Genomic DNA, 72,089 nt, shown 5'->3' on the forward strand with positions numbered 1-72,089 from the left:
TATGCTTGTAACAAAATTGGACATTTATGCAAAATTTTGTAGAAGTAAGGCACCACCAACAAATAATAATGTTGCTAGTTTGAAAGGTAAAGAAAAGGTTGAAGAGGTAAAAAAATAATTATAAAAACAATAGATCAAAAATTCAGATCAAAATATTGATGGGAATACTCCTCCACTGGCATAACATAGTAACACTCCACCGGCAAGAGACTCCTCATCTAACTGAAGGAAAATCCTTTGAGGGTTTAGCAACAAATGAAATACATGTTATTATTCCCTCAATTGATGGTGAAAAGTTGAAATCACTTCTACACCGGTAGATGAGTTAAGTTGTAACTTAAACCAGCAAGCATTAAATGTGGTGGTTGGAAAAAATAACATTATAAAGCAAGTGTTTTGGCTCCATTTTTCATTCACCGAGCATTCAAATCTTCAAGAGAGCGAAAATCCCAAGCGAAGGCATTCCAAGCAAAGAAGAAAAGAAATCTATCAAATCATTCATCCTTAAGGAAGATCAAGGTATTTATAGATATGGCATCTTCATCCACTCCTGAATTTATTGCCAACCCTACTATTGTTGAAGTTGTTAAGTGACCTAGACCCTTTTTTCAGCTAGTTCCCAAAATTGCTAAGAAACATGATAGCATAGGGGCATTCTCTCAAATCCCTAAAGGAGTAGTATATGATGAAGACCCTAGAATGTATATACACTTTCATATTGATGAGCTAGGTGATGATGAAATTAAAAATATGTATAAGACTGTAATCTATGATGAATCCGATAATGTCAAACCTGAACACAAGATAATAGAAACCCTAGGTTTCACAAAAATTCTTAGTATCCCAGATTTCCCCAAGGATGTCATAAGAATTGTGTTAAGAAAGGTACATGGTGAATTTTTCTGGTTAGACTCTATTCACAAGATCACAAAAGAAGCAGTAAGGGCAGTAACAGTGTTACCCTCCACCGGCAACAGACCTGACAAAACTAAGAAGGTCTCAAATGACCTAGTGATAAGCCTAACCGGTGCAACATTTGACAAGAGATCACTAAGGGTAAACAATGTAAAGGATACAAATATCAAGTTCATCAGTATGATCTTAGGTTACAAGGCTACACATGCAAATAGGTTAAACTCAATTTCTAGCCTATGTATTAAGAGTGCCTATGACATGGTAAATGATAATGCAAGGATAGACATATGTGAATGGCTTAAAGATGAGCTAATAGACATCTAGGAAAGATCAAAAGGGAAAAAAAAGGATCATTCATATTTGGAAACCTACTTGTTTGTCTGATGCTATACATAACCAAACAAGTACCCAATATTGGTGCTAAAGATTTTGGATTTGATATACCAGTAGGAAAACAACTATCAGAATTGCTGAACAATATGGGAGAAAACAGGGAGAAAAACATAAATGAGCACTTTCAAGCACTAAAAGTTCGAATGAAAACAAGAGTAAGGTTATCACAAGCTATTATGGATAAGTACCAAAAGGAAATCTATTTTGTAATAAAGAAAGATGAAATTTGGATGGAGGTAGTTATTCCTAGAACCATCTGGGTAACTAAAATGGGGTATGAGACTGATAACAACATAATAGAAACTTATGCAAAATCCCTCCTAGAAGCTCCTAATGAATTGGAAGAAAAAGTATTTGGTAGTGTTGAAACTATAGAAAGCCAAATTCAATCAAGGAAAAGAGTTAAGAAGGTTGAGTCAACTGTTAGAAAAGGAACCCGACAGGCAAAAGCTATTAAAGAAGATGTGCTAAAACAAACTGGTATAACTGAAAGTGAGTTGGAAGCACTTCAACTGGAAACTCACCTTTCATCGGTTGGAACTTCTTCAGAAAGTGACATACCTATTATATTCAAGAGAGTTGAAAGGAAAAGAAAACATTCACCAACGCCTTCTCCTACACCAAAAAGAACAAGACAGAAGCAACAAGTAGTGACGCCCCCAACAAAGAAAATAACTCCAAAGGCAAAGAAGTTGACTCTTAAGAAGAAGTCAAAATAGACTATAGCTCCCATTGATAAACTACTTAATGAAATTACTGAGGATGGCAAGTTGAAGAATATCAGCAAACTGTATAACACACTATCCGTTGATGACAAAGAGAAAGTAGAGAACACTGTAATATTACACTTAGATATTTTCAAGAAATTTTTGATGCAAATTGTTGATGAAATACCGGCAGATCTATATAACAGACTAGAAGCTAGGAGAGTAGCTATTATTGACCTAGATAAGAAAATAAAAATTGACAAACTACTTGCAGTGCACCCTGTTAACTCACTTGATGAGATAGATCAATTAATCTCTGAGGCTAACCGGTCAGTATTCTCAACTACTCACTGGCATGTAGCACTAATGGCAAGAAGAGTAAATCAGGTAACAGAGGAAACAACAGATGCATGGGATATATTCCTAGTAGAAAAAGAGAAACAAGAATAGTATCAAAAACCTAAAACCTTCAAGGTATATCAGAAGGATAGGGACAAAGGCAAAGGAAAGGTTGGTGGACCTCCCATTATAAAGATAACAGACAACTTACCCCCACCACCTTTAGATACTCCACCGGTAGACACTACTGACAATCAACTAACAACTGTGAGTATGGATACACCATGTGAGGATACAAATCCTAATTCTGAGGTATTAAATACAATGAACATTGACACTTAGGAAGTCAATGTTGTGGTGGATAAGGAATCAACTGAGAAATCAGATGTGGCAACAGAGCCACCGACAGGAAATATTGTAGTTGAAAACATTGGAATTGGGGAAATAAAACAAACTGAAGGATCAAGTGAACCACCAAACACTGGAATGGCAAAGACCACAGATGTGCAGACTGATGCATCCACTAAGCCACCATCATCAACTGAAACTGAAAAACCAACTAAGTCACCAACAACAGGCAGCACAGAGGAAAAACCGATAGTAGACAACACTGAGAAATAGGAAGAGCAACATGCTCCTTCACAGGTATAGGTTGAAGCACAGGTACAGATAGAGACAGTGCCACCGACCCAAAATGAAAAACCTAAAATTTTGCTTGTAGAAATGGAAACTCAAATAGATCCTCCTGAGAAAGAGGAAAGCAAAGCTATAACTACAACCAGCAGATTATAGATTGTAAAAACTATTGGACAAACATCCAGTACAACCATGACTGAATTCAGACCTACTAATGTAACTGAGGTCTTATTGGATTCTATAAAGAAAATAACAGAGTGCAATGCACAAGCCTATAAGGCTATAGATGACACTTTACCAATTTTGAAGATGATAGCTCCAAAGTCTAACATAGACAATAAAGATTCTTTGAGCCAATTAGACACATTGTCTAAGTATATAACCGGCAACCTAAGAACATTGGATCAAATAAATGAGGATACATTTAAGGAAAGAATGATAAAAGAGAAAGATAAATTCTTTATGGAAATAGTAAATAAGAACAAAGAGGAAATGAATACTCTTTTATTGGAACTCAGTGAAATCATTTTTGACTTCAAGAAACTGTACAGGGACACATGCAAAACGGATGTATTAACAGAAGATCTTGTAAAAGAAATCAGAAAAGCACAAGATAAGATTAATAATATTTCTAATAATCTAATTGGATCATCAAACTCATTTTTGGAATTAGAGAAGAAAATTGGAGAGCAGGAAGAGAAAATCAAGAAACTCGAAAAAGAAAAACAAGAAATAAAGAATAAAGAAAAGGACTTAAAATGCAGACTTGGTCCAAGACTACAGTATGTTATTTCTTTGAGAAAAGAAATATCTAAGGCTCTGGTTCTCGGACTAAAGAAAATAGAAGAGAAAATGCACATACTCATCGGTACTGTGCAGAGAACCTAAGAGGCTATAAAAGATAGTAAGACATTCAAAAATGGAATAAATTTAATTTTGACAGATATTTTTTAGATTGTAACCCACCAGTTACAAGAATCCAGGCAAGACTCCACTGACAATGAATGATAACCTTTTTCATTGATGTCAAAGGGGGAGTAGAGGCAATGAGAAAAATGATCAGCAGATGACACCATAAGCTCAAGGGGAGCACATTGTTTTTTGGTAACACATTTTTGGTAAAACAATTCTTGCAGTCTATTTTTTGGGGGATATCAGTTTTGGACACTTTTTGATTTTTCTCATGAGTGTTGCCATCAATGCCAAAGGGGGAGATTGTTGGAAAATACACACTCCAATGAGAAATTGTAGGTGATTGAAGGTTTTGTCATTGATGGCAACCTTGCAATCATATGATACCGGCAAGACAAATATACCGGCATCGGCAATAACAAACTCTACACCGACACATAGAACACCAATAGTGAAAGGAAGGATACCAGCACCCTGGCCGACAGGAATTTTGTTGATAATATATTTTGTAATTAATTGTAAAATTATTGTAAGCCGACATGGTGAATTGTAATATGACTCATATATGTATGAGATCATTATAGAACATATTGTAATAAGGAGATAGGTGAAATTATGCAAACCTAATATGAAAATTATAGGTTAAGGGTTTATGTGTGAAGCAGAGCTAAAACTGGTACTAGATCTAACATAACAGATGCTAATTTGAAGTAGTACAAGACATTGGATTTGTATAATCCATTTTTGTAAGTCAGTGTGACTTCTTTTGTAATTGAGCAGTGAGCTCTAGGCACTTGGCCTTCTTGCATGTGTAGGCCCCTCTTGTAAAACAGTAATATTCCCTTATTGGTGAGTAAGTGAATATTGTGGGTCACAAATCCCACCAGGTTTTTTCCCACATCGGATTTCCTCATTAAACTATTGTGTTATGGTGTTCTTTTCATTTGATTGTTGTTATTCTTGTTTACTGCAATATTTTTGGTTTACCGGTACACAGTATTGATATGCATTACATTTTTTAAATCAACTAAATCTACAAACTGGTTAGATACTGAGTCACCCCCCCCCCCGCTCTCAGTATCTTTGGGAATCCTAACAGTTTACTCCACCTACCTCAAGGACATCTCATGTGAGAAAGCCATCCTCTAGCACTTTGAGGCAGAAAAAGATATCCTCTCGGACACCCAAATGACAGGAAGGTAATTCAGTAGAATTTAAATTCATTTGTTGAAATGTATTATGATTAAACATGTATATGTAGATATTGATAAATGCACTTAATTTATTTGTTCTATATACAAAAACATATGGTGTTTACGGAATTAATGAATGGACCTGGTGTCGATGAGGTTCAGCAGAGGGAAGAGGTGATATCTTCATATTCATTTTGGATTGCATTCTTTCTTGTTTGAAATGACTAAATCATTTTATGTCTATCTCATATGTTATCATTTTTCATACAAGAAATGGTAATAGCTACATCAGATTCGACTAGGCCTCCTGAAGTTACAGGAGAACTCTATGAGGCTTTGGTGTGCATTTTTTCTATGTATGCTAAAAATATTTGTTTTATCTAGTTTTTCAACAACTTTGGGTTATTAACTTGTATGAGTGTCTTTAAACTATTACAGGCCCCTTCCAAACTTCCTACTATTATTCTACCATTCCATTTTAGTAGAAGTCCTACACGAATATTATGGGATCCAACACAATGAAGGGAAAAGATATGTTTGTCTTAGATCAACTCCTTTTCACTAACTGCACAAGAAAGTTGAAACTGTCTAGTTAACTCCTTTTGGATCACTTACCATGGATATAGGAAATGGTCATAACTGATTTATCTATGACTTTGCCTCCTACGACCACAACACATCCATCTAAGGCTCTAGTATGCTTTAGTTTTTTAGTCTATTCATTTTTAGTTATTATGTTTTATTTGACATATGTGTTATTAACATGTATTAATGTTGTTTTACCAGTTACAGCCTCCTCTAGGGCATCCCACAGATCCTCAGCCTCACCCAATTGCAGAAGACAGAGATGAGGTAATCAACATTTCAATTTCAAACAATTTAGAGTTCAGTATTTAGTTATTTTGATGTTATATTGAGAAAATATATCTGATTCGACATTTGAATTGTCCTTGTGTAGCCACCTGCAGAGCCACGTACTACTTCGAAGAGGCTCAATTTTGATGATCCGCCATGATCATAGATACTGATAGAGACATATAGTTATAGTTGTGGTCATTGAAGGACCAACTTTTTTATATATTCGACATTTGTATATGTATATATTGACTTTGACAGACATGGCACATGCCACATTTTTGTAACTATTATTGATTTGGCATCTATGCCATTTTTTGATATGTGCACGATTATTGTTCATTTTGATATATATGAAACTTGATATTCGATCCAATTTGTTCATTGATATATACGAAACATGATATTCTTGAAACTTAGTTATTTGCTATTGAAATGTGATCAATTTTTTTCATTGTGTATATGTCTTGAAATGTGATCCAATTTGTTCATTACTTGTAACTCATATGGCATATACTTTTAAACTATCTATTGCTCATATTGTGTAAACCCAAGTACTGATACCGGTAATGCTGATATTGTGTATTTTGATTAGTGAATTTTCTTTGAGTCCTTCATGCATGAAGATATTGGAGTGAATTTATCTAAGGATGATTCAGCTTAGGTAAGGTTTTCATTTAAATTTTATTCCATAACAAGTCAGCCTTAGGGTAAGAGACACACCTATTCATCCAAATCACCTATAAAAGAAGAGTTGAAGAACTTATGGATGATCCATCTAAACCAATGGGGTCATTTTGTCTCTGCCTAAAAAAGTCTCTTGATTTCAAGCAACTCGATTTCATTTTATTGTGGTGATATTTTTTCTGTCGCATCAAAAACCATAAAAAACCGTCAGTGAGAGGTAGAAAAATAGTGTATCTTTCCTTCTGCTTGTCGTGGGAATGAACTATCAGTGTGAGCGCATCTAGGTAGCTGGGTTTACACTAGGTGTGCCCTTGTCTCACTCCCCAAGACGTCTGATCGTTATGAGCCACCTTGTAGCGACACTTTCCCTTGAGTGCTCAAAGTGGAAAAAATGGTCAAACTTTGACGTTGCATAAGTTGGAGACTATGGCATTTATGGATGATCTTTTAGAACCTATGGGGTCATGTTTTTACTGCCTAAAACATCCTCTCTCAGTTTCAGGCAACTCAATTCTATTTTCTTGTGGTAAGATTTTTCTGTCGCATCAAAAACCATCAGCGAGAGGTGGCAAAATAGTGCATCTTTCATTCTGCTTGTTGTGGGAATGAACCGTCAATGCGAGAAAATCTAGGTGGTTGGGTTTACACTAGGTGTGCCCTTGTCTTTCTCCCCAAGATGTCCAATCATTACGAGCCACCTCATAGCAACATTTTCCCTTTAGCGCTCAAAGTAGAAAAAATGGTCAAACTTTGGCATCGCGTAACTCGGAGACTGTGGCACTTATGGATGATCCATTTGAACCTATGGGGTTGTGTTTTCACTTCCTAAAACAACCTCTCTCAGTTTTGGGAAACTCGATTCTATTTTCTTGTGGTGAGATTTTTTCTGTCGCATCAAAAACCGTTAGTGAGAGGTGGCAAAATAGTCCATCTTTCGTTATGCTTGTCATGGGAATGAACCATCAACTTGAGTGCATCTGGGTGGCTAGTTTTATGCTAGGTGTGCCCTTGTCTTACTCCCCAAGATGTCTGATCATTATGAGCCACCTCATAGCGACATTTTCCCTTGAGCACTCAAAGTGGAAAAAATGGTCAAACTTTGACGTCGCATAACTTAGAGACCGTGGAACTTATGGATTATCCATTTGAACCTATGGAGTCATGTTTTTTTTACCTAAAACATCCTCTCTTGGTTTTGGCCAACTCAATTTCATTTTCTTGTGGTGAGATTTTTTCTATCGCATCAAAAACCGTCAGTGAGAGGTGGCCAAATAGTGCATCTTTCATTCTACTTATCGAGGGATTGAACCATCAGCACGAGCACATCCTGGTGGCTATTTTTACATTAGGTGTGCCCTTATCTTTCTCTCCAAGATGTCTGATAGTTATGAGCCACCTCGTATTGACGTTTTCCCTTGAGCGCTCAAAGTGGAAAAATGGTCAAACTTTGACGTAGCGTAACTCAGAGACCGTGGCACTTATGGATGATCCATTTGAACCTATGGGGTCATGTTGTTGCTGCCTAAAAAATCCTCTCTCAGTTTTGGCCAACTCGATTCTATTTTCTTGTGGTGAGATTTATTATGTTTCATCAAAAACCATAAAAAATCGTCAGTGAGAGGTGGCAAAATGGTGCATCTTTCATTCTAATTGTCGTGGGAATGAACCATCAGTGCGAGCACATCCGAGTGGCCAGTTTTACACTAGGTGTGCCCTTGTCTCCCTCCCCAAGATGTCCAATCGTTATGAGCCACCTCGTAGTGACGTTTTCGCTTTAGCGCTCAAAGTGGAAAACAGTCAAACTTTGATGCAGCGTAACTTAGAGACCGTGGCACTTATGAACAATCCATTTGAACCAATGGGTTCATGTTGTCACTGCCTAAAAAGGCCTCTCTCCATTTCAAACTATTCCTACTAGCTCTTCAAATTGGGTAATTCAACAATAACTCAAAATTGCATATTCAGATACCCGTTTGCAAGTTATTTAACATATGTCAGAATCAAAATCAATTATTTATAATCAAATAGTACAAATTTATAATCAAATGGTACAAGTTTATTACAATTGTATTATAATCAAATGGTACAAGTTTATTACAATTGTATTATAATCAAATGGTACAAATTTGGGCTCTCAAAATTTGCAAATCAGCCCCATGGACACTTTCGTATATAAAATTTGGCATCTTATATAAACGATCAAGCTCATTACTATTTATATCTACAAAATTTTGCATCTAAACATGCAAATTACAACTCGTTGTTGTTTTTTTATACAAAAATTAGCATCTAGATATGCACATTACAACTCATTGTTGTTTTTTTATACAAAATTTAGCATCTAGATATGCACGTTACAAATCATTGATGTTTTTATATACAAAATTTGGCATCTACATATGCACATTACAGCTCATATGCATATTACAACTCATATGCATGTAGAGAACATCCAAAAAAGTGAAGTTACAATGTTTCGCAAAAGATATATACAAAATTGTCAAAATTATTCTACCATATTGTAGAATTATTCTTCTAGATGGCCCAAAATCAATCAAGTGAACCTTCTGGATCAGCTCTAACCCTTAGTGTCTCAAGTATTGCCTTGTGGTTTGATTCATGAACTTTCCACAAATCCTTGTTAAGAGGTCTACCACAATATTAATCAAATGAATATTTGTTGCAACATGAAGGTTTGAGTAATGAAGAATATGTCTATGTGTCTCAAAGTCCTCAAACAACTAGGCATTAGAATTTTTGATAGGGTACTTGCATTTTATAGAGGGATAAGTTAATGCCAAAATCAATACAATGACTGCTAAATAAATGAGTTTAAGAGGTCTCAATACAACTCGACACAAAAATGGTACCTTCTAAGCCATGTCCTTGTCACAACAATGGATCCTATTGGGTACTCAATACCCTCTACATCAATCACTGTAGAAGTCAATTTCTTTTTGGCCTTAATACAACGACACAAAAAGTAATTTGTTCCTTCTTCATTCTTATCATCCGTAATAACTGCATATACATGACCTACATTTAATAGAAGGATATAAGTTAATACCAAAATCAACATAAGTTAATACTAATAAATTAAGCTTAAAATTGTAGCAAATTGCAACCCTTTACCTAGTTCAACTATGTCTGATACATGGTCAAAATCCATTGATGCTTCAATCTAGTTCATTTGCAGTTCTCTAGGAAGTTGATATGTATCTAGGGTTTGCAAAGGTCTACAAGACCATTGGTCAACCCACTCTTTTGATTCACATTCATCCCACAAAAAAAGCATACACAAAGAGAAAAAGCATGCAATTTGTCTAGTATAAATAACTAGTGATGTTGCATTTGAACTTTTAAATTAATGCATGTCACTTGATCCAATAAGTGTACAATAATCTAGATAGTTTTCAATGTTAGATTCACTTATTAACCAAAAATATCTACAAACCATAGACTTACCTGCATTACCTAGTCCCATCTTAGAGTTACACCATTGCACAATTGTTTTTGCATCTATTAACATTGCACCACCTTCGTACTTCAATTCCTCTCTGGTAAGAGCTCTTTTCACACATGCTCCCACATCAACATGCTCTTCCTTTCCATGCCTTGCCTCAATGAAATTCCAAAAAAGTTGTACACCACTTGTCACATGCATCCTAGTCAACTAGTAGAACATCCTTGCAATCTTGAATTGTGCGGTGCAATTGTCCAACCATATTAAGTGTTAGTTGTACATTATATCTCTTTCCCTTAAACTATCATAGAAGACTATAATGCATCCTTGCACAAACTCTGAGGACTGAGTACGATCATTGCTGATATAGAAGTGATATTCTCTTATAACATTTATGTCCTCCTCGGTGCTATCATGTGCATGCATGAATGCTATGTGTACAAAAATTGTAACTTGTGTAGAGTGGTAATACATAGATTGTACTTCATTTTGCAGCTTTAGTGTATTATTCTCATCAAAATCAATGAGAGAGACAATAGTGTCGAGGGGGAAAGTGTCCTTACATAACTTGAATTTCTCATCTAACCACCTAGCTCTATGTGTGTGACCTATGTACTCATACACTAATTTCTCTTGAAACATCTTCATAAAATCAACTACGCATATATCCCTTTTCACTAACTCACACCTCTTTAATTATTTTCCATCTTTAACACCATATGTGACTAACTTATATTTTCCAATAGAAACTAGTTCCTTACCAATTTCATGTGTGCTATCTAGATGTAGGCATCTATGCAATTGTTGCAAACCGCCACATGTAGGACAAAAACCTCTCAAACACATCATCTTATAGTAAATGCACTCGTCATCTCGTATATTTAGTACACTTCAAATAAATTCTCTTGATGACTTAGGAGGTGCTTGTAGACCACTTTCCTACAAAACATCATTACTGTGCAAAGTACAACATATATAGCGATAAATATCATAATGCATGGAAAATCCAACATGGACCCTACAACATGTAGTACGTGCATGATTAATCTTAACATAAAATGGTTTTGTCATCTCAAAAAATCTTTGACTAATTTTAATCTGAGGAAAGATTTTAAGAAACCTTTCATAAAATTGTGTTTGAGTGGTATCTAAATAGTGTTTTGGATGTGGCCCACGATTACTAATTCCAATCCACCTTCTAACAACATCTCTTTGGTTGGGTGAAACCCTTGTGTTGTCATGCCAATATTTCTCAATTAACGTTCTTAGTCAATTGACAACAACCTTGTCCTTGCATGGGAGTCTACTTGAGAATGCCCAAAGAGAATTATTGTTAGGATCCTTGATTTTCTCTCGCCTCTCTAAGGCATAGTGTAATGTGGTTCTACTTATCCTTAATGACTTGCTTGTTTTGCTTATTAAACGATATTTTTTCATTTCCTTTCCCATTATGGTTGATGTGAGGACATGACGAGTAACGTTAGCACCTTTAGTGAGTCATTTCAAACCAATGGCTTGGTATGCATCAAAAAGATTTCTCACAATGGTTCTTTCACTATTATTTTCGGATGTTCCTAACCCCAAAATTTTCATTGTCTCTCTAAATTTCAGATTTTTAATCATTTCAACAACTGATTGGCATCTTCCACTTTGATTTAAGTTTTCAAAATGGTCATTCCAAATTCTTCTAACCTTTCTTCTACAAGTTCTTTTAGATATTTTATCATGCATTGGATTCACAATATTTTCATCAATATCTATTAGGAAATTTGGTTTTCTATGAATTATTCTAAGAGGTGTTAAGATTGGCACATTCTCTTCATTTTCATTAGGTGCATTATGTGCATTGATCACATCAAATTCAAATGGTATATCTTCTTCAATTTCATTAACATGTGCATTCACCAAATCATTTTCAAATGGTGTATGTTCATTGCATTCATTAGGTGCATTCATCATATGTATTTGAATTGGTGTATGTTGATCATTTTGATTGGGTGCATTCATCATATTAATTTTCAATTGTTGAATGTTCATCACTTTCATTAGGTGCATTAGATGACATACCTTCACGTAATCTCTTCATATGCTCCCTTTGTCTTTCCTTTGCTGCCTCTCTTTGTTCATTTGTTCCTCTCTGGTTCTTTCCCATTGTCCTATACATAACATCATGATGACAATCCACAATCAAATAGCAAAAAAACAACAAATTATCATCACTTTGTTATAATCTAAAGTAACAATAATAAAATAACTTTTAAAAAAAACCTAAATACAAGACAAATCAATCATGATCAAAGCAAAAAAATAACAAATGATCATGATTTTGTTATAATCTAAAGTAACAATGATAAACTAACTTGAAAAACAATCCAATTTACGAGACAAATCAATCATTCCAAAGCAAATGTGACAAAAGAATATGAAAACCTAATTGTTACTGTCCCAGAAAATCATGTGCAGAAGCAGTGGGGCCTTCAAAAAACTTGCAATGCTCATTTTTAGGCACTGTTGGGACTAAAATATATTCAGATTTTCCCATAACTTGTACGGGTTATGGAAACCTTTTATGTCAACATTCACAATTTCTTATAACCTGTACGGGTTATGTAGAACTAAAAGTTTTGGCCTTAGTTCTAAATAACCCATACGAGTTATGTAGAACTAGGAAAAGGAGAGGGAGAGAGGGAGGTAGATTGGGAAAAGGATGGATAGGGAGAGAGAGGGAGATTAGGAAAAGGAGATGGGGAGAGGGAGAAGGAGAGAGGGAGGGAGATTGGGAAAAGGAGAGGGGGAGAGGGAGGGAGAGGGAGATTGGGAAAAGGAGAGGGAGAGAGGGAGGGAGAGGGAGAGAGAGAGAGAGAGAGAGAGAGAGAGAGAGAGAGAGAGAGAGAGAGAGAGAGAGAGAGAGAGAGAGAGAGAGAGAAAGAGAGAGAGAGAGAGATAGAGTAGGATGAGGACAGGGGGATGGATGGACAGGGAGAGAGGGAGATTAGGAAAAGGAGAGGGGAAGAGGGAGAAGGAGAGAGGGGGGATGGAGAGAGAGAGAGAGAGAGAGAGAGAATAGGATAAGGAGAGGGGGAGAGAGATGGGGGGAGAGATAGAGGAGAAACTGGGAGAGAGGGAGAGGGAGAGAGAGGGAGAGAAAGAGAGATAAGATAACGAGATGGGGAGGGAGAGGGGGGAGAGGGAGAGGGAGAGGGAGGGGGAGAGAAAGAGAGAGAAGGGGGAGAGGGTGAGAATAGGATAGGATAATGAGAGAGAGAGAGAGAGAGAGAGAGAATATGATAGGAAGAGAGAGTAGGAGGAGGAGAGGGTGAGAGACATGAGGTAGAGAGAGAACAAGAAGGAGAAAAGGGTGAGAATCGAAAAAGAGAGAAGTGTGAGTAGGAGAGAAATGAGATAGAACTCAAGGAAGATAATTAGGGATTAGAATAGACAAAGACAATGATGGGGGAAGGAAGATGAGGGAGAGAGGAAAAGAAGAGATATATGCATGTATACAAATATATATCTATATAAATATATATTTATATAGCTATAGATATGCATATATACATACATAAACACATATTATCTAGGCATGTCTAAAACATGTGTAGTAAATGCTAAGTTTACAAGCATACATTATTATGTCTTCATAACCTGTAAGGGTTTTGTGAAACAAAAAAAAATGTTTTTGGTTCTTCATAACCCGTACGGGTTTTGTGAAACAAAAAAATGGTTTTAGTTTTACATAACCCGTATGGGTTATTTAAAACTAATAATAATACTTTTTGTTTTTCAAAACCCATGCAGGTTTTGGCTTGTAAGAGGGTTGGAAAATGACCCTAAGGCTTGCAAGCCCTCCCCCCCCCCCCTTTTTTGTCCCTTTACATGTTTTTTCATCCTCCAACATGATTTCTTAAGTTCATCGTAATCGGGTTTACAAATGATCAAGTGGGTATCTCTAAAACTACCACCATAATCTCACACATCTTTTTAGTTTTCTAACCATATAAATTTTTCTATTTTTGGACAACATTAGCATAGTAAACTTTAATTTTCTTTATCAGTGCCTTGGCAGTCCTCACAAACATATGTCTACCATTTTTTAAATAAATTTTGATATACTTGACCAAATTCAAAATAAACTACATATTATTGTTCTACACTAGATTCTATACACTTTAAAAAAAAAATTGCATTTTTGATTATTTTGATGCAAGTTATGCCCAACACACAAGCAAGTACCAAATTTTCAGGATGTGGTCACTTCCAAAAATCATAAAAAAAATGTTCAACGAAAAATTACAAACAAATACACAACTTCTAGATCTCACTCTTACCTATCATCCTACCAAAGGGTTTTTCAAAATACTAAATCTAACTATATATTTTGTGTAGTGCACGAAAACAGTTATGTTATATTTTTCTGAAAAAGTCAGGAATAGTTTTTCGTGCATGAAAGGTTTGACCCTCTTAATCTTATCCAATTTTAAACAAATTTAGTAGTTTAGAAACTAGATTTAGAGTTCTACAATTCTTATTCTTTTCTCAACTCCTACTTTTGAGTGCATGACCTTCAAATAGCTCTTTGAAGTTTAGGTTTACATGTTTTTAGAAGAAAAAAAAAAAAAAAAGTGGCCACTTATACCCCCCTTTCTGTTCATCATCTTGGTGCACTTACCCAGCACTGTGTCAGCCATTTTTTAAAATTTATGATCCCCTCTCCAACAGGCTTTTTGATTTTGCAGGCCAACTTTGAAGGCTCATAACTTGGTCATTTTGAGTGTAATTTTTATTTATTTGGACTAATTGTTCATTCTCTCCATAGTGATGGTGGTGTTTTCTAATTTTGGTGGACATATTTTTCAGAATTTCTAGTTTTTCACAATTGTACCTGTCCAATCCTCGATTTTGCAACTTCAAAGGCTTCCTTCGGCCTCATACGACCTCATTTTCAGGAGTCATTTTCTTTTAAATTGCATTATTTTTTGTCTACTTTCACACGGTGCTCTCACATTTTCACCATTTTGAGTAAAAATTATACTTATAGTATCTGGTCATTTTACCTATTTGGTACTTGTAATTTTCTTGGATCTTGGTTTAGATCTCTTGTGGTATTTATTTGAGTCTTGTATAGCCTAATTGAGGTATTTGTAAAGTCAAAATCAGAAGTCCACTTTGCCAATTTTTGCAAGTGGCCCATTGTACACACACTAAGTATAAAGTACCAAATCATCATTTATTTTTTATTTTATTTTTTTTTTTGGGGGGGGGGGTTGGGGGGCCAGGGGAAGGAGGAAGGGGGAGGGGAGGGAGGGGCGGGGTGTCTTGTGTGATTGTGCCTCTCTTTTCATTGTGCTCTTTCATTTTGTTGCTACAGGTTCTCCTAAATTTCCACGTTTAACTCCACATAACTATCTTTAATTAATATTTGATGTATGGAGTAAGCTAATGGAAAAGGGATTAACTCACTATATTGATGGAACTATCATAGCACCATCTGATCCTAAAGATGATCTTAATTCTTACATGAAATGGCTCACTAAAAATATTATATCTATTGGAACATTGACGAAGTATATATTAAAGGATCTCATCTTCACATTGACAAGTGTAAAACAATTAACGATGCATGGGATGTCTTGGGAAAATTATATGGATAAATTGATGAGATTAGGGTCTATCAACTTGGTAATGATCTCACAATGTTAGATCAGAAGAACTTTCATGCAATCCAATATTATGTCACCAAGGCAAATGAGTTAAGAGTGTAGCTTAAGGATTGTGACATTGATAAGAAGGATGCATAGTTGGTCTACAACCTATTGGGAAAGCTTTCATCAAAATATGTAGCATTTACTTCTAGCTTCCAAACCCATCGCTTGACAGTGGGTAGTTCCTTCGCTATACCCATATTTGATGCATTCATAAAAATGTTGATGTTAGAGCAATCTAAGCTGATGAGCATGGTGATTCTCAAGTCTTTAAAGTTCATGGCTTTGGTGGCTAATCAAGAGAATCAAGGAAAGGAATCCAACAAGAAGAGGAAGCAAGTCAAGCCTAACGCACAACAAGATAGAGCACAACCCTACTCTCCACAACAAAAGGATTCTACTTCCTCACCTAAGGGAAAATCATATAAGGAAAGGCTTTCTTACTCAAATTGCAAGAAAAGTGGTCATGATGAGGATCATTGCTACACTAAGCAAATTGATGGGTTGACCAACATCCTCAAGAAGAACAGCATTGATTTTCCATCAGCTTACAAGAAGAAGGATTCATCTCCTTCCCCTTCCTCACGGTCAAAAGGAAAGGGACAAGCTCTTTGTGCTACTACAAGTCATGATTTAGGGAGATGGCTTCTAGATTTAGGAGCTTCTCATCATATGGCATCTTTGTAGTCTAGATGTTCTCTTCATTTGAGCCTCGCAGCATGCCACCAATTTTGATGGGCAATCATACATATATGAATGTGACTAGGAAAGTATCTATTGTCATTGGAGATAACTTCTTCAATGATGTGTTGTGTGTACTGCATTTGACAAACAATCTTCTTTCCATCTATCAGATTACTCATGGGGAAACAAGGAAAGATGTGGAGTTCACACCTGATTCAGTTATCATCAGAGAATTGGAGACTAGAGCTATTATTGCTATAGGGATGGTGGATTATGCATCTTGGTTGTACTCCTTTGAAGATTTTGTTCCTCTTGATGAGATTGATTCTTCATATGTTGGTCACACTTCTTATGTTGATTCAAATATCAAGGAGAACTTTGGTTACTTGAATTTGGGTGTTCTCACATGCGACCCCATTCTTAAGCCTTGCATTTCATCTCCTCCTATGGATATCACATCATTTCGAGCTTCTACCATTTTTGAAGATTCTACATTGAGGGGGGTTACTTGATCTCTCTTCTTCTCTCTTATGGGGGGGACTTTTTCCTCACATGGGATTTTGTCCTTCTCATACTTCTTTGAGAGTTCTTTTGTATAGCTTTCTTCTATCTTTTGGAGGATAGTTTTTTCCCACATAATTTTTTCCCTTTCTTAATTTGTGAGATTGCATTAAATTGGTTTGATTGCATTTGCATTTGTACATGGGTACCTAACATGGCCTAGTAGTCAGAACCCATCTTGCATTGTTAACATGAGTCTACATTCCCCTAAGTTGCACTTAAGGGGGAGTGTTGGTGTAAATCATGTCTAATAATTACACTTTACTTAAGTTGACTTAGGATAATACATCTCACAGTAGTTTGGATATGAGACACTTAGGGAAGTGTGCACATAGGGATGATGCATGTAGGATAAATTCCACCTTTTGTGGTCTTATCTTGTTGTTACATTCCACCTTCAATGGGTGATCCACATCTTGTGGAATATTTTATTATTTCTCCTACCTACCCTCACCTAGCCTTGTTTGTCATTGAGCCACATGTCATGATTGTGTGGTCACATATCCATGTGGCCTTGTCTTTATAAGCATGCTCATCTTACATTATATGTAATGATCCAATTGATCTTATTTGGCATCTTGATTAGAATACAACTTATTCTTATCAATATATTGTATGTCTTTTGTGCTATTCATTGTGTTCTAGATCTTAGCTATATTTGATAAATTCTTACACTTTGTAATTGGTTTTTCTTAATGTGAGTGTGATTTTCACCGTGGTTTTTATTTGTTTAGGTTTTTCCATGTAAATCCAGTGTTCATGTCTATGATGTGCTTTGTGCTTTCATGCTTCATAGCTATAGTAACTAGTTAAGTGTGGTTTGAAGTTTAATTGATCAAAAGTAAAGCGTTTTAAGGTCTAGATTCATTCACCCGCCTCCTTTCATTCATGTGTTGTGTTCAACATATTCATCAATCATGGAAGCTTGAAGAGATATTGGAGGATAATAGGAAATTATCGAGTGATGATTGGCGTGTACATCTTCCTAAGGATTAGGTATAATTTATTGTTTTTCTCATATTTTTGCAATTAAGATTCTGATTTGATATTTTAGCACTTAAGTCATTTATACATTAGTTCATTTTCATCAATATCATTTTAGTGTTTTTATCTAACACACTTGACTAGACTCTAGTTTGCATTCATATACTTTATCTCATATCCGTCTTATACACACTTACGATTTGAGAGAACACACACTATTCTAATTTCAATACCAACTATTTGTGGAGGTGGAAATCACAAAAATGGGGGATTGACTAAGGAAAACCCCTATATGACCACCACCATACCCTCTTTTTCTCTTGCAAGTGTAGCTACAAGTTTTTGATGGAGACATAAAGAGAGAAGAGTAATCAATAGACAACCACAAATCAACACCAAAAAGCGGAACCAAAAAATCCTAGACCAAGGCATGTTGGGTGACCTAGTCCAAGACCAAGGTGTTGTGGCTGCCTTGCTCCTTAGAGATCAGTGCCAGATTTGAAGGGTACGAAGAGAGAAAGGTCTTAGGATGGCTCGATTAACTTTATGTGTAGAAGTGGGAGGACCAAAACACTTTGGGCACACCAGTCCGGTGAATTCAACCCCAAATTGTAGTCATAGGTGGACATTTATCTTCTATTCCCTTTTGTACCTATTATTGAACTTTTGTCTACATATTAATCTGTTACAACATTCTTAGTTTACATTTACATTGTACCTAGATCTTAGTTTGGAAGCATCATAAATCGATACATTTTCCATAGCAACAAAAGAATAGAAGCCCTAAGCCACATTTGAATCTCTCTGAAAAGAGAAATCTTAATCATGTCCTTGGTGGCTTCATATTCCAATGTTTATGTGAAATTTTATCTTGGCCCTAATTATACCTTGTTCCATTTTCATCTTAAACAAATACACACACTTGAATAATCTAGGTTGTCATTGTCCTTGGCATGTCTTCATTGTGTAAACATATGTAACCCCTTAAATCTAAATCCTTAAAATTTAAAATCACTAGCATAATTCCTTGAGTGTTTGTTGCTTGTTTATTTTCAAAGATGGCCAAAGGTAAAGCTTTTCCATCGAATCCAAATTCCACCATATCTAACATCCTAATTGTCCAACTTCAAATCAATGTATGAAAATTCAATTTAACATATTTGAACCATAGCTCACTATATTAAAATGTGCATTTATTTTATTCGTTAGGTAGCCTCTATATGGGTTGAGTAGATGAAGAAGGGGGTGGGTAATCAAATTAGCTCATCCAATATGCTTTGAAACATAAGATCTAGAGTTTCACTAAATTTTATAAATTTCTTAATTTTTTAATGTTTACAAGAAAAAAAAACATTAGTAGTACATGTGTATGATTACCATTAGGTCTATATTATTTCTTATGTTTACCCTTTTGAAATTATTCATCTTGTATTAAACTTGGAAGTGTAAGAAGGTATTCAAGATGTATAAGATGGTCCATATTTCAAACTATTAGAAACAAGTAATCTGAGTTCAACATCTTTCACATGAGAACAAAAATCCATGAAAAATATATCTTTTCCAACTTATCATTAGAAAGTTGATATTTCATTTTAGCACAAAGTAATTGGAATAAACTGACATAATAATTCATTAGAGCCTTGGGAACACTCACACTAATTTTGAAACCACCAGTTTGAAGTCCATGTTTCTCTGAAAATGTGCAAAGCAATCTTTTAGCTAATCGATCAAAATAATGAATGAGGCCAAAAGACAATAAATTGAACCATTAAATAACATAGGTAAATGAAGTCTGGCCTATAAACTGCAAAACCAAAAACTAATATAGGAGGTAAACTTAATTTTTTTTAACAAATTATCCTGCAACATGAGAAATCCGTGGGAGATGTGGACCCAGGAAAGCATGTGGTAGAAACGCAGAGTGGGCTCCACCTCTTTATTTGTACAGTGACATGTTGAATAGGGTTATCCGTTTGTGGATAAGAGTGGATGAGTTGGCGAAGATTGAATATTTTTATTATTGATGGGCACACATCACTGGACACAGCTGCCTGCAGCCACTTATATCGTTAGGGAATTGATGATAAGAAGTGACATATTGGATAAGGCTATTAATTTGTATAAAAGAATACGAAGAATTAGTGAAGATAATAAGTGACATGTTTGAAGATAATAAATGACATGTTGTTTTTTTTTTAAAAAAACAGTGGTTTTCATGGTGGGAATCCCCTGGTTTTGGAAGGCTGGAGCTAATCTGGTTCTAAAAACATCACGATTTATGTATAACATGAAGGTAAGTCGAAAATTAAGATGTTGGTCATGATTGGCAAAACTAATTCCATCTTTCATTTATCGGTTGTATGTATAACACGAACGTTAGTCAATTATTTTGAAGTCAGATTAGCCACGTCTCTTTTGTAAGCCCTACTGCATGCATGGATGTCTTTGTCACGATGGAGAGGTCAGATCTCTGCATGTTGCAATCAAGGGCCCACTTGGCATTGGACAAAAACAGTGTCTCTAGTTTTGTTCCCAAACTCAATCCCTCTTATGATACCATGGGAAATATCTTTGCCTAACAATATTCCTCTTGGAGAGTCCCCTTCAATCAAATCATGGACATAATCGCATTCCAAACCCTAATCACAAAGGTTCTAGTAGATGCCAGAAGCGACTGAGGAATAGAAGATAATGGAACCAAAGCAAACAAAGGTGGTGCTCAAAAAATGGGTGAGAAAAGAAATACCTAGACTATTATTTTTTTGGTTTTTTAATAATAATGGATGTAAAATTCAAAAAATTTTAATAATACATATTTCAATTTATAATGTCATCATATTATCTACATCATCTATGTAAGTTATTTATCAATAATGTTAAATTTAAATCAAGTACAAAGCTTTCAATCTACGTAAAAAGAATTATGGCCTTGAAATGAAGAGGGAGGCCCACTAATACAAAGGTTCAATAAATAAATAAAATTAAAAAATTATTGTTCCTTGGGTCTCTAGTGATCTTTGCCACACATTTTCAAGTGCCCAATAAAATCAATGAGTTCATTCCATTGGTCATATTATACACGTGTTGTCTTTAATAAAAAGCTAGTTGCTAGCGAGCTTCTAAGGTAATGTGTCAATTTTCTATTGTATCACTCAACTCCTTCATATTGTAAAGTTAATTTCTTGCCTTTTTTATCACTATGTGATGTGCAATTATGCTCGTGAAATGAAATGTCAAATCTACCATGGCAAGAGCATTATTCTAAATGTGTGCATATCAAATAGAGACTACTATTGATCTTTGTGTTGAGCTCAACATATTATTGCATGTAACTAAAGTGTAATTTAGATGCTTCGTAAACTTTTTAATGTGACCGATGTCACTAGCATGACACGCTTTTTCGCTCCATGTGAAATGCTTTAGACTCGAAGCTATGAACTGACAAGGCCGCAAACGGGGTACCTCATCCCCACACTTCACTTGTTCAAACTCGTGAGCACAATGGCACAATGAAGACACAAGGCTTGCGAGCATGATGACTTAGTAGGGGTTTGAATCTTGGTGGCTGCTTCACCAACGAAATGTTTTAACCACGACACTACATGTCCAAAGATTTATTATTACATTTAATTACTCTTAACAATAAATTAAATCAAGTTTATGAAGGACAACCATGGGCAGAAAGGCATGCTTTTCTGGGTGTATGTGGCTTTGGTGTGTGTTTATTGTTATTTTGGGTCCATTTGTAGGGTGAATAGAGACCTTGTTACGATGATTTGCAGGGAGAATTATCAAACTATTGATTGTGAAAGGACGGGGGGGACCTCAAGAGAGTGGAGCCCATAGATTATATAGTGTAGAAGAACAAAACTACAATATGGAGGATTCTGGAGAAGGGTGGCATCAATATCTATATCAAGAAATTGCAGGGGGCTAAAGCCAAAATTACCAAGTTCATTGTGAAGAATTATAACAAAGGTTATGTTTCTTTGTATGGAAGGTATTTTGAGATTGATGAGGATCTCATTGCAGAAGTTATGAGGTTTTCAACTAATGGTGCTAAATTTTACAAAGATAGGAAGTTTTCTAAGAATGCTATGAAGTTGTTTCCAATGATGACATGGAAAAGCGGGACTTAGTTAGAGATGGGTCGACCAACTACAACACAACAAAGATTAAGACAATTTGGGCTGACATGTTGAAGGTTTTAATGAATTATATAACTTTGGATGGAAGATACACTAGGGCCTTTGCTTATCATTTTTCCCTGCTCAATCATTTTAGACATAAGGTGAGGGTATCTTTCCCTTTATTTCTTGCCAATTCTTTAAAAGATGGTTTAGCCGGTCGCAAAAAGGACCATGTTAAGTATCCAGTGTTGCATGCTAGTCTTATCTTTTTTAATTTTTGAACATACAAAAGCTTTGTCAGCCATGCCCTCTTCCCCTCTTGATGTTAACTCTTCTTCTGAGACTACCCATTCCCAAGAGGATGATTACTACACTTAGTCGAGGGATGAGTAATTTACCCCAAAATGACTCCTAAGAAAAATAAGGCGAAAGATTCTCAGAGCTAAGCTTCATCCCCCTCGACCTCTTTTAATTCTCACCATGTTCAAAACCCTGGATCCTATCCACCCTTCCCTAACAGTTTTGATCCTGATTCTACTCTGCTCAAATTTGATAAGGAAGGGGTCCCTGATGTGTTGTCTTTAACTCGGGATGGGGCAATTGATACTTTCAATATTTTTAAATGGATTTTCAATGAGATTAAGGAAGTGTTGTTAAAACTGAGAGCTAGTAGTAGCAACACTGATATGGTGAAAGACAAAATCATGCTATATTGGAAAAGTCCCAAATGGTGGATGAGCCTAGCCTAGGATTTTTGAAAGACAAGGCCTCATTTATTGAATACATTAAATCTACTATTGAACCTTTTGATGAATTCAAAAAGGGCTATGAGACTAGGATGGGTACACAGGAAGACCAAATAAAAAAATAAAGGAATCTATTAGGACTGTGGTGAATAATAGTTGTTGGGTGTTAAATGCCATTGTCGAAAGTTTTAAAAACATGATAAGAAGTCTTGAGGACCAGTTTCCTCTAAAGGAGAGTGTGGAGGTTGATACTATTGAGGAGGATGCGACTTCTAGGATAGGCACTAGGACTAGAGATACTCTAAAGAGAAAGTCAACGACACCTCCTCTTGATTTTCAAAGGCTGAGGAAAATTACCAGTACCATGAGGGATATGGAAAAAGAGATGGAGAAGTCTATGAAACTGTTGGGTTAATGTTGTCACTTTGTTGGGCTTGTGCTGGTGCTTTGTTGGTTCTTTCTATCTATTTTTCAGTCTATCCTTTTGTAAGGCCCTAAGATTGTAATGATCTATATGTCTTTGTGGGGCTTTTTCAATCTATTTTTGTGTTTTGGTTTAATGCCTTGTTAAGTCAAAATTTTGGCTTTTCTTAAAGGGTTGCAGGGTTCCTTCAAAACCTGCTTTTTCTTTAATAAAAACCAATAAATTAAATTAATATTAGTTACTTTGAAAATTATTTCTTAATATAAATTTAAGCAACATTAATAAATATGTTGCAAAATACTTTTGTAATATAAATTAATACTAAATACTCTAAAAATTATTTTATTATAAATTATATTTGAAAATTAATTCAAATTATTTAAAAATAAATTTTAATTATGTTTATATTATTAATTGAAATATTTGTAAGTTTGAAAATAAATAAAATAATTTTATTTTCTTTTATTTGAATTATTTTTATTTTATTTTAAAGAAATTTAATTATTTGTTCTTTCATTTGAAAATAAATTCACTTTTAAGACAATTAACAAATAATTTATCATGTAAAATAAGAAATTAAAACTATTAAAATATATATATTTTAAAATAATTATTTTAAATTAAGCTTATTTAAATCATTTAAAAATGTAAATACATTTATTTAAGTTGGTAAAATATACAGATCTAACAAACTCTTTTTTTAATTAATATATATTAAATTAAAATTAACTAATGTTAATAAAATTTATATTTTAGACTATTGATTTTATTCAGTTAATATAAATTAATTTTATGATTAATGTAGCATAGGAAATTAGGAATCATCACGAAACAATTCAAACATTAATTATTAGCTCAATCACAAAAGCTTAAATTAAGCTTATTTAAATCATCATGAAAATGAAACATTCAAAAGTAAATACTATGCAAACCATATGTGGATATGAATGCTTCCTTCATGCGGCTCCATTGTTCTTCTTTCCTCTTCAAATAGTTTAGTTGTGGATCTCACCTACAAGTGCACATACATGATTGAAAGCAAGTAGGCAAGTAGGTAAGAAAGTCAGGGTAGGCTAAGGGATAGTGGCAGAAAGTTGCAATAAGACAGGGAATATGGATGAAAGGATGTAATAAGAAAATGGATAAAGACCAAAAGCTATGATGGACTAAAAGCTGCAAGCAAGATGCACGATGCTCATGAAGATCCTCAGCCTTGTCAAGATCAACGGTAGAAAGGGAAACTGGACATGAGGGACAATAGGATATGAAGGGTAATGACATGGTATGATAGGATAATGAAGGGCAATAGGACATGAAGGAGGAAACCTTCCCCCAAGTGTGGTGTGCAAGAAGTTCAAAAATTACGCATGACGCCTGTTTGCCAGGTTTTCATCATGGTACTTGCCCAAGGCGCCTGTTTGCCAGGTTTTCACTAGTGGACGAATTATTTTTGTGTTATTTTTTTTTCTTTTTCTTTTTTTTTTCACTTTTTTTTTTTTATTATTTTGACCTTTTCAATAGAAGTTGGACACATGATAGGGGATGGAAGAAGGACTCAAGCGTCTTTTTTTTTTTTGGATAGTAGCCTTGAAAAAAAATGGACCATGACCTTTAAAAGCATGCTAAAAGACGTTGGTAGGATAAGGACATGGAAAATAAGATGAAACTAAGGCGAGGATTTATGCAAAGGATTGGATCAAAGGGATGGAAGGATGGAAAATATGCCTTGGATAATAGATAGGGTACTGGAAGAATTGGGCTTCACTGGATGGAAATGTAGGCAAGATCGACATTGGCGCACACCTTGAGGGGTGATGGACTAATGGAGGAAAAATGGATCTCAGATTGTGAGATTTGGATGGAGGAAAGGATAGTGATTCTAGGACATAAGGGCCCAAAATGGATGAAGAAGGTGATGTAGGAATAGACTTGGAATGTTTGGATGGAGGAATAGCAATTGTAGATGCCAATTTTGATGTTTCTTTAGGCTTTTGTGCTTCAAGGAGCCACTTAGGGATCCACATGGTTTTTGATTTTTCATGCTTTTGTGGTTCCTTGGAGTGCATTTCTTGCACAAGGGATTTAGGAACCCATATATATTTTGACTTGGCTTTATTTTGGTCAGTGGGCCTTTGTGGCCTTTTGGATATATTTTGTTCTTTATAGATCATATTGTTCTTTGTTTTGACATGTTGATCCTTGAATACATGTGGATTGCTAGACTTATGACTTTTATGCTTGGCATCCAAATTGCTTGGAGGGGGAAAGGAATGAATGGATGGATAGGAATGAAATGGAGTTCTTTTGGATTGGTGAAATTGACTCAAGGATGTGTGCCTTTGTTCACCTTGCATAGAGGATGAAGGAATATAAGGACCTAAGATGGGTGGAAGGTATGATGGGGAAGGTGTATGTTTTGATTTTGATGGAGCAATACCAACGTCTTGAGAGTGAGTTGTGTAGACATGACCCTTAAGACCTTCTTTCATATTGAGGAGTTCTTTCTTGTGAAGGTCTACCCCTTGGCCTTTATGAATATCTTGACTTGTAGGATACTCTTTTCTTTGGGAAGAAGACGCGAGTCCATTATGAGGTGGATATGATATGAGAGAAATAATGAGATCTTGAAGTGGATCGGATTGCACCAAAGTGGAAGAACCCATTATGCATGTCGAGGGTTCATGAACATCTTGCACTGACACATTAGAATCATGAGGGGGATTAGGATCAAGAGGAGGACTAGGATTGTGTAGTTGACATGGTTCAATGACAGGCTCTTCAAGAGATGGAATGGGAAAAATAATGGGATCATCAAAAGAAATGCGATCTTGGAGTGTATATGGAGCATTAAGACAAGGAGATGGAGGAACATAAGGATCTTGTGGAGGATCTGAAGGAATAATTTGATCTTGACAAGGAGGAAGATCATTGGAATCCTCTTTAAAGGTGCTTTGCTCTTGACTTTTAATGGGATCATCGGAAAGGATGGAAAGGATATCTTGATCCTTCTTAGGAAGTGGAATGCCAATGGGATTTGAAAGGACATTGTGTTCATGAAATGGAAGGGGATCGTTTGGGATTGGATGAACTGGGATATCTGGATCTTGCTCGGGGAATGGAGTGTAAATAGGACTTTGGATAGGATGAACAAGAATAGGGGAATCATCGTGAGTGTCTAGGAACATGGGGTCCTGGTCAACAATTGGATGGGATGATAAGGTTTTAGGATCTTGATCTTGATCTTTTTTAACACGCGTTTCTTTATGCTCTAAATTATCCTCTTGACATGGGGTTGGACTTTGGATATGCATGGGGGATTCTGACAAGGAGTCAATGTTTTGGCATCAAGGAAATGCACTTTGAACATTTGTGATGGATTTTGGCAAGAAATCAATGCTTGAACATGAGGAAGAGGGACTTCGAATGGGATCCTCTAAAACAGGTAATGGCAATAAAGTGCATGGTTGCATTGGGTCTAGTATTTCTGAAACATGACAAGGATGTGCATCATGAATTGGATTATCATGGCAATCAATTATGGATAGCCCTTGGCTAATTGCATCCTTGGGTGTATTATTTGATGAGGACAATATGGAAGGTTCTTGTGAAACTTCTAAAGGTGTAGGGATAGATGCCATTGGAGAGTCAATTTGTTTGCGGGGGGATGAGGCATGGCTAGACATAAGTGTATTATCTTGACCTTCCTCAAAGAACTCACTTGGTAATTTCCTGAAGAGCATTGCAACAAAGCCACCTTTCTTTCGAGGTTTTGACATAGTTGTACCTAGAATTTGAACTTGTTTTTGGTTTGATGTCATGTTTTGATATTGGATTTGGTTCAATTGTTCTGACATGTTTGAAATTTGGGTTGGTATGTGCTGCAACCTTTCGTTTTGAATGTTTGGTAGTGTTCATTGACATTGATATTCCACCATTGGTTGAACCATTTGTTGACATTGTATAGTTGGTTGGACATATTGTTGAAATTGGACCATTGATTATGTTGGTTGTATATGTTGGACCATTGGTTGAGATGGTTGAAAATGTGATTGATAGTAAACACCTTCTTGTTCTTGTTGTGGAGGCACATAATGTTGAAATTGATGTTGTCTCCTTTCTTGAAATTGTTTCATCATCTCTATTTGTGAGAGGAGAGCTGGTATGTCTGATCGTTCAAGAAGAGATCTTACATCAATTGGCTCAATCTTTAGATTTCGACCTAGAAATTTTTGAAACATTTTGGACATTTGTGATCTATTCTTCTCAATGTTTTTCACTCTTTGTTCCAATATCTCCTCTTCTTGAGCAAGTTTCTCCTCTAGTTTTTGTATTTGGAGACTTGTTTCATCATAAAAAGTTTGATCGATATTGCCTTGTTGTTGGGTTGGATAGAATTGTGATTGCCTTGGATTAAAATTTGATTGCATTGTCAGTTGATACGTCAAACTTTGTTGCATCATTGGTGCTTGGAACCTTGTTTCAATAGACATGTCACTATGCAAATGCAATATTTTTGGAATTTTCAAGGACAATATATGATATGCAACTAAATGCAAACTTAAATAGATGAAAATGCAATCTATGTTTTTTTTTGGTTGTTTTTGAAGATTTTGACAAACTTATGAATGCAAATAAAAGAGGGACCCTTAGGAAATTGGAATAATGTCTAGACCTCGAAGGACAAAAGGACCAAGTGATAAAAGGACAAAATGACAATGTCTCCCCTATATGCTTGGATACTAAGCTAGGTTTGATGAAATGATATTGATGACAAAAGGACAAAAGGTTTGATAAGGTCTAGACTTCCTAACAATGACTTAGGGTTTATCAAAGATTTGGATTACTCAAGTATGACAAAACCTAGTTTTGACACTATATGCAAAGGAACAATTAATATGCAAGGGACCCTAATATGATATGATAATGACCTAAGCTTGATGAAGAGACCTAGGGTATGAGAAATATAAATGTATGACAATGGTATGACTTTAATGCAAGAGGACACATGCAAATGGATGACCCTTATGCAAAGGGGTATGACCTAGATGAAACTTAACCTTGGTACTTGACAATGACTTTGCAAAATGCAAACCTAAGATGAACCTAAATCTAAGTGACATGAATGTTGAGATAGGATTTTGAACAATGTTTGACAACCATGTTTGAAGGTGTTTTGAACTTTGTTGGATGAAATGTTCTTGGGTTTAACCTTGTTTTGAATCAATTTGCCTTGTTTTTGAAATGAGATGCAATTCAACTTTTGACAAGCAAAGAATACAAGATATTTCAACTTAGACTCAAGACAATCATGCTCATTCCCACATTTCTTATGGTAGGCAAGGACATTAGGTACTTGAGAGGTAGACTCATTATGGGATTCAAGGAGAATACATAGATGCTTGACCCCAGGGGCTCCCCTCCACGGCACTCACTTCTTAGGGTAGCCAAGCATCAGTCCCCATGGAAATCTCCCCATGGCGAACTTAGTATCTCTTCCAAGTATCTGAACTTGTCCTTCTCAAGCAACTAGAAGGGTTTTTGGCCTCTAAAAACAAGGTGTTTAGTAAGGATTTCTGTTAAGTGTTACTCCTTGATGTCACGCAAGCGTGATTGAGACATTAAGCCCATCAAGATACCAAACAAATGTAGTCGTGCAAGCACGATTTAGACCAAGAGGCCCTACTTAGATGTTGATATGAGAAAGAGTTCAAGGGTCATCACTTCCCAAGTAACTGCAATTCCCACGTAACCCTTCCTTCAAAGCTTTCGCCCATCAGGTATTTGTTTATAGTGAGTTAGAATGCCAAGGTATTCTAGCCGTACTCACTTTGGGTCATTCCCTTCTCACGATTATCACTTGCTTGCAAAAGAAAATGGTCGGGAAGGCAGGCCCTCTAAAGGTGACACACAATCAAAAACATGAGCATGGTATTGAAGATCTGGATTTCTGATCACCCTAAGAAGGATGAGAGCATACTCTCCTACTCCAATGTCAAACTCAACAATCAAATCAAACATAGATTCATTCCATCCTATTTAGAAATCACACTAGGTGCCTAAAATATTAATTGCAAACACAAAGTTTAGTTGTAGTCCAAGGCAACCTGCAAAACCCAAGTTGGAAGTTTGAGGTGTTTATTCTTTGACTATCGATTCTGCATAACACATGTTATTAGTTTCATTTGTTGTCTTTGCCATGCGTATGCCAAGATGTTGCACAAATAATTAGTACCAAAAACCAAAAAGCAGAAAACAGAATGCAAAAACAAAACAAATTTTTAAGTAAAACACTGCCTTTTTACCTCTATTTCTGGACTTTACATAGGCACAGACCTCATGACACAGGCACAGAATGCATGAAACAGGCACAAAATGTCTTCAACACAGGCGTAAGTTGCTTCACACAGGTGCAAGTTGCTTCACACAGGCGCAAAAGTCTCTAGAAAACCCTGCACGACCCTGTTTTTGGGTTTTTGGCCTGCAAATCAACTTGAAAGCACTCAAAAACACCATAAAGGGGTTAGATGGTTAGTGTTCACGTCGGGTTCACCAATTAATGTAGCATAGGAAATTAGGAATCATCATGAAACAATTCAAACATTAATTATTAGCTTAATCACAAAAGCTTAAAATGCAATGATCTATCCTAAAACATACTCAATAAAGACATGAAAATGAAACATTCAAAAGTAAATACTATGCAAACCATATGTGGATATGAATGCTTCCTTCATGTGGCTCCATTGTTCTTCTTTCCTCTTCAAATAGTTTAGTTGTGGATCTCACCTACAAGTGCACATACATGATTGAAAGCAAGTAGGTAAGAAAATTGCTCAAAAGTACTCAAAGTGTGATTGATTAGAAATTCGATAATCTGGTTAGGGGATTTGATTGAAGAAATTCATCCAATTTATAGAAAAATTGGAGAGATGAACAAATTAGCATGATAGTGATTCAAATGGAAATTCAAATCAAGAATAGCAAAATTATGACATGTGTATGACAAATTGCTATGCAAGGATTTATGACAATTTATGACAGTTTATGACAAATTGCTATGCAAGAATTGATTGATTGTCAATTATGACAAATTATGACAAATTTCTATGTCAATAATTGATTGATTGTCAATTATGACAAATTATGACAAATTTCTATGTCATTCCCATGAATTTAGGAGAGAAATAGGAGGAAATTGAAATTAAGAATTTAGAAAATCAGAAAATTAGAAAAAGAGGAATTTAGGAATTAGGAATTGATGAAAATTAGAAAATAGGTAAATTAATTAATAATATTTCATTTATTAATTAATTCACAAAGAGGAATAATTAGCCAATTAAATGAACATTTAATTGTGATAAGAAGACTTAGGATAAATAAATAATTTATTAATCCTAGAGAGAGAAATGACAAACAAGGTTAAATGATTAAATCACAAAACCCTAGAAGATGAATTAGAAATGCGAGAATGACAATTAGGTCTTGATTGAAGATAATTGATATCGATCATGATTCTGATTAAATGATTTGATTGATAAATACACCAATTGACGAGGAACAATGACTAATTGATCCAAATTGACATAATTGAGACAGACAACGATCGATGACAAATTGATCGCAAAATGACAAATTTGATAAGAGGACAAGGATCAATGACAAAATAGATTGCAAGATGACAAGATTAAAAATGACCACGATCGATGACAAATCGATCGCAAAATGACAAGGTCAAACATGACAACGATCGATGACAAATCGATCGCCAGATGATAAGATTGATAAGAGGACAAAACCCTAATTAGGATTGACGATGTCCAAAATGATGACAAATGAGCACGCACATTGATGCGATAGGCTAAAATCGATCAAAATCATGATTGGATAGTGTTGTTGACAAGACCAAATTTGAGAGCGAGATGAATGAAGAATGTAGAAGAATGACTCGATGTTTGCAAATGATAAAAACCAAGTGCGTAACATAGGAGAAATGTTAATACGATGCAAAAACCTAAAATGAGGCAATGCGCAAATGTTAAAGTATGACTCTGCAAGCGTTGACCATTTTTATGTGTCTACAATTATATATAAATGTTTAAAAATCTTGTTATATATATATATATATATTAGTTGATAATAGTAGGGTCATGATCAACAATGAGCAATGGATTAACAATATTCGATATCAAATTGTAAAGGACATCATTACAATTTCATATTGCATCCATATATATAAATCACACACACACATGCATGCATGCACACGTCATCGGTATAAATTAGGGGAAGAGCACTGGTTACTGCCCATGTTCGAATAACCGTAGATTTCTTGTGCATCCAACTCCCAATTACTAATTTTAAAGACACAAAAACATTGATATCTAAAATTTGATTAATAAATTTCATGTACTAATAGTCACTAACTTTTTAGCTTTTTGAGTCCATAATTGATCTATTTGTGCCCTAGTATTGGGACATTTTTGCACAACTACTAGGTCATTTGTGTATAAGTATTGGCAATTTTAAGTGCATGATTATTGGGTCATCTTTAAGTAGGTATTTAGTGATACTTTGAAATGTTTACTTTTTGATCCTTTCATGCATAGAAAATTCTACAATGGTTGTTGTTGAGAGAGGTTGCTCCCTTGGTTGGAAAAAGATTATTTGTGAGTCAGACTCTCAAACTGTGGTTAATATGTTGAATAAGAAAAAAATGGATGTAGTTAGTTAGTAGTTAGCCTTAGTGGTTAAGGAAATCTTGGACCTGTGTGAGTCCTTGGATTATGTTTATGTAGCGTCGTAGATTGTCATTGGGCCAATTTAAACCTCATATTGGTACCCCTACTTTAGCATGTCTCCTCCTCATCTCCTATCTGTGTTCGTTAAGTGTCTTAACTCCATTTCTAATACCATGTGCACCTGCTAGCTTATTTCCTAGAAGGATATTCTTCTCCCTGGGGCTTATTAAGGTCCCTGATTGAGGAGGTCTAGGGTACCTTGGTCAGGCCCTATTTTGAAATATAAGTTGGGCCTTATCTCTCTAGCGGGAAGTAAAATTGGTGTCTCCACATGACCATTGGAGGTTGACCTAATCGGTAAAATGAGCTAGAATCTCTTATATAAAGACATTCAATCAACCTTTCCATTATTTATTTCAGTATTTGCAATGTTTATGTAGTGTCAAAAATTGCATACCCCTTTGTATTTTGACCTACATCTTTTGTATCCACTTTGGTGTCCGTTCCCCTAGCACCTAAGTAGGCTCACTTTAGCCCTTGCATCAGCCTTTTCCCTCTCAAGATGCTCAAAACCCCCTTTCAGTAGCTATCCTTCATCTTTTGTTTCTTGTTAGTCGGGTGTCCTCCTGGTCTCCTATTTTTTTGTGTGATTCATTTGGATACTAGCATTCTGCACAGACGTTCGTGCAATCATCCTATGATATATTAACATTTGAATGTCAGTTCTGAGCACACTTTTCCACTTGTCACTTGTGTATGTTAGTGAAAACAGCTCCAAACCTTTCAAATTCCTCGCCAACCCTCTTTTCCCTCCTCTCCTTTCATTTTTAATCTATCTTCTCCCTCCATTCAAGCTCTCTAGATTTTGGACACAATCTCTCTTATTCTTTGGGATCTCATAGCTTTCTCTTTCTCTCTCACTCACTTGCTATAGAAGTATCTAGTTTGCTACAACACTCTCAAGCTCTCACAATATCTCTAGCAACTCTTTTGGATTTCTCAAGCCTATTTGGTAATATCCTTATATCTATCTATTTATCTAATCTTTGAGTATCTTAGGATTTATCACATCCCTCTTCTATAATTTTTCATTTATCATTTATCATTTATCTTATCTTGGATTTATCTTTTATTCTATCAATCTATCTGGATGTTTGTGGAAGTGGAAACACTAAAACAAAGATTTGACTGAGGCAAGTCCCCAAGTAGCCCCAAACATTATTTCCTTTCTAGTTTGTGTGCAGGTTGCACTAGGGAAGATTCATTTGGCTAGAGCCTCATGGACCGAATGTGAGATTATCTTCTTCCTTTCCTTTGTGGCTTTCATTTCATTTATATAATTGTTTTACCTTCTTTTATATATATTTATTGCATTTAAATAATCTAAAACACATTTCTATTATATTGTTCCCTTATGTGTGACCTCTACATTCTATTCTTACAGGATGCTAGTGCATTGCGTTGTTGTCCATAATCCATGTGCACGTCCTTGTGCAGAGAGCTATCAGAAGACGTACAAAGACATACTACATCTTGAGTGGAGAGGTCGATTAGTGAATCTTCGAGAGGTTGTTATCCAGCAGTCGAAGAGGTTCATTTTTTCCATCTATAATTTCATTCCTGGTTAATTCCTAAATTGGAGTTTGAATTATGCAAACCCTTATTCCCAAACTATTCCCTTTCTCTAGTGTGTGTGGGAATAGGTACAAATATGTGATCTTCAGAATTGGCTTTATTTATAGAGATGAATAAGTTCCCCTCTAGATGACGAAAAGTGCGGAGGATCAAAACGACAGGCATTACAGTCTAGATAAATTAGGAGATCTTTTTGGGAATATGTCCGAATACTCTTATATTACTTAGATGTAGGTTTGTGGCTCAATCTGATGACTCTAGCTCACTATTTGTGCATGATTACTTCAATTCCAACATATTCACCCCAATTTTAGCATTTCAACAATTCAACCTAAAAGAGGGAATCAATCTCCAATCCCATTGAATCTAGTAAGAATTATTAGCCCTATTCTTATTGATTTGTGGCTAGATATATCAGGTTCACACCTCTTGAGTGTAGTAGTCAATAAGCCTAAAATTGGCAGTTTTTACTTTATTTAGGTGAAAGCCCTATATTTTTTTGATGAATAGGCCTTCTCTATCAAATTAAAATATTAAAGTACATATTCACAAAAAGAAGGCTGGGGGATACAAGATCACCCCGCGAGAGTCATATGGCAAAAAGTTGGAGTAAAAAAATAAAGCTAATCATCAAAAATATTCTTCAAGAAGCCAAAGAAAAGGCAACCGAGGGGGGAGGATCTGGATCATCTTTCTTGCCCCATACATCAGTGGGGCTAGGAGTTGGGTCCGGAACAGACCATCCATCTTCTGGGTCTTTTTCTTCTTCTACTTCCTCCCGCTTGGGAGGCAAAATAGCCAAAGCTAGGCAAGGAAACTTGGAGGTGGTGGCAACAGACCACCCAGAGCCCTCACCAACAACATGAGCCATAGTAACAGGAGCAACAGAAGGCCACCCCAAGGCAAAGCCATGATGCAGAGGAGAGGCTAAGTGACGCCTCCATGCATCGTCTCTCCCACCAAAGGAGTGGTGAGGAGCTTGAGATAGTGGGGTCTGAGAGCGTCTGGCAGAGGAACTTTGACCACGACAGAAGCCACGGGGTGGAGTGCTTTAGCATTTAAGTCATTTATACATTAATTCATTTTCATGAATATCATTTTAGTATTTTTATCTAACACACTTGAGTAGACTCTGATTTGCATTCATATACTTTAGCTCATAGTTGTCTTAGACACACTTAGATTTAAGAGCAACCACACTATTCTAATTTCCTTTTTTGTACGCGTTGTTGAGTTTTTGCCTGCATGGAAGTCTATTCCAATATTCTTAGTTTACATTTACATTGTACCTAGATCTTAGTTTGGCATAAACATAAATCGATACATTTTCCATAACAACAAAGGAATAGAAGCCCTAAGCCATCATTTGACTCTCTTTTGAAAAGAGAAAGCTTAATCATGTCCTTGGTGGATTCTTATTCCAATTTTTCCTTGAAAATTGATCTTGGCCCTAATCATACGTTGTTCCATTTCCATCATAAACAAATACACACACTTGAATAATGTAGGTTGTCATTGTGCTTGGCATGTCTTCATTGTGTAAACATTTATAACCCCGTAATTCTAAATCCCTAAAATTTAAAACCATTTGCATAATTCCTTGAATGCTTGCTGCTTGTTTATTTTTGAACATTGCCAAAGGGAAAGCTTCTCCATCTAATCCAAATTTCCCAAACCAATCCAATCCAAATTCCACGATATCTAACATCCTAATCGTCCAACTTCAAATCAATGTATGAAAATCCAATTCAACATATTTGAACCATAGCTCACTATATTAATAAGCTCATTTATTTTATTCTTTACGTAACCTCGATATGGTTTGAGTAGATGAAGAAGTGGGTGGGTAATCAAATTTGCTCATTCAATATGCTTTGAAGCATAGGATCTAGAGTTTCACTCAGTTTTGTAAATTTTCTAGGTTTTTTAATCCTTACGGGAAAAAAAAACATTAGTAGTACACGTGTATGATTACCATTAGGTTTATATTATTCATAGAGGAAAGCGTGTGGTTGAAGCACAAAATCATGCAGCAAAACCAGAAACTAATATAGGGGAAGAGCACCAATAGTTGAGCATGTACCAATTGTTGTGAGGGTTGTTGATACCTTTTGTTCCAAAAATTGAACAAATAAAACCTATTGTTTGAAACATAAAATATCAATTTTTTGTGAGGAAATGTACCAATAGTCCTTAGGAAATGTACCAATAGTTATTAGGAAATGTACTAATATTGTAAAAAGTAACCAATCAGGTGATGCCACATCAGTTGCACAACTATTGGGGCCTCTTTTGCACGCCTATTGGTCTGACCTTTTTTTTGGGCTGTTTTGGACACCTTGGCAAAAAGCATGTTGATGTGGCACCATACTTGATGTTGTGGCACTGAAAGCTTAGCTATAAGTAGGGGACTTGCCAAATAAGCTACTATAAAAAATTGGGAGTGATTTCAAATTTCCACATAGGATTTTGAGAAGCGCGAAGTTAGGGTGCTCAACTACTAGTGCTCTTCCCCTAGTAAACTTTAAGTAGCACTGCCTTAAAAATTAATGTTTACGATACTTATCTAGGCTTTGATTTTTTTAAGAAATTATCCTAACATGAGAAATACATGGGAGATGTGGATCCATTTTGTACGGGAAAGCAAGTGGTAGACATGCAGAGTCGGCTCCACCTCTTTATTTGTACAGTGACATGTTGAATTAGGTTATCAGTTTGTGGATAAGAGTAGATGAGTTGGTAAAGATTGATTATTTTAATTATTGATGGGTACAGATCACTGGACACAACAGCCACGTAAATAGTTAGGGAATTGATGATAAGAAGTGACATACTGGATAAGGCTATTAGTTTGTAGAAAAGAGTTAGAAGAGTTAGTGAAGATAATAAGTGACATGTTTTTGTATTAGAAAAAAAAACCAGAGGGAATCCCCCTACTTTTGCAAGGCAGGAGCTAATCAGGTCTAAAAACATCACGATTTCTCTATAACATAAGGGTAAGTCATAAATTAAGATCTTGGTCATGCTCGACAGAATTAGCTGCATCTCTCATTTTTTGACTGTGTGTATAACACAAGAGTTAGTTAGCTATTTTGGACCCAGATTAGCTGCATCCCTTCTACAAGCCCCACTGCATGGATGTCTATGTTGTTGGAGTCATGTTAACTCCAACTAAGGATGTTAGTGCAACTACCAAACTCTTTGGTTTTGCAGTGATTTATGGTGAGACTGCTGAGACTGCAATTGCATGCCTATTAGGACAGTAATGCAACATAATTAGATCTAATCTAACAAAGGAGAGTCTTAGTTTGAACTCTGCCTTTTCTGAAATTACCCTCATCTCCTCCATGAATTCAGCTCTTACGAGAGTTCATTATTTGTATAAATCTGCATTTTACACTTGTAAATGTACAATAAATTAATTGAATTTATTTTCTTTTGTTCTGTTCAATTTTCTCCTACAAGTTTTGTTTTCTCTTTTTTAGCTAGATCTGTCGGGTGCAGACTTCAAAGCTGAAAAAGTGATCTCTTTAACTTTCTCTGCAACGTGTGAAAACCATGTGGGAGAGGGCTCCACCTATTCATACAAGGGATGGGAGAAGACATGTGAAATTTGTTAGAATAAATTAATTATTTATCAGTACATATTAGTGGACACACTTTACATCATTTAGGGCTCCACCTATTCATACAAGGGATGGGAGAAGACTTAGTTCATATGCATACTAAATGAAGTCTGGCGTGTAAACTGCAAAACCAAAAACTAATGTTACCTAGGATTTGATTTTCTTAACATGAGAAATACATGGGAGATGTGGACCCATTTCATACAGGAAAGCAGGTGGTAGAAACGCAAAGTCGGCTCCACCTCTTTGTACAGTGACATGTTGAATATGGGTTATCCGTTTGTGAATATAAAGCAAACACGTGCATGTGCATGAGCACACACACATGCATGTACACATCATCAGTGTGAATTAGGGGAAGATCACTAATTATTGTCCATGTTCGAATAGCCGTAGATTTGTGCACCCAACTCTCAGTTACTAATTCTAAAGAAACCCAAAAAATAGATAGCTAAAATTTCATTAATAAATTTCATATGTACTAATAGTCACTAACTTATTTTAGGTTTTTGGCTCCATAATTGATCTATTTGTGCACAACTATTGGGACATTTGTGCACAACTACTGGGTCATTTGTGCATAAGTATTGGCAAGTTTAAGTGCAGGGTTATTGGGGCATCTTTAAGTAGGTATTTAGTGACACTTTGAAATGTGTACTTTTTGACCCTTGCATGCATAACAAATTCTACAATGGTTGATGTTGAGAGAGGTTTCTCCCTTGGTTGGAAGAAGATTATTTGTGAGTTGGACTCTCAAATTGTGGTTAATATGTTGAACAAGAAAAAATTGGATGCGAACAATTGGCAGTTAGCCTTAGTGGTTAAGAAGATCGTAGACCTATGTAAGTCCTAGGATTATATTTCTGTAGTGTCACAAATTGTCACCACGCCAATTTACACCTCATATTGTCACCCCTACTTTAGCATGTCTCCTTCTCATCTCCTATCTGGGTTCATTTAGTGTCTTAACTCCATTTCTGATGCCATGTGCACCTGCCAGCTTATTTCCTAGAGGGATATCCTTCTCCCTAGGGATTATTGAGGTCCTTGATTGAGGAGGACCAGGGTGCCTTGGTCAGGGCCTATCTCTCCAATGAGAAATGAAATTGGTCACTAAGCCTAAAATTAGCAGCTTTTACCTTAATTGGGTGAAAGCCCTAATTTTTCACCATGACAGTTTCCTTTTATCATAACCCTAGAGAGTGGAACAAATTAGCTAATTGTTTGGTGAAGTGGGCTTTAGAGAGCTTAGACGGATGGGATGTTGGGGGTAGGGAGGGGCTACCCTCGGAGTGCTTGGAGACTTTGGAGAAGCTAATTTTGGAGAAATATGTAATGGTGTATTTTATGGTGTTCCTTATGGAACTTCTTGCCTTGTAGTTGTTGTCTTGGTTGGTCCTATGGCCTTTGCTTTATACTTCTTAATTTTTCTTTTAAAAAAAATTAGCCCTCTTTCTCTAAATTAAATTAAATAACGAAAATGAAAATAAATTCTGAAAAAAAATTAGGACATGCATTTTCACTAGGCTTATAACAACCATTTTTTCTTTAGCATCTTTTAGTTTAATTTTTAGATTTATATGAATATGGATCCAATAGGTAGTTCATGGTCTAATTAAATTTATAGGTCCAATAGGTTGTACATAGTCTAATCAACTTATACTTAGTCTTGTCATCTTGCATTAGTGTAGTAATTTATTTTGTGAATATTGCAAGTTTTCCTTATTAATATTACTCTTAACTAGAAGAGAAAGTATATGTTGCATAATTTACAATTTTTCTTTATTTATAATTTGTTAGGGTTCCATGTTGTGCCATGGGTTAGGGTAACCCAAGTCAGAGCTCATGTTTCCTTAAGACTATAGAAATTGGATGTCTAGTGTGAAACAAAGATCAAGGTATGTGTTTAGGATTCTTAAATATCTCCAGTTTCTTTTATTTGAACCATATTTATATCTTGGTGAGAATAGGTTTGATTTTGATCTTAAATTTTACAATAAGAATTTATCTTCTTTAGAAAGGATTATTATTTTTTAGAGGTACTATATTTTTCAAATTGTTGCAAGATAATATTTTTTCGTAATTTTTTGTTGAGTAATATTTTTTAATGATTTTTTGAATTGGGCACATCCTGAAAATTGGGTACCTATTTGTGCGTGAAGGATAAATTGCATCAAAATAATCAAAAATGCATTTTGTTTGAAGTGTAAAGAATCAAGTGCACTACAATAATATATAATTTTTTTAAAATTTGGATGAGTAGATCAAAAGTTATTAAAAAAATGGTACACATATGTCTTTGAGAACTATGGAGACATTGGTAAAAGAAATTCAAGAATAATATGTTATTGTTGTTCAAATTTTTAAAAAATAATATGGTTAGAAAGCTCAGAAGATGGGTGAAAATATGGTGGCAATTTTAGAAATACCTAGTTGATGAGGCGTAAACCTGATGATGACAATGTCTAGAAACCAACTTGATAAAACAAAACACCTCAAAAAGGAGGTAAATGGAAGGAAATCAAACTTCCAGCCCTCAGCCTTGACATTGAAGCCTATTCACAAGCCCAAATTCATTAAATGTGTATGGGTTTCTTTAAAGTAATAACGCGTATAGGGTTTGTAGAGACAAAAGCATGTATGCATTTAGGTAAAAAAAACAATGGGTTATGTTAACATAAAGACATTCTAATATATAGATATACATATGTTTGTAATATATGTATGTGTATGTATACATATATGTATATGTATATATAATATGTATATATATAATATGTATGTATATGTATATAATATCTACATATTATATATAACACATGTGAGGCCCCATTAGGACCCCTCATGACCCCCAATGACACCATATGACCCCTTAGGAACATGTATGATATCCTAAGGGGTCATATGGTGTTATAACACATGTGTGACCCAATTAGAACCCCACGTGACCCCTTAGAACATACAACATGACTCCTTAGGAGCATATAATTTCCTAAGGGGTCATATGGTGTCCTAATGGGATATGGTGTTATAACACATGTGTGATAGCATGAGGACTCCACAAGACCCCTAACGACACCATATGACCCCTTAGCACACCACATGACCTCTTAGGACCAAATGATGTCCTAAGGGGTTGTATGGTGTTCTAAGGAGTCACATGTTGTTTTAACACATGTGCGGATGCATTAGGACCCCACAAGACCCCTGATGACACCATATGACCTCTTAGCACACCACATGACCCCTTAGGACCATATGGTTTCCTAAGGAGTTGTATGGTGTCCTAAGGGGTCATATGGTGTTCTAACACATGTGTGGTCCCATTAGGACCCCAAAGACCCCTAACAACACCATATGACCGCTTAGCACACCACATTACCCCTTAGAACCATATGACATCTTAAGGGGTCGTATAATGTCCTAAGGGATCATATAATGTTCCATTAGGCCAAGGGATTCTATTAGCAGTTAGAGAGTAGCAGGTACCCTACCTTTCAATCGAGAAAAGATACTTCAACTCATGTTTGCATGGAACCAAGATACGAGGGTCGAAAAAGGGGATTGCACACTTCTACCCACTCTTAACACATGTGTGGCCCTATTAGGACCCCACAAGACCCCCAATGACACCATATGACCTATTAGGACAATGTATGATATCTTAAGGGGTCATATAGTGTCTTAAGGGGTCATATGGTGTTATAACATATGCATGGCTCAATTAGGACCCCACATGACCCCTAATGACATCATGTGACCCCTTAGCACACCACATGACCCTTTAGGAGCATACGATGTCATAAGGGGTCATATGGTGTCCTAATGGATCATATGGTGTTGTAATACATGTGTAGCATCACTAGGACCCCACATGAGCCCTAACGACACCATAAGACCCCTTAGCACACTACATGGTCCCTTTGGACCATACGATGTCCTAAGGCATCGTATGGTGTCCTAAGAGGTCATATGGTGTCCTAAGGGGACAAGATGAACCATTAATTTAAGATAAAAAGTAGTACTAATACTACTTACAAAAATAAGTTCAAATCACCCAAGCCCTTAGCACACCATACGAGCCTTTAGGACCCCACATGACCCCTAACGACACCATATAACCCCTTGAAACACCATACGAGCCCAAGTAGGACCATATTATATCTTAAGGGGTCGTATGGTGTCTTAAGGGGTCATTTGGTGTCCTAAGGGGGCAAGTTGAACCATTATTACAATATAAAAAGTAGTGCCAATACTACTTACAAAAAAAAGTTCAGATCATCCGAGCCCTTAGCACACCATACGACCCCTTAGGACCCCACATGACCACTAATGACACCATAAGATGCCTTAGCACATGATACGACCCCAAGTAGAACTATATGATATCCTAAGGCATCATATGATGTCCTAAGGGGTCATACGGTGTCCAAAGGGGTCATATGGTGTCCTGAGGGGCAAGATGAACCATTATTACAATATAAACACCAATGCCAATATTGCTTACAAAAAAAAGTTCAGATCATCCCAACGAACATGAGGTTCAAGGATAAAAATATTAAACTAGTATGCTCCCCCTCTCTCCCTTCCTCCATTCTCTCTCTCTCTCTCTCTCTCTCTCTCTCTCTCTCTACCATCCTCTCCCTCTCCCTCTCCCTCCCTCTCTCTCCCTCCCTCCCTCCAGCTCTCTCCCTCCCTCCCCACTCTTTTTCTTTCCCCCCCTCTATCTCCCTTCCCTTACCATCCTCTCTCTTTACCTCTCCCTCCTATTGGTCCCCAAATCAACATATTGGAAAGTTCTAAGAGTATGCCAAGCTCTATGCTCTAATATTCCAATTATCTTGGCCAACGAACAAAGAGAACCCTTAAGATTGCTAACTCCCTACACTTTAGGCTCTGTAGGACCTAGGTGGGTGTACCTATTCACCAACCAATTCTTCAAGCTAGTGCTTTTTATTGAATATTGTGTCTCTACGATGATTAATTCTCCTATTAATTTTTAAAATTGAACTATTAGACTGATGTGACAACTTCTTTTATCTATGTAACTCCATTTTTTTGCACATTGCTAGGACTTGAGTAATATGTTGTTGATGGGAGATATTATTTGGTCGTCTTCCTTTGATTCGGGCTGACAATTAGCGATCTTGCCAATTCACTTGGTGACCTTTCAATTTGGTATGTTTTTCTCATTGGAGAAACTTTCTCTGATCCCTTCTATCTCTTGGATTTCCTTCCCTTATTGTTATCATTGAGAGTTACAACAATCAAACATCATTGGTGGGACAATAGCTATCGGAGTCACAAAAGAAACCTCTAGTCGCGGGTTGTTATCTTGTTGATATGAACATCATCTCAAACATAGAGTCTTTCATTATTTTTCCTTATTGGTATGAATCTTGGAGTTGAGACAACTTTAAATGTTTCTTCCCGATTTGAGCAAGTCTGGGCGATGAAGACAATCTTTCATTTTACCTTTTCTGGGTGACGAACAGATCTCCTGTCGATGCATTTGACTTCTTCCTCTATTGGGGTGACTTACTTAGTTGGCCTATCTTTCATGGTTTCATCCCAATAGTATTGGTCTCGCCAATTTACTTGGCTCATCTCTTTATTCGCACCTGGGTGAATCAACCTGATATTCCTTCATGTAGCTCCATTAGGATGACTTTCATTGTCGGGCTGATTTCTTGAATCTCACTCTAGCTTCATAACTCCTGTCGATGCTACACTCATTGGCTAGACTCTTCCTGATAGTATTCCTCCTACAAATGTGTATCAACATGATACAAAAAATTGATTGACCACTTCACGCTCACTTTGATGAGGGTTATTACATCGATATGGTTTGTCTTCCTGTATATTAGTATATCGAGCTCTCTGATGACACTGCAAGTTCTATTTTTGCAATAGTCTCCTATCAGTATAATATGAAGGTGTCTCCCTGAAAAGTGCCTGTGATGATAGTGTGAAGGATGATAATATTATCGGTTTGACTTAGTAGGTCTTTCTGATTTACTTGTTTTGAGGTGTTTTGCTAAAATTGAATGTTGGGCTTTATTCATTAGGTAGGTTAATTTTATTTTGAAAAATCTTCATGTATCTGGGTAGTAATACTAAGGTCTATGGGGACAAAAATGCATAATAATGGGGAGTCTAAGCCTATGTGACAACCTTACATAGGAAAATCATTTCATTTTTTCTTTTAGGTGCTAACACCTCCCTCCCTTACCATCTCTATCTCTCTCTCTCCCCACTCTCCCTCCCCCAACCTACTTCTCTCTCTCCCTCTCCTGCCCTCTCCCTTCCTTCATTTCCCATCTCTGTGTGTGTGTGTGTGTGTATCCCTTCCTTTCTCATCCTCTCCCTCTCCATCTCCCTCTCCCTCTCCCTCTCCCTCTATTTCTCTCTCTCTCTCTCTCTCCTTCACCCTTTCTTTACTATAAGTAACACATATGATTTTTTAACATAAGAGGCATGTACAGGTTATGGGAATTATGAGCATTGCCTTGTTGGGGTATTTTTAGGGACTAATTATGCGTACGGGTTAACTAAACATAACTCGTATGTGTTTCTTGCACACATTTTTTGGTGGCCAATGACTTCAAAAGGAGTTTTTGAAGTCATTGAAGGCCCCACTATAACTGATAGCATGGATAGGCTTTCGGATTTGATCTCCCTCAGTACTTTTACCATCAGCATCGGTAGCTCCATTTGATGGATTTGAGCTCCCTCCCATTTACCCCTATTCCTTTCAGTGCATCCATACGTAACATCCCAATAATCCTCCTTCTCTAGGGCCCCTACGTAGATTAAGTTCTGCCCACTCCAATCATAATGATGGTTTTATATGTGAAAGTAAGTGAAAATTTTATTTTGCATGATTTTAAATGATTGAATTATTGTTCTAATTAGTTTGGTCAATGTAATTGTGATTGTTTAATAGTTTTGATTATTAAAAATCATGATAATACTCATTTCTATGGTCATTTGATTATATAAACTTTTGAAATATATATATGCAAAATAATTCTATTTAGGACAATGGCTATGAATGATGGGAAAGAACAAGTGAGGACGAATCGAACAATGAGAGGCTGAAAAGGAAAGACAAATGTAGCATATGGAGAAATTATGTGAAATAAGAACAATGGGATAATAAGGTATGTCATCCACAACATCACAATTAGATGTACCAAATGAGCCTAATGTAATTGAAGAAGAAATCACAATCAATAATCAAATAAATGATGAAGATGCACCAACAACATTTGATTTACTGAATGAACCTAATGTAATTGAAGAAGAGACCACAATGAATAATCAATTAAATGATGATGAACATACACCATCTCTATTTGATGCAATGAATGTACCTAATGCATGTAATGCACCAATTTTAACACCTCCTAGAATTATTTGTAGGAAACCAAAGTATCTAACTGACATCGATAAGAATATTTTGAATCTAATGCTCGATAAAATGAATGAATAGACTTGTAGAAGAATGTTTAAAAGAATATGGCAACACTATTTTAAAAACTTAAATCAAACTGTAAGATGCCAATTAATTGTTGAAATAATTAAAACTTTGAATTTTAGAGAGATAATGAAAATTCTAGGCCTAAGATCATTTGAAAGTAATAATGAAAGAATTATTGTGAGAAATCTATTTGATGCATATCAAGATATTGGTTCAAAATCACGTACTAATGATTCTAATGTTACTCAACGTGTTATTACATCAACCGTAATGAGAAAGAAAATAAAAAAATATCGTTTGATAAGAAAAACAAGTCAATAAACATAAGTAGAACAACATTATGTAAAGCAGTAGAGAGGTGGCATAAAATAGAGGAAACTAAAAATAATTCTCTTTGGGCATTCTCAGGTAGACTACCACACAAAGACAAGTTTGTTGTTGATGCAATAAGAACATTAATTAAATTTTTTTGGCATGACAACACAAGGGTTTTGCCTAACCAAAGAGATGTTGTTAGAAGGTTAATTGGATCTAGAAATTATGAGCCACATGCCAAACATTATTTGGATATGACTCAAACAAAAATTTATGAAAGATTCCTTCAAAAGTTTCCTCAAATAAGATTTAGTCAAAGTTTTTTTGAAACGGAAAAAACTTTTTATGTTAAGTGTAGATAGGAATTTGGAATTCATCAAAGCAATAGACATTAAACTAGGTCAATCACAAAAACTAGATTGCAATGATAAGAAATCCTAATTACAATCAATAAAGGCATGAAGATGAAATACTACAATAAAAAGCAAACCAAAGCCTGTATCTCCTTCATTATTCCTCCATTGTCCTTCTTTCTCCTTCAAATTACTTTGTTTGTGGATCTCACCTACAAGTACAAAAGCGTAGTATGAAAGCAAGATTGACAAGATGAAATGACAGCGTAAGGATACTAGAAGCGTGATTGATTCTCTGAAAATGTGATTAGATCCATGATTGAAGAAAATCATCCAATTTATAGAAAAATTGGAGAGAGGACAAGATTAGCATGAAATTGATTCGAATGGAAATTCAAATCAAGAATAGCAAAATTATGACAAGTGTATGACAAATTGCTATGCAAGATGTTATGACAAATTATGACGAATTGCTATGCAAGATGTTATGACAAAAATTTGAAATAGAAATAGAAATTAGGAGAAATTAGAAAATTAGGTTAGAAATGATGAATTGGAAATTAAGAAATTAAAAATTGATGAAATTAGAAAATTAGGTGAATTAATTAATAATTTTTCATTCATTAATTAATTCACATAAAGAGGGGGAATTAATTAGCCAATTAAATAAATATTTGATTGTGACAAGAAGACTTAGGATAAATAAATAAATTATTTAACCTAGAGGGAAAATGACAATCAAGATTAAATGAATAAATCATAAAATCCTAGAAGATGAATTAGAAATGCAAGGACGACAATTAGGTCCTGACAAAAGATAATTGATGTAGGTTCGATTTGATCATGATTCTGATTGACAAAGGACTAGTGTTGATAAATGATTGAGATTGGTTCAACAAAAATCAATGACAAATTGACCAAGATTGACAAGGAGATCAAATTGATAAGCGCCAATTGACGAGGAACAATGACTAATGGATCCAAATTGACATGATTGAAAAGGACAAAGATCAATGACAAATCGATGACAAAATTGATGAGATTGACAAGAGGACAAGGATCGATGATGAATCGATCACAAAATGACAAGATTGACAAGGACAAGGATCGATGACGAATCGATCGCAAGATGACAAGATTGACAAGGACAAGGATTGACCAAAATCATGACTAGAGATTGTTATTGACAAGACCAAATTCAAAAGCGAGAAAAATGAGGAATGCAAAGAATGACTCGATGCTCTCAAATGATAAAGACCAAGTGCGCAACATAGAAGAAATGTTAATGCGATGCAAAAACCCTAAAGTAAGGCAATGCGCAAATGTTAAAGTATGACTCCACAAGCGTTGACCATTTTTAGACATCTCCATTTTGCCCCTCTTTGAGACAATGCAATTCTAAGCGTTGTTTCAAATAACAATAATGAAAATGCCCCAGACAATAATGATGACATATGCATGCCCCCTCGAGGAATTGGCCAGAAACATCCAAAAACGAGGCCAATTAGTCGATAAGAATAATAAAAAATGATAGGTTTGAACGGATCAAATGGACTGCCAAGACTGACGGAAGAAATGTTAGTAAGAAGAAATTAGACAGAGGACAGTTAGAGATGAAGGAAAACTTGCTTTCACAAATGCACATAAGTAGGTGAGAACCTTTATTTAATGTAGCAAAGAGGATGTAGAGCATCATGGCATTGAAGGCCAGAGCTGGAACGCAACCCTTTTGCAAAAGATAGACACATCGCACACAAGGTATAAGTGAAGCGTCCTAGGGTGCATACATCAAGGGTCGAGGTATGTGTGGCATTCACAAAGTGAATGTACTTATCACAGACACCCAATGATATAGTTGCCCCAGTTTGTGACAAACATTCCACAAACAACAAACACAACAAAAAAGAAAAGGGATCATGAACCATCTCGGTCACTCTAAATCACTCAATGACATCCTCGAGCAACATAGGAACATGATCAAAGCCAAAGATAAATCAGTAAAAAGATAAGATGCACAAATTCAACCAAGTCAAACAAACAGTCTGATCATCATTGTCAAAAGTGGAAAACAAGAATAATCATGATGTTTGGTTTCAAGGAATGCAGTACCCCATCTAAGATAGGACACAGTCTGGTTTCGAGTATACCACACCCTGTATAAGACCCATGATAATAGTGGCAAGGACAAATGATTTGATGTTGATTGATTGATATGACAATTTTGATTAGTTTGAATGTCTGGTTTGATTGAAACGTTCATCTGTTAATGCGTGATTTGCAAGAAAGTGCAGTGTGTGATTGATTGTCGTTGGATGTATGCTCATTGATCTGTCTATGCACAAAGGGGATATTTTTGACAAGATGCAAAATGCCAAAGGAATTGTTTTTTGGATTTTGATGTTTTGAAATATTTTTTGTTCATTTTTCAAGACTCTATTTGACTTTTTAGGGATTTTTTCAGAACACTTTTTATTTTTTTTAATTATTTCAAGACGTTATTTGATTTTTAGGGATTTTTTTCAGGACATTTTTCAAATTATTATTTTTTTATTATTTCAGGATGTTATTTGATTTTTATGATTTTGCACCCAATGTCTAGCAAGGCAAGGAATATGACAGGTGAATAAATAGGCTTTTTGAAATGTTGGTGGATAGAGGGAAAACAAAGGCCTTTTATTATGGAGACAATACGGATGCAATTTTCAAGGGCTATGATGTGATGAGACAAGAGACTGGATATGACAGTGTAAAGCAGTGACATGGCATGAGGGACATGTCAAGAGGTTTTTGAAAAATATGTTTTGCATTTCACGTCCTTATGTCAGATCAAGATCAAGGGACAGAAAGAGTGTATGGATAGTGATAAGATATGGATAGGATAAGCAAGACCAAGAATGGATAAGGGACATGGACTGAAGGTTGAGATAGGATACAAGATAGTGGCAGAAAGTTGCAATAAGCCAGAGAATATGGATGAAAGGTTATAAAAATAGATAAAGACCAAAAGCTATGATGGACTAAAAGCTGCAAACAATATGCATGATGCTCATGACAACCCTTAGCCTTGTCAAGATAAAAGGTGGAAAGAGGAAATGGACATGAGGGACAGTAGGATAATGGAGGAGTATGACATGATATGATAGGATAATGAAGGGCAATAGGATATGAACGAGGAAACCTGCCCCCAAGTGTGGTGTGCAAGAAGTTCATAGAATACGCATGATGCCTGTTTGCCAGGTTTTCATAATGGTACTTGCCCAAGGCGCCTGTTTGCTAGGTTTTCACCAGTGGATGAATTATTTTTGCTTTACTTTTTTCTTTTGTCTTTTTTTTTTTGGATTTTGACATTTTTAATAGAAGATGGACACATGATAGGGGATGGAAGAAGGACTCAAACATCTTTTGTTTGGATAGTAGCCTTGAAAAAAAATTGACCATGACCTTTAAAAGTATGCTCAAAGACGTTGGTAGGATAAGGACATGGAAAAAGAGATGAAACTAAGGCGAGGATTTATGCAAAGGATTGGACCAAAGGGATCGAAGGATGGAAAATGTGCATTAGATAATGGATAGGGTATTGGAGGAATTGGGCTCTAGTGGATGGAAATGTAGGCAAGATCAACATTGGCACACACCTTGAGGGGTGATGGACTGATGGAGGAAAAATGTATTTCAGATTGTGAGATTTGGACTGAGGAAAGGCTATGGATTTTGGGACATAAGGGCCCAAAATGGATGAAGAAGGTAGTGGAGGAATAAACTTGGAGGGTTTGGATTGAGGAATAGAAACGTTAGATGCCAATTTTGATGTTTCTTTAGGCTTTTGTGCTTCAAGGAGCCGCCTAGGGATCCACATGGTTTTTGATTTTTCATGCTTTTGTGGTTCATTGGAGTGCATTGCTTGCACAAGGGATTTAGGAACCCATATAGATTTTAACTTTTGTTTTTGAGAAATGGGCCTTTGTGACCTTTTGGATTTTTCCTTTTCTTTCTAGATCATATTTTTCTTTGCTTTGACATGTTGATTAGATTAGACATGTTGATCCTTGAATACATGTGGATTTTTAGACTTATCACTTTTATGCTTGGCATCCAAATTGCTTGGAGGAGGAAAGGAATGCATGGATGGATATGAATGAAATGGAGTTCTTTTGGATGGATGAAATTTACTCAAGGATGTGTGCCTTTTCTGACCTTGCATAGAGGACGAAGGAATATAAGGACCTAAGATGGATGGAAAGTATGATGGGGAAGGTGTATATTTTGATTTTGATGGAGGGATACCAACATCTTGAGAGTGAGTTGTGTAGACATGACCCTTAAGATCTTCTTTAACATGAAGGGATTCTTGCCTATAAAGATCTACTCCTTTGCATTTATGAATATCTTGACATGTAGGATACTTTGTGCTGTTAGAGTAAGATGCAAGTCCATTATGAGGTGGATATGATATGAGAGAAATAATGAGATCTTGAAGTGGACCAGATTGCACCAAAGTGGAAGAACCCATTATGCATGTCAAGGGTTCATGAACATCTTGCATCGATATGTTAGAATCTTGAGGGGGATTAGGATCATGAGGGGGACTAGGATTGTGTAGTGGACATGGTTCAATGGCAAGCTCTTCAAGAGATGGAATGGGAGAAATAATGGGATCATTACAAGAAATGAGATCTTGGAGTGTATATGGAGCATTAAGACGTGGAGATGGAGGAACAAGTGGATCTTGTGTAGGATCTGAAGGAATGATAGGGTCTTGACAAGGAGGAAGATCATTGGAATCCTCTTTAAAGTTGCTTTGATCTTGACTTTTAATGGGATCATCGGAAAGGATGGAAGGGATATCTTGATCTTTCTTAAGAAGTGGAATGTCAATGGGATTTGAAAGGACATTTTTTTCATGAAATGGAAGGGGATCGTTTGGGATTGGATGGACTGGGATGTCTTGATCTTGCTCGGGGAATGGAGTGTCAATAGGACTTTGGATAGGATGGAAAAGAATAGGGGAATCATCGTGAGTTTCTGGGAAGATGAGGTCCTGGTCAACAATTGGATGGGATGATAAGGTTTCGAGATCTTGATCTTGATATGTTTTAAGACAAGTTTCTTCATGCTCTAAATTATCCTCTTGACATGCGGTTGGACTTTAGATATGCATGGGGGATTTTGGCAAGGGATCAATTCTTTGGCATGAAGGGGATGAAATTTGAATGGGACTCTCTAAAAGAGAAGCGTTTGATGGCATTAAATATTGCATTTCCAAATAGTACAAGGGATTTGTATAAAGTTCCTGATACAGCTCTTGTTGTTGTGGTTGTGTCATGCCTTGACATTGACCCTATTGTTGTGCTTCTTGTGGTGGAATCATGATTGGTAGCCTTGGTTGATATTGCATGGACATCAATTGTGGTTGTGAAGTATGATAATTTGTTTGTCTTGGCACATATTGAGGCACATGTTGTTGTTGATGTTGACGAATCAAAATTTGCTGACTTTGTGCCAATTGTTGTTGTCTTGATGTAAATCCCATCATTTGCAAAAAACTTTGTTTGGGAGGTTTTTGTTGTTTCTCCTTGAGATGGGGTATGGCACTTGCATTGACCTGCTGTGTTGTTTGTCCAGTCCATTGTGGTGGTTGCAAGTTTGAATTGACTTGTAATGGTGTAGAAGGCACTGCCACTTGTTGTCGGATGCAATAATGTTTTTGTTGTGCATTGCTTGTTTGCACATTCGATTGTGCCTTTTGTGTATTTCTCAATTGTTGCAACATTTGTTGTTGGTGAACATCACTATTTGTGGCCTTTTGTGTTGCCACTATCGAAGGATTTGTCACAATATTTTGGGTAATGAGTACTTGAGTATTTGCCAAGCATATTGAACTTAATGGGACATATAAACTTTGTTGCATTGTAGGATTGTTTTGAACATTTGTAAGATCAAGCATTCCAATCGTAAAGCTTTCTTGCATCTTAGATTTTGATCCACTTGTAATTATTCAAGGAATCATTTCTGGTTGAGGGAAAGCTATCAACATTTGTGTGGCCCTTATTTGATCTTGTGTTAAAGGTGTTGTATTAAATAATGGATTGTTTATTGTTTCGAATTGTGACTTTTGAGGAATAGTCACTGTCAACATTTTTGAAGCACATTTACTCATCAAGGTGTGTTGGGTTTCTTGTTTCTCATTTTCTTCATTTGGATGTGGGGAGAAACTTAACAGCTCACTGCCTTATTGTTTTTGCACATTAATTTGCGCATTTGAGGAGGTCACATTACTCATCATATCAAGATATTTTTGTGGAAACATCTTAAAGACCTTGTTCAAGAATTTATCCATCTTTTTTGTCAACTTCGGATCTTTAAGGGACATATCAACATCATCGAAAGCATCAGAATCTAATGAAGAATCTGGTAAAACATTTGGATTTATTTCTTGTTGAACGCCTTGATTTGAACCAAACCCTTGTGAAAGAGTTTGTTCCTCATGTAATGTTTGAATTTCTTGTTGCAGATTTGGTTGATTCCAATCAAAAGGTGCATTTTCCCTTGGTGTTGGTGGAACACTCCCATATCCCGGTTTCATGGGTACAAACAATGGCTCATATAATGGAGGTGGTCCAAGTTGAACCATTCCATATGGTGGTAATGATGAGTTTGACAAACCTTCAATTTGTAATGATTGACTAGGTTGAAACTGTGAGTTTGATACATTGTCAATGGGTTGATATGTTGGTTTGCCCATCTTCTTAGATTTTGACCTTGTTTCAACAAGCATGTCACTATGCAAATGCAATATTTTTATTTTTTTTTGAAATTTTTCAAGGATGATGTATGATATGCAACTAAATGCAAACTAAATAGACGAAAATGCAATCTATGGCAAGAATGCAACCTATGTTTTTGTTGTTTTTCAAGATTTGGACAAACTTTTTGAAATGCAAACCTAAAGACTCAACCTTAGGGAGCTGAAATGAAAGCAAGACCTTAAAAGACAAAGGACCAAATGACAATAGGACAAATTGACAATGTCTCACCTATATGCTTGGATACTAAGCTAGGTTTGACAAAAATGATATTAATGAAAAGACAAAATTTAGACAAGGTCAAGACTTCCTAACAACAACTTAGGGTATCATCCAAAGTGTTTGATTTTTTTAAGTTTGACAAACCTAATTTTTGAGACTAAATGCAATGATTACGACAATGACTTAGGATATGGCATGAAAATGATCTGAGGATATAATATGACAATACAATGATAAGGATATGCGAAGACCAATTACTTGGAATATGCAAAATGCAACCTATGCAACCTAAATGGAAATCTATCTTGGATATGACAATGAAATGCAAACTTAGGGAAATGATCTTGGACCTAAGTGCAAAATGAGGACGCTTGCAATGCAAAGGACTAAAATGAAAGGAGATGACAATATGCCTTAGGACCTAAGTGGGACTATGCAAAACCTAGCCTAAAGTGACATGAATGTTGAGACAAAGTTTTTTATTTCAATGTGTTTGAAAGCCATGTTTTGAATTTTGTTGGATGAATGTTATCTTTTTACAACCTTGTTTGGACAATGTTTTGACTTGTTTGACACATGATGTTTTGTGACAATTGCATAATTCAACTTTTGACAATCACAGAAGACAAGATGTTTGGACTTAGACCCAAGACAATCATGCTCATTCACAACAAATCTTATGGCTGGCAAGGGCAATATCTGTTGAATCCTCTAACCATAAAATACAACACTCAGTTGGATAGCTAGACTCTTGGTAGCACTAGCTCCCCCTTACAGTGCACTCACTTCTCAAGCATACCAAGCTTCGAGTTCAAGGGGCATCACTTCCCAAGAACTTGTTATCTCTAACTGAGGAGTACATGAGAGGTGTCTTTGGCATGTGCATATCACAATGCCTGAGCCAACAGATAGAAGGATTTTGGCATCTACACAAGAGATTCTAGTAAGGTCGTCCGTTTGGGTGGGTATTGATCCGACGAATAAATCATTGCAATACCATTCCAGCACCCATTGTCTACAACTTTTGTTGCATCCACAGTTATTTAGATTGGTTCGGAAGAGCTTGGCTTTAGCCTTGCACCACTTAGGGTCATTCCCTCTCACCAATGCCTGTGCGAAGTGCTAGGAAAATTGGGAGGCAGGCCCAGTTCTAAGGGTTAAAACATGCAATCAAATTAAAAATAGACAAAGCATGCATGGTGTTCATTAACCTTTAAGAAATGAAATGTGCAACTACTTTAAAAAATGCAAGCATGATGTTTTAGTGAAAGTCTTTGACTGTGTCCTGCATAAGATTTGTTAGTAGTTGTATTTTTAGTCTTTGTCACACGTAACGCCAAGATGCTTCATAGAGAATTAGTACCAAGGAAAACCATAATGCAAGAAACAAAATGAAATTTTTATTTTTATTTTATTTTATTTTATTTTATTTTTACATAGGCGCAAATCTCATCAACATAGGCGCAAATCCCATCAACACAAGCGCAAATCTCATCAACACAGGCATAGAATGCATTGACATAGGCACAAAATGCCTTAACACATGCGCAGAAGTGTCCAGAAAGCCCTGAGTTGCCCTGTTTCTTGGGTTTTTTACCTACAAATCAGCTCAAAAGCACTCAAAAACACAGTTAAGGGGTTAGATTCACGTTGGGTTCACCAAAATGTAGATAGGAATTTTGAATTCATCAAATCAATAGACATTAAACTAGCTTAATCACAAAAAATAGATTGCAATGATAACAAATCCTAATTACAATCAATAAAGGCATGAAGATGAAATACTACAATAAAAAGCAAACCAAAGCCTGTATCTCCTTCATTATTCCTCCCTTGTCCTTCTTTCTCCTTCAAATTACTTTGTTTGTGGATCTCACCTACAAGTGCAAAAGCGTAGTATGAAAGCAAGATTGACAAGATGAAATGACAACGTAAGGATACTAGAAGCATGATTGATTCTCTGAAAATGTGATTAGATCCATGATTGAAGAAAATCATCCAATTTATAGAAAAATTGGAGAGAGGACAAGATTAGCATGAAATTGATTAGAATGGAAATTCAAAGCGAGAATAGAAAAATTATGACAAGTGTATGGCAAATTGCTATGCAAGATGTTATGACAAATTATGACAATTTATGACAAATTATGACAAATTGCTATGCAAGATGTTATGACAAAAATTTGAAATAGAAATAGAAATTAGGAGAAATTAGAAAATTAGGTTAGAAATGATGAATTGGAAATGAAGAAATTAGAAATTGATGAAATTAGAAAATTAGGTGAATTAATTAATAATTTTTCATTCATTAATTAATTCACAAAAAGAGGGGGAATTAATTAGCTAATTAAATAAATATTTGATTGTGACAAGAAGACTTAGGATAAATAAATAAATTATTTAACCTAGAGGGAAAATGACAATCAAGAATAAATGAATAAATCATAAAATCATAGAAGATGAATTAGAAATGCAAGGACGACAATTAGGTCTTGACAAAAGATAATTGATGTAGGTTCGATTTGATCATGATTCTGATTGACAAAGGACTAGTGTTGATAAATGATTGAGATTGGTTTGACAAAAATCAATGACAAATTGACCAAGATTGACAAGGAGATCAAATTGATAAGTGCCAATTGACGAGGAACAATGACTAATTGATCCAAATTGACATGATTGAAAAGGACAAAGATCGATGATGAATCGATGACAAAATTGACGAGATTGACAAGAGGACAAGGATCGATGATGAATTGATCACAAAATGACAAGATTGACAAGGACAAGGATCGATGACGAATCAATCGCAAGATGACAAGATTGACAAGGACAAGGATCGACCAAAATCATGACTGGAGATTATTATCGACAAGACCAAATTCGAAAGCGAGAAAAATGAGGAATGCAGAAGAAGGACTCGATGCTCACAAATGATAAAGACCAAGTGTGCAACATAGAAGAAATGTTAATGCGACGCAAAAACTCTAAAATAAGGCAATGCGCAAATGTTAAAGTATGACTCCGCAAGCGTTGACCATTTTTAGACGTCTACATTAAGATTAATCATGTATGCACCATGTGCTGTTGTAGGATGCATATTGAATTTTCATGCACTATGATATTTATCATCATATATGTTGTACTTTGCACACTAATGATGTTTTACATGAATGCAATATACAAGCACCTCCTAAGTCACCAAGAGAATTTATTTCAAGTGTGCTATGTAAAAGACATGATGGTTGCATTTATTATAAGATGATGTGTTTGAAAGGTTCTTGTGCTACATGTGGTGGTTTGTTTTTGGAATCCAAGAACACTGAGAGGGGGGGTGAATTGGTGTTCTACTAGAATGGAGAAATTTGATCTTATTAATACAACAACTCAGCAATCAGTAAACATAAAAGCAAATAACAATAAGCAACAATGCAACCACAAATATGAATACCATAACACCACAAATTTATACATGGAAAATGTCAAAGAGGAAAAACCATGGTGGGATTGGAGACCCACAATATTTATCCACTGATCAGATGAATAAATATTACAATAAGGGGCCTCCACATGTAGGAAGGCCAACAACCTATAGCACACTTCTCATCACAAAAGGAGCCTCATTGACTACAAAAAAAATCAGACAACAATCCAGAATGAAGATTGAACTGCAAGTATAACATCTCCCATGCCTGAGTAGAGTTCCAATTAAGTTCAATACCAAAGGCCTTAAACCTCTTCCACAAATCTAATTCGATCACCTATGATCGAACAAAACCTATGCTCAATGAATATGACATTATTCGCTCCTTACATATGATCTACAATGATATCTTACATATATTTATACCAACCCAGGACCTAACCAATTAGGTCGACCACGTAAAAGATAATACAATAAATTCATAACATAAACCTGCAATCTAATGATCAACCAAGTTGGCCTAAGACCGAAACAACATAATCAAATCAATGAAATCAATCAGTAATGCATCAACCCACACATTACATAAATCGGTCCATAATCTAGCAGAATAACCACCAGACCTATAATAGGTCGCCATAAGCCAAATGAAACATCATGAACAATTGGAACATTAACATGATAACCATCAACATCTAGATAACCTTCTATAAGCTGCACCAACACCACTTATGCATAATATCAAGAGATCTCCAACAAATATTTGTGGTAAAACCCTCACCAGTAAGCAAAAGTCTTACTAGAACAAGTGATAGCTTCCAGATCATAAAATCCCGAAGCAACTAAATGTGATACACATCAAGAACATACGAATAACCAATCCAAACCAATTCCATAGACCAAAGCATACCGAAGTATACTGGATCAACATGATCTCACCAACTAGAAACCAATCATCCTATTGGGACCAATCAGATACCAGCAAACAACCAAAGCAACTAGAGCAGTCGATGTTGCCATCAATGACAAAGATCAATGCAACACATAATCAATTCCTTCAAATTTCCAACAATCTCCCCCTTTGGTATTGATGGAAACACTAGATATGAAAAACATCCAAGTGCCAAGAAATGCCAAAAAAATCTCCCTCAATGGAAGACAACCAACAATCTCCCACAAAATGATATGACAATGAGGTTTTGAAAGAGATATTTGGTACAAAACCAAACTCCCCTAATGGGATACAAACTAATTTGAAATATTGTTCCTCCTCCTTGTGCCAATAATCTCCCCCATAGACTGACATCTTTATTAAGCTCCATTTTCACATAAATCTCTCTCCCTAATGTATATAACTCCTTAAGTTTTTCACATCAATATCTCTCCCCCTTTGACATCAATGCCAAAAATATGACATTAATATCAAAGAAAAATCATAAACCACTGAATCACAAGACTAAGTACTCCCCCTGAATAGTAGCATCACAACATCAATCCAAAATGAATAATAACTCCGATAATGCATACCAGACTGATACCAAATAGCATCAATCAGTTCTCTACTAGAGGGGAAGAAAACCTCAACCTATTTCTCAAATGCTCAAATGATTCCTCAAACCAAATTTGATTTCATTTTCTTCCATAAACTCCTTCAAAAACTTATACTTGATAGAAATACTAGATTCTTTGATATGTCATTAGTAGAAGAGTTATCATAGTGAATAACTACCAATACATCACAATCCAACTTTATATCCTTCAATATTTGGTTCATCCATAGAACTTGTGAACAGTTAGTAGCAGAAACAACATACTATGTTTCAGCAGTAGACAAGGAAGTACATAATGACTTCTTGTTGATCCATGAAACACGTTTCTTTCCAAGAAATAAAGATTCACTGATGAGCCTATCCGGATACCTATATCTCTAGCCCAATCCACATCTAAACCTGCTCAAAGTATAAAGTCATCATAAAAAAAAAACCATACCAGAAAATCCTTGAAAATATCTAAAAATCCTAGCTACCAGAGCAAGGATTCAACATAATCAATTCCTTCCTTTTGAGAATATCCATTGCAAACCAATCAAACCTAGTTCCAATATCATCCAGCTCCATGTGTTGTCCTTTTCTAACTAATCCAATTCCTCTTCTATATATTTCATCCAACATTCATCTTTACAAGCTTCAATAACTGATACCGGTACAATTAAAGAAATTAAGCACACCTCTTCAACTGCCAACCTTCTTCTTGTTCAATTATCTGATCTTCTGAATGATTTATCTTTACATACCTAGGAGACTTCTGATTTTTTGTTCCTCTTCCTTGATCTTCAGTTACTGATGAATTTTTTGATACTGTTAGAGTAATAGGTTCAACATTATGTTCTGGTAAAGGTGTTACCAGTTTAGTTAAGATGATTTCCACTACCGGTTCTTGCTGATAAATTCTGATTTGAATTCTATACTGCTCATCCATCTTGACATTAGTGCTCTCCATAATTCTCTGCAACCTTTAGTTATAGCATCTATATGCTTTGCTTTCATTAAAATAACCAAGAAATATCCCTTCATCACATCTAGGATCAAACTTCCAATTCACTATCAAAGACTCTGAAATACTTAAGTGTAGGTGTATGACCAAACCATAGCTCATAAAGTGACTTACCGGTAAACCAATCTAGATCCAAGATCCAACAAATCTTTGTTGGTTAATCCTTCAAACTGACTTCTCCAAATATCTGAAATAGGCTTTCAGACCACTACCAGGGGCAATGCAAGATTTGACATCAATTTTCCTCCCCCTAAGTCGAATGCCTTAGTTACTAGATGAGTTTCCTATCGATGCAGGAACATTCGTCTTTACCAGTTGAGTAATCGGGGAATATCCTTCATCCAAATGAACATCTGGGGCAATTGATTCTATTAGTTGAGCCTCAGACTTCATAACCCACTTCTTCTCATGCTCCTTCTGAATATCATCAACCTTCTCCTTTCACTTCTCATTAGATTTATCACTTCCTATTGGTAGGTTCTTGCTTCTGCAAAATTTAGCAATATGCCCTACTTTGTTGCATGCATAACAAGTGAGATTATTTTTCTGAATTTCCTTATTGTAACCTTCACCATTCCTTGAACTACATTGATTAGCCATATGTCCAAACTTTCCAAATGCATGACATTTCACATTCATCCTACAATCTTCTATCCTATGATCATACTTCTTACAATTTGAACATTGACCAAGAACTACATTATTATTTTGATTTTCTCTATTTCTACAATGTCATGCCATATGACCAAACTTATTGCAAACAAAACATCTACCATTAAATTAATGTGCATTGGGTTTCCTTATCGATGACCTCTCATTCTGATTGACCTTCTGATCATCATGCATACCAGATGTCTGATCTTCATTTGAAGTACCAGAGCTTTCTCCAAGCTCAAATGCAAGACCTCTAGTGTCTCTGGTGTCCCTTTGATCCTTCAATAATTCATCAAGCCTAGTAGAACTAACCTTGAAATTATCTTTGCATTCATTTGCTGCATCCAGATCTCCTCTTAGGACTGTTAGCATTATTTCCAAGTCTTGCTCATTGTTTTGTGATTGCACCAATTCAATTCTCAACACATCATTCCCATGTGCCAACCTAAAGCATTCCTCGGATCTATCTTTCAGAGATATAGCAAGATTTTCTTTATTCTTCTTTCAGTATTCAATCTCCTTGGACATCCTCATAGTTAGGGATTGCATTTCATTCTTCATGACAATATTCTCCTAACTTGGCTTCTGACATTGTTCCTTAAGGACATCCTCCTCTTCATCATCCCAATTTTCTAAAAGTTCCTTCCTTTTATCTTGAACATATGACAACCTATCCTGTAGAGTAAAAATTATTTCCTTTGTAGATCTCAACTCATCTTGCATCTTCATGTTCCTCAATCTTTTAGCATCATAGTCTTCAAGAGCTACTTGAAGTTCCTTCCTTAAACTTATCTCCATAGATTCTGGATACAAGATCTTCCTCAAGCTATTACACTTACTCCAAGATGCTAGGCTCTAATACCAATTGTTGGGATCCAAGAACACTGAGAGGGGGGGTGAATCAGTGTTCTACCAGAATGGAGAAATTTAACCTTATTAATACAACAACTTAGCAACTAATAAACATAAAAGCATATAGCATTAAACAATAATGCAACCACAACTATGAACAACATAACACCGCATTTTTATAGGTGGAAAAACTCAAAGAGAAAAAACCATGGTGGGATTGGAGACCCACAATATCTATCCACTTATCAAATGAATAAATATTACAATAAGGGGCTTGCACATGCAGGAAGGCCAACAACCTAGAGTACATTGCTCATCACAAAAGGATCCTCACTAACTACAAAAAAACATCGGACAACAATTCAGAATGAAGATTGAACTACAAGTATAACATCTCCCATGCTTGAGTATAGTTTCGGTTAAGCTCAATACTAGAGGCCTTAAACCTCTTCCTAAAATCCAATTCGGTCACCTATGATTGACCAAAACCTTTGCTCAATGAATATTACATTATTCAATCCTTACATATGATCTACAATGAGATCCTACATATATCTATACCAACTAGGGACCTAAACAATTAGGTTGGCCATCTAAAAGATAATACAATAAATTCATAACATAAACCCACAATCTAATGATCAACCAAGTCGGCCTAAGACCAAAACAACATAATCCAATTAATGAATTCAACCAATAATGCATCAACCTATATGTTACATAAATTGGTCCATAACCTAGTAGAATAACCACCATACCTATAATAGGTCTCCATAAGACAAATGAAACACAACGAACAACTAGAACACGAACATGATAACCATCAACATCTGGATAATCTTCTAGAAGCAATACCAACACCACTTATGCATAATATTAAAATATCTTCAACAAAGCTCTGTCAATAAAACCCTCACTGGTAAGTAAAAGGCTTACTAGAACAAGTGATATCTTCTGAATCATCAAATCCCAAACCAAATGAATTTGATGCACATCAGGAACATGCATGAATAACCAATACAAACCAATTCCATGGACCAAAGCATACCAGAGTATATCGGATCAACATGATCTTACCAACCAGAAACTAGTCAATCTACTGGGACCAATCGGATACCAGTAAATAGCCAAAGAAGCTAGAGAAATATGTGTTACCATCAATGATAAACATGAATGCAACACAATAAATTCCTCCAAATTGCCAACATTTGCAACATTTGCCAAGATGTCTACATTTGGAGAGCACACACGGAATTGGTAAGAAACTAGTTTCTTTTGGAAAATACAAGACAATCACATATGGGGCTAAAGATGGAAAAGAATTGAAGAGATGTGAGTTAGTGAAAAATGATATATGTGTAGCTGAATTTATGAGAATGTTTCAAGAGAAACTAGTTTATGAGTACATATTGCATACACATAGAGCTCGGTGGTTAGATGAGCAAATAAAGTTATGTAAGGTCACATTTCCTCTTGGTATCATTGTCTCTATCATTGATTTTGCTAAAAAATATACACTACAACCTCAAAATGAAGTGCAATCTATGTATTACCATTCTATACAAGTTTCTATTTTTGTACACATAGCATTCATGCATGTAGATGATAGCATAGAGGAGGACAAAAAGGTTGTAAGAGAGTATCACTTCTACATAAGTGATGACCGTACTCATTCATTAGAGTTTGTGCAAGGATTCTTTAAGATTTTCTATGATAATTTAAGGGAAAGAAGCATACGATGTAACCAACACAATATGATCATATAATTACACCTCACAATTCAAGAATGCAAGGATGTTCTATTGGTTGAGTAGGTTGCATCTAACAAGCTCTGTACAACATTTTTGGAATTTCACTAAGGCTAGATATGGAAAGGTAGAGCACAATGGTATAGGATCATGCATAAATAGAGCCCTATCTAGACAAGAATTGGAGTACAAAGGTGATTCTGAGTTGATAGATGCAACAACAATTGTGTGATGGTGTACCTCTACAATAGGACTAGGTAATGTAGGTACATCAATGGTTCATAGATATTTTTGGTTGATCAGTGAATCTGACATTGAAAACTATCAAAGTTGTTGTACAATTGCAGGATCAAGTGATATGCACTCATTTAGAAGTTCAAATGCAAGTTCACTAGTAATTTATGCTAGACAGATTGTATGTTTTTTCTCTTCATGTATGTATTTTTTGTGGGAAGAATGTGAATCACAAGAGTGGGTTGACAAATAGTATTGTAGACCATTAGTTCCTATTGATATGTATCAAGTTCCCAAAGCACTGCAATTGAACTAGATGAAAGCATCAATGTATTTCAACCATGTATCCAACCTAGTGGAACCAAGTGATTGTTTTGGTTATGTTTTTTGTAGGAATTGTTTTTGGCTCATTTTGTTACATCACACATTATTTTCAGTATTAGTTATCATTCTATAAAATGCAGGTCATGTGTACGCAGTTGTTGTAGAAGAGAACAATGAAGAAGGAATAGATTGTTTTTTGTGTCATTGTATTGAGCCTAGAAGAAAATTGACAACCACAATCATTAATGAAGAGGGTATTGAGTACCCAATAGGGTTTGTTGTTGTGACAGACACATGGCTTAGGAGATACCCTATCAAGAATTCTAATGTTTAGTTGTTTGAGGACTTTGAAACACAAACATTTTCTTCATTTCTCCAACCTTGTTGTTGCAACAAATATAAAATACCCAAATTAAATTTTTGTATGGAATGATCAAAATTTAAATACCCACAAAAAAAATTGACAATAGATTTGAGTAATAAAAAATAAGCATTTTCCCACACATATTGAATCTAGAAATTTTATTCAAGTATTCCATTTAATAAATGGACACTTAGAATATGTGGGGAATGTAGTTATTAGGTCATTTGTGTTGACCCTTGGCACAAGGTTTTTTTCATTGATGTCTAAAAGGTACATTGACCAAAAAAGGTACACTTTGTTCTGACAATGATTGGTATCACATGTTTATGGCACACATGGTGATTGGCATGTTGTTCGAGGATAACACTTGATTGGCTTTTGTAGTGCCTCTCCCTGATCCATCCCTTGTGATGGCATGAGTAAGTCATTTATGAGTCTTTGCTTGAGGTTGGAATTAATATTTATGTCATGATTTGAGATCATGGTGCAATGGATGTTGATTATGTTTTTATGATCAAGTGATGATTAGCTAATATATATGGTTTATGAGTATTGACCATGTACTAATGTATTTATTTATTTTATGAGATGCATTATGTTTTATGTGTTTGATTCTTATTGTGATGCAAGGGGATAATTCCTTATCTCTCCTTGGAGAGACATGGGATGTCACGATTCCCCTTCATTGGTGTGCATTTATATGTGTAGGTTTATGTATATTACTCATGAATATGAATTTGTCGGTGATGCAGGGTTGCAGGTACAAGGCATTGACTCCACCTGGTTTCACAGGTCTGAACATGTCTACATAATCCCATTGGAATTTGTGGGAGATAGCATAAGGTCTGTTACTCAGACCCTTAGCCCTTTATCATTAATAGATAAATGTATCATGTCTTGTGCATACCTGATTGGAATGCCACAGGCAAAATCTGATGACCTTGGCATGTTGTGTGTGAGTATGCGTTTGTGTTGCGTATGGGTTTATTTTTTCATGTTGCTTGTGGTAAATTTTTATTATAAATCATTTTCATTTATGCATTCTCTCTTTCATCCTGATGGTGGATCATAGGGTGTGATCCAAAATGTTGATGCAAAAATTATCACACAATCTAATCCAAAAATAGTTGAATAATATCATGGATTGTGGAAACTTGACGTATGTTATTCCTTATCAAAAGGTTTTATTTAAATTCGTAATAATTTAATTTAAATACATATATTGTGTGTATAAAAATTACATGTATATATGTATTGGAATAATCAAGTACTTTATTAATTAATTAAAAAATTTATATTAATGTTCTAAATAATCGAATTTAAATAGAAGCATAAATAATTAACAAATTAAATTGTAATCTTTTAAAGGATGAATTAATTTAATTTATTTAATAAACATAATTAAAATTATAATGAATTAAAACTATTGTTGAAGTAATTGATCAAAAAAGCACGTTTCCATTTCTCGTCAAGGGGAAATTTTGGAGGAAACTTTTTTTTCTCGAAAAAATTTCTAGAAGAAGGGACATTTTTTTCTTCCATTTTATGATTTTGGGGGTTTTAGGAAAATTGGCAGAGGAAGGAGGGGTTCTTAATCTAGATTGGAGTGGCACAGTGTGCAGTGCGCCCTCAGTCTAGATTTTTGCATTTCTAGGCTGGATTTATTTTTCTTTAGCAATACTGATGAATGTAGTTTTAAGTGAATTATTTGTCTTCTTTTGTATTTTTCTTTCTTGTCATGCATTGATTATTTTTTCTGTGCAAACTCAAGTTTTACTATAAATTTATAAAACCATATTCTTGTGCATCTTCCTTTCTTATGATGTCTTTTTGGATGGATTTATATATGTTTGGGAACCTTCTACCTTTGTTTCTTCATTATGTCTTCCCTCTATTTTGATTTAATCATTTGCATTATTATTCATGAGTGCCTTTGTTCCATTGGGGATTACAGATCATTTTTTATTTTCTGTGATTTAACTTATAAGGCATTGAGAGGGGGGGGTGAATTAGTGATAGTAAAAACAATACAAATCTGAATATCAATTTCACCGACTTAAAACTCAATAGGCATATAAGAAATAACACCAAGTATGCAATCACCACACAAAACATAAACCACATGACACAAGAGTTTATACGTGGAAAACCCAAGTGGGAAAAACTATGGTGGGAGTTAGTACCCACAAGATTCACTATCTACAGTATAGAGATATGACCGGTTAAGGTCTACAACACCTGGTTAGGGGCACACCCTGTTAGAAGTGTCTAAACCTAGTTAAGAGCTTTACAAAAAGGCTTGTGAGGATCAGCCCTGCTAGGAGCTACCCAAGAAACTAGGATCTGCAAACACAAGTTAACGTGTCACCTGGTTAAGGGATTTAATGATCAAAACTGTTAGGATTTGACTACATCTTGTTAGGTGTGACCTTGTAAAAGGATTTTCTTGCTACAACTACTAGGAAGACAACAAGTACAAATGATCTCAATATAAAACCTTTTGTGTCTGATAAGATCCGCTTCAGAATATTACAACATCACGAAGAATTCATCTCTCAACTCCTCCGATCTTCACACTATCATAAATACAAAATTTGCTCATCACATATCACACTATCAAGCTCATGTATATATATCCTTTCATACCTCATCACATTGTTAGCACACATTTTTGCAAAATCTTATTTGCTATTATGGAGCATTTACTTCTGGTTTGCATGTGCAGGAACCTTATTGGCATAGGCAAAGTTCTCTAAGGATCAGCTATTTTAGGAGTGTCAAGCATCACTTGGGAACACTAAGGGCATGCACTAAGTATAGACTACATAAGGAATCTAGTATGAGAGAATTTATCAGTGGAGGTCATAATGGTATAATCTAAGATTGTTTTTCAGTATGTATCAGACCTTGTGGGATAGCTGGGATCACTATTATTTCATGGTGGATGGCTCAGTTTTCAAAACTATAAAATTTCAATTATCGGCATAAGTAGTCTCGATGAAATAACATTAGCAAGCAAAAGAAGGATTATCGACATGACATTTACCGATAAATAAGAAGGTGGATTCATTGGAGCACTTAAATGTTATTCAACATGATGCACACTCTTAGGAAAGTCATACCATTGGGATAGGTTGTTCTGATGAGGCAGAAGGAGGGTGTTTTCTATCAGCATGCATCGACTTATCAGGAAAGTGTTAAAATTTTTATACCAATAGCCGATGAGGCTATCGGTGTAGCTTGTAATGATGAAAAGGAAGTGCAAATCATGGGCTTATAGCATCAAGAGATTGGAAATAATGAAAAACTCTATCCTGATACCCGATGACTGAAGGGAATTGAAGGCGGGTCCATTAGAGAAAAGACCGTATCGGGATAGTGCATAAATAGTTAGGGATGACATGGAGAATTGGAAGGTGGAACCATCAGTGTTTCCTATATTGATAAAGCAGACTTGGAGGTATAAAGCATAAAAGTACATCGGAGTAACATCGGAACTTCGGGAGGAATAGAAAAAGGCTATTCTGACCCCCGATGAAGATAAAAGTGCCTGCGGGGATATCAATGTGAGTTATACCAACAAAGTAACATAGATTGAAGACTCATCGAGATGTCGGGAGGAGGATTTTTATGGTATACCAAATCTCGATAAGATTTTTACAACGGATGGTGAATTGCAAGGAGGTCAGCTCGAGGAGCATAACTAAAGAACATGGAGCTGCGTTAGAAGAGGGAAAGTGTTTATCCCATATTGTTTTTGGGATAGGCTCTTTTAACTTTTAAGTCCAAAGCAAATTGCATGATAACTACCAAAAGACAAGAGGCCTTTGGCAAGTGCTAGCTCAGTGCTAGTGGGCCCTCTGTGTGTGTGCACATCTCAAAGCACCCAAATTTTATAGCAGAAGGACAAATTAAATATCGAGCAATTGGGGTAGATTGGACGGTGATCATAGAAGATTTGATGGCCATCACTATACCGCAAGATAGAGTTGCACACTGGTTTATCCCCTCGACTTGGCTACAAAGCACATGTGGAAAAGGGGAGGTTAACGAGCATGCAAGTCTGAGATTTATCCAGCAGAAGTTGCTATATCGTGAAAGAAAGTTGCACAACCTATATCCCTCGCGACATAGCGACTACCATGGTGGCAAATGAGGTGTCATCCTGGTGGATCTACAAGAGAATCAGGATGTGCCACGTGGCGGAGCACAAATGAAGAACCTAGGTCCAAGTGGTGGGTAGGTGGATCCACGGGTGAACCAAAAAGTGACATGCGACACAGATGGATAAATAGAAGAGAGAGCTTCCCAGGCAAGGTTAAAAGCCAAGCAGGTAAAGAATATCGGACGGTTGGTTGACTCGATCCGATGGTGGTCGCTATTCCACGATTGGAAGATGTGCGATGTTTATTCACCGTGACATAGCAACCGAGTGGTTGTTGGTATTATGGATATGTTGCTTTGGTTTTGTCATTGATGTCAACACTTATCAACACTTATCCTTCTAGAGATCTTTGATTATGTTCACCGACAAGTTTAATGACTTATGCACAGTCATCGGTATTTGGTTCACTAGCAGGTTATATTGTTCACCGGCACTGAGGATAACTTGGTATCATCTGGAGATCACTCGGTTATGTCAAAGACATGGTTTGGACACTTGGTTTTGAAGTTTTTGGTTACTGGTCTAACTGGGTCGACATTTTTTCTGTTACCAAAAAATTCGTGTAGGTTATGGACTGACATGCGTTATCTATTCCAGATTAGCATGACACGTTATGGAGATAGTTTAATCAATTGATATTGTTGTTGAGCCAACATGATGCATCACATCTTGACTTCTTGTAATTGATTTTTATTTTAATATTCTTAGTGAGCCGACCTACACATTTGGATATAGGTTTGGGTATATATATAAGGTCTCAATTGTGAGATTAATATAGAGGTGGTAGGTAATAAGGTATTATATGGTTGTGATATCCAGTATATGTTAATATAAGTAGAACTACTCACATAGTCATCATTTGAAGATTCAAGAAAGGTTTAAAGAAGACAATTAGAGCTTAATCGGTACTAAATCCAGCATTGGAGATGCTACTTTGAGCAGTACATTATCATTGGATTTAATCATCCAATTGTAGTCCGTGCGACTCATGTTTTGTGATTGAGCAGTGAGCTCTAAGCAGCTGGCCTTTCTGCATGTGCAGACCCCATTTGTAAACACATACTATCTGTAGTAGTATCATCTAATTGTGGGTAAGGTTTCCCACTATTTTTTTCCCCCTTACAAGGTTTCCACGTACAAATCTTTGTGTTATGTGTTGTGGATATTGTTTCTCTTTCTGTTTCATGCATTAAGTTTCACCGGTACTTTTATTAATTGTTAATCTATTTACCAACATTTAGTTTGGTTTACGATATTAAGTATCAAGTTTGTTAAGTTGTATTTGAGATAAAATTATTAGACAACTGATTCAGCCCCCCCCTCTCAGTTGCCTCTGGGTCCTAGCAATTGGTATTAGAGCCAAGTCCTCTTTTTGCAAAAAGTTTAACAACTTGAGGAGATTCTATGACAACTAACTATTTCAAGAAGGATAATCCAAAACTTGATGGAACTAACTATGGTATATGGAAGATCAGAATGGAGACACATCTAAATTGCATTGGAAAAGACATATGGGATGTTACACAGAATAGTTATGTTGGTCCTTCACAAGGTTAACCTAATCCACCTACATTGTCTAAGGATCAAGAGAATGATTGCAAAGCAAGAGAATCACTTTTGAATGCCTTTTCAGATCATCAAATCATGGGACTATCAGATCGATCTACTACTAAAGCTATTTGGGATAAATTGGAGACATTGAATGAAGGTGATTCCACTATCAAAATTGCAAAAATGGAATGCTTCCGGGTCAAGTATGAAAATTTAAAAATGGAAGAAGATGAAATTTTTTTTTCTTTTATAAAAAGGGTTAATGAAATTGTTTTGGGAATACAATGTTGTGGAGGTTCCTTAAGTGAAGATGAAATTGTTTCTAAAGTTTTAAGAGCATTGCCACCAACATAAAAAATGAAAGTAACTGCTATTAATGAGTTAAGGAATATGCCCAATACATCAATATCTAGAGATGCCTTGGTTGGAAAACTTTCAGCATTTGAGCTTGAAGAGTTTGGTCTTGCTGCTACAATTAAGATAGATTTAGCTTTCAAATCATCATCATCTACAACATCTTCATCATTGGCAGATAAATCTGATTGGAAAGCACTCTATGCAAAAGAACTTGAAAACATCAGAAGGGAAAATGAAGAACTTGAAGAGCTTGAAGCACCATTTGCCAGGAAAATGCCTAAAGGTCCTATTGGAAGTAAGTATGAAGTTAAAGAACCTTTTAAATGTTTTATCTATAATAAAATTGGTCATATGGCATCTAGATGTCTAAACAGACATTAAAGATTGAGAGAAGAAGCTAAAAGAACATATAAGCCTAACCTTGAATATCAGAGATACAAATTTAAGAAGAATAGAGACAAATCATAGTAATATGATGATGAAGGAGTTACCAATGATTCTGATGAAGAACTAGGAGACAATGGATGGGATTTTGTTGCAATAACATAGGATCAATCGACACCTACTATTTCATTGGTAGAGCAGACCTTGGTAGCTAAAATTGAAGAAAAGGATGAATGGATTATAGATTATGGATGTTCACATCACATGACTGGTGATAAAAGTATATTCTTATCTTTTCAGGAATAAAATGGAGGTCTAGTAAGATTTGGAGATGACAAAGCTTGTTTGATCAAAGGAAAAGGTACTATATCTTTTGATGGTAAGCACAATACTGATAATATTTATTATATTGAAGGTTTGAAGCACAATCTTTTGAGTGTTGGTCAATTAGTTAAAAAAGGATTTCAGTTACAATTCAAGAATGGTAAATGTAAAGTCATGAATAGAACTGGTGTGGAAATTGCAAATGGTAATCAGACTAGAGGTAATATCTTTCATTTGAATAACATTGAAAAGACATGCTTGATTGCACACATTGATGAAAGTTGGTTATGGCATAAAAGACTCTATCATGTAAAATTTGATTGCATTTTGAAGATTAGTTAATCTAATTTAGTAAGGGATTTACCTAAGATTGTAAAACCTTGTAATCCGGTATGTAAGGAATGTCAAATGGGAAAGCAAGTTATAACAACTTTCAAAAGTATTTCTGAGAAAATCAATAATGTTCTTGATCTAATTCATATCAACTTATATGGTCCGGCAAGAACAAGAATTCTACAGGGAGATAGATACTTTATGCTAATCATTGATGATTATTCTAGAATGTGTTGGGTTACTTTTCTCAAGGAGAAATCATAAGCTTTTTGGAAATTCAAATTATTCAAGAACATTTGTAGAGAATGAAACCGACAAGAAAATCCAATGTTTAAGATCAAATAAAGGAGGTGAATTTACATCTAAGGAGTTCAATACATTTTGTGAAGTGAATGGAATTAGAAGACAACTATCAGCACCCTGGACACCTCAGCAAAATGGAGTTGTGGAATGGAAGAATATAACTATTCTAGATGCAGCTAGAAGCATGACATCAGAAGAAAATCTACCTCATGTGTATTGGAGAGAATCCGTCAATACAATGGTTTATACTTTCAATAGAGTTCACATCAAAGGTGAAACCGGTAAGACACCCTATGAATTATGGTTTGGTGATATTCCTACTCCTAAGTACTTCAGAATATTTGTAAGAAAGTGTTACATTAGGAGAGATGAGTATATTGGCAAATTTGATCCTAGAAGTGATGAAGGAATATTTCTTGGGTATAAATCTAAAAGCAAAGCATATAGATGTTTTAACAAGAGATTGCAAAAAATCATTGAGAGTGCAAATGTGAAGATTGATGAACACTTTAGAATAAATTCAAGGTCTATGGATTCTAAACTGGTAGTTGAGATAATCACAAATGAACCTATACAGAGTGCACTGGTACAGAATGTTGATTCAGTCACACTGACATCATCAGAGAATTCCACAGTGACTTAAGAATAGCAACAAGTGAACACACCCAGGTATGTAAGATTGAATCACTCTGAAATTTAGATAATTGGGAATAAGTATCAAGAAGTTATGACTAGAGGAAGATTAGCAAATGAAGATTTATGTTTAATTTCTCAAATTGAACCAACATCTATTATTGAGGCATGTGAAGATAAACATTGGATTAAGGCTATGGAAGATGAATTAGAACAAATTGAAAAGAACAATACATGGACACTGGTTCCCTAGCCTAAAAATAAAAATTTAATTGGAACTAAATGGGTATTCAGAAATAAACTTAATGAACATGGTAAGGTAATCAGAAACAAAGCAAGATTAGTGTGTAAGGGATATTCACAGAAAGAAGGAATTGATTATTTCTTGCATTTGCAGCACACAAGAACTATAAAGTTCATCAAATGGATGTTAAATGTGCATTTCTAAATGGTGATCTTGAAGAGGAAGTTTACATTGAACAACCTGATGGATTTTCATTGACAAATGATAAAGATATGGTTTGCAGGTTATGGAAAGATTTATATGGATTGAAGCAAGCTCCTAGAGCTTGGTATGCTAGATTGGACAAATATCTTATGAAACTTGGTTACACTAAAGGTAATGCTTACAATGACTTATATTTCAAATTAATTAATGAAGACATTTTGGTTATTGAAGTTTTTGTTGATGACATCATTTTTGGAGGAGAAGATGGATTGTGTAAAGACTTTTCTAACAAGACGCAGGAAGAATTTGAAATGTCAATGATTAGGGAGATAAAATTCTTTTTAGGATTGCAGATTTTATAGACTGATAAATGTATATTCGTATGCCAATCAAAGTACTTGAAGGAATTACTGAAGAAATTTGGTATGGAAAACTCTAAATCGGTAAGTACTCCTATGACTACAACTTACAAACTATCATTGAAGGATGATTCCGCTACTGTTAATCCGACAAGATACAAATCTATGATTGGAGGTTTGTTGTATTTGACACAAACAAGACCTGATATAATGAATGCAACATGTATTGTTTCAAGATTTTAGAGTAATCCTAGAGAAAATCATGAATCAGTAGTGAAAAGGATTTTCTGGTATTTACAAGGCACAACAAATCTTGGTTTATGGTATCCTAAAGATGAAAATTTTGAGTTATGTGCATACGCCGATGCTAATAGGGTAGGAGATGTAGATGAAAGAAAGAGCACCACCGGTGAGACATTCTTTCTTGGTAGCAGATTGATTTCATGGTTGAGCAAGAAATAGAGTTGTACATCATAATCAACAACAAAATCAGAATATGTTGCAGCAACAACTAATTGTACTCAGGTATTATGGATTTAGAAAATGTTGAAGGACATAAAGGTAAAATGCAAA

This window comes from Cryptomeria japonica, chromosome 9 (genome assembly GCF_030272615.1).
Source record: "Cryptomeria japonica chromosome 9, Sugi_1.0, whole genome shotgun sequence".
Lineage (NCBI taxonomy): Eukaryota > Viridiplantae > Streptophyta > Pinopsida > Cupressales > Cupressaceae > Cryptomeria > Cryptomeria japonica.